This window comes from Aethina tumida, chromosome 4 (genome assembly GCF_024364675.1).
Source record: "Aethina tumida isolate Nest 87 chromosome 4, icAetTumi1.1, whole genome shotgun sequence".
Classification (NCBI taxonomy): Eukaryota; Metazoa; Arthropoda; class Insecta; order Coleoptera; family Nitidulidae; genus Aethina; species Aethina tumida.
In genome coordinates, this window is record NC_065438.1 from 28,064,386 (window position 1) to 28,136,474 (window position 72,089).

The following is a 72,089-nucleotide window of genomic DNA, read 5'->3' on the forward strand; positions in this document are numbered from 1 at the left end:
AAACATTGAAAATCACTTTTTGTGTTACAACCAAAAGCAATTTTCAATATTGGTTGACAGTAGCTAAACAAACCGCAAAAAGTCATTTGACTTCACTTTTACGAGCTAAATAAACATTAAGGAAGAGTGGTTACACATTATAATAAAATGTGGTCCCTGTAAAACTGTATTAAGTTAAATTTATTTCCTTCACAATACTGTAAAAATTGAGAATCTAATTTAAAACGTAACAAGACCTTCCTGTCGATTCATCACCTTCCCTAAAAAAATATTCAGAAACACATATCATCTTTTATTACGAAGGCCATATATCCTTAGTGATTAAATAACAAAGGGCCGGTCAGTTTAACCGGGGAATTGTCTGCGGGGTAACCCTCCGAAGTTACAAAGCCAAAAATTTAATAATTCAAAAATTAATCCGCAGCAGTCATAACAAACCCCCGTAACCACTTTATGTTATCACAATGCATCAGAATCCATTGCTGTTGTGTGAGGAGTCTTTTTACTCAAAATAATCCTGCACGTGTCTTCAATATTTGCCTGGCGTGTACAGTACGCGGTTAGGGGATCATCGTCTGCCAGGAACCCTCCACACGGGCGTTTTAAATATTAAAAAAATATTTAAAGTGGGCCCCTTCCTGCGAGCTTGGTGAACTAATTCATTGTTTAGGTGAATTGTTTTTTAATTTATAGCGATCATAAAAGTTGGACAAAATTAAATTGGTTCAGTACACCATAATTTAGTTACCCAATGTTTTAAATCGTGAGTCTACTTTGTGTCAATTAATTTCAATTATTAAAGTAGTATAAAACCGTCAGCTTTAGGTTGTACACCTTTTACAGGACTTATAAAATTAATTTCCATGAAAACCATTGTCTGAGTGTGTTCGTTCCATCCACGAAGATGGTGCCCAATGAATTATTGAGTTTGAAAGAGCGTATATAAAGCTGCACAGTACATCAGCGCGAGCTTACACAAGGAACGGCGGTCGACAATAAAACAGTCATAAAACCGCGTCAAAGTCGGGCTGCAACTCCCGTCATAACTCAAAGTGGGTGCCTTTATTGTCCCAACAATGCTCACTAGTGGTTATTGGCTTCAATAATTCACACCAGCTCATATCGGGAAAAAGCTGCCTGTGGCCCCGTGCACACACTTAGGGGACTTTCCGATATTGGCAGTGCGATTTCTTATCCCTTTCAGCAGGAATTGAACTTGTCTATTTGACGAATAATTCAAAAGTCGAATGCGCTCATTCAGATTTCATGATTCGTTGGGGTGTGACCCTTACAAATGTTTTTTAGTTTTATTGTGACTTTTTCATTTAATTTTTTCTGGCGGAGATCGACGGACTACAGATAGATATCTACACAACGCTCATAGATTTGATCAATATCGGAGTCTTATTCCGTATCTTTAGAATTATGGTCATCGATCTGTAAAAAACTTATATCTATATTACAATAGGTAATTAATTTATGATCAATTTATTAAGTAATCGATTAGTTAACTTTCTTCATATCCTATTTAATTTCTATCACCATGGTAACAATAATGATAACACTTGTTCAACAGAATATATTAGGAAGATAGTTATTAACTGGGCAAAATTCAAAATGCTAATAAAGTAGCTGTAAAATTGTATTAAACTAGTAGCTAAAGAATAAAAAGAAATTATAAACATAATTTAAGTAAAGTAAGTAAAAATTAGTTATAACATACAAACTAAAAAATTAGCTGTTCTAATAAACTGGGAAATCCAATATGAGATGTAGAAGTTGATAAAGGAAAATTATACTATTATTATCTTTCAATAAGAGAAGAAAAAATATTGTTCACAGATACCTCTTAAGGGATATGCATCACCGAATTGAAACTTAAAGTATTTCAAAAATTTGTGTTGTACCCTTTCCAAAAGTTGGTTGTCTGTTATGAAATCCAAATTATAGAACAATTCAGTTACGATTAGACAAAGCTGTAATAAATAAATAACCGAGTTCTGAAAAAGTTTATAAAGGAAAATTAAACCCCATTCTCCTATGATCCAATAATATATTGTTCTGCGATATGGCATCATTGGATCTAAACTCAAGGTATTTCAATAATATTTACACTCATTCCAAATTTAATAGTTTTACAGTGTGGATTCAAAACTGAATCGTCATTTATTTTCGATTGCATAAGTCAATTTCAATGTATCAAGTTGTAAAAAATCACAATTTCTCAAAATTAATTCAAAAGACTTATAAGCAGAACAAATCACCATAGTATATGTGTTAAAAGTTAGTTTGTCATCAAATAAAACACCTAAATCTTTCATAATCAGATCCACAGAAGTATAGAATTGTACATAGTGTAATTATGAACATCGGGTAATACCAACATGAGATAAGTCCCAATACCTAATATGGGTATTGATAAGTCCTGACGAAACAAAATTAAATAACTGAAAAACGCCAAGTGGCGTGAGTTTGAGGCATCAAGGGCTGTTCTTTTTCAAAAATAAGCAGTCTAAAATATGGCGTATGGTCGCAGTGTCCTTGCGGAGCCGTGCATATAACTCCTGCGGCCCAGTTGGCTTAATTGTCAATTAGCGAGCTTTTAAGAGCATTAAGATGTAATAGTGGAAGAAGGAGCATCGGCCCGGAGTTGCATAAATTCCCATTAGCCGGTATTTTTATTAGGCGGTCGGTTATCGGGCTAGCGAGAACATGAGTGTTCAGTGAGCCGGCCGTGTAGACCGGTACATCGGCAGATTATTGCGGCCGATTGGGACACGGCGTGGGCAAACCGGCGGCGGTCGCAGCCTCTACGTCCGGACCGTGACCGCTGCTCTCCACTCTCCAGCTCCACGTTAATCAACCACCCAAACTGGCGGACTAATGACTCCCAGTAGGTATCGTTCAAAAAAGAAAAAATATCTACCACACCTCTTCTATCGTCCAGAAGTTTAGATAAAACTTAAATATATTGAAATAGAAAATTGATGACATGTTATCGTTAAGATTTGTTTAATCAAAAACTTATCTCCATCCACTGAAGCTAAATTATGTAAGATATTTTGCTAGGATATTTGAGTATTTCATTGATTAGTGAAGCTGCTCATAATTTGAAATAATGTATACAGAACCTAATTTACTAACAAAATTTTCAATCATGATTTTTTAATAAACGCATAAATCAAATCTTCACTTTCTTTTTTAATTAAAAGGACAATGAAATATTTATATAGCCTTCGGCCCTGTTAGTCAAAGGATTAACATCCAACCAAGACTTCTTTATTTTTAATAAAAAATCTAATAAATTAAAAAAATACATTGACTAACAGATGTGGCAGTTTTTAATTAGTGCCAAATAGGTGTATAACTTGACGAAACTGTTTAGAATTTATTAAAAGAGCTAAGAGGACAAGAATTATAAAAATAAAAAGGGGTGAGATGCTGACTCAGTCTCTTGATTTATAACTGAAATAAATTTTAATATCTTGTGCTTTATTCATTCTACTATAAAAATAAATATAATGTATATTTTTAGTAGTAGTAATAATTGTAATATTGAGACAACAATTGTGGATAATTGGAAATGAAAGTATTTTCCATTAAATGTTGAAAATGGGATATTTCCATTAATTCAAAAAAGGCAAAATAATTTAGTAAACTAGAAATTGTAATTACTGGTTTACGAAATTTAGATAAACTATCTAGAATCAGGGTCTCGTGGCGGATTAGAGTTGGTAGCGAAGCTGACGAAGTAGTAAGCACGCCATAATCTTCAGAAACAGAAAGTTTATCCTGAAGAATTCTCCACTTGGAGGTTTAAACGGTTTATTTTATGTGTTATATTTTAAGTGCAAGGCAATTAGCGAGTCGCTGAAGTGGAATTAACTAACATCTCCATTTAAATATCTCCCAGACGCCAACCCTTTACTTTGTTTTCGCACTGCTCCTCTGGACTACCCCTAATAAAGTTAATGTAGCAGTTGCACAATCACACAATGATTAACTCTAGAACAAACAAGATATTTTTTGCCGTTTATAAATTTCAATGTAAACAGCTGTTACTCGAAGTTGTTACACATTTAAATATCGAGTTGAAGTAGTATTGTACACGTAAAGTGACATAAGAATGTTTGGTAAAGAAACCTGCTCTAATTATGAAATAAGTCGAACATTTATTGAATTATGATGTTGTCGGCCGAAATGCGCTCCCGATTTAGTGCCGTGTTGGCCGGCTCTCTCCATAAATAATAAATAAATGGTTCTTGCGGCGCTGTTTATCTCGTCAATTTTACGAGATAGTGGCAAGGCGATTTCACGCATGGATACGAAATATACGAGTTGAAAAATGAACGTACGTGTACATCAAAGCTTTAAAACGATAACCAGACGAAGTAAATAAAATCGCGGCTACTTGTATTTAAAATGCAAAAACAGTTTAGCGGTCCATAAATCTGAAACAACCGCACTCAAAACTCGTCCACGTACATAAATTGTTGTTTATGCATGTTCTTAACCAAATGTATCGCATTAAATTAAACACATTAATGATACGTCATAATTTAAATACAATGCAAAATTTCAAAGGCAACGACAAATTTTCAACGTACTTTGTTCGCGTTATATCCTTTCAATACCTACATCACAATATTATTTATGTACCGCTAATCTTAATAACAAGGTTGAATTGTTTTGAAATAATATATTGAATTGCTACTGCTTGTTCTGCCAATTTATTTTTGTGTTGTCTTATAATATATTTTCCTTATGACAGTAAGTTATTATCGTTTTCCTGAAGGTAATATAAATTGACAAAGCTGTTTAAGATATACATCTAACCATAAAATTTTTTATTACATGTGGAACTTTTGGTTTGTATAAAAAATGCCGGATAGTAAATTGCAATCTTTAAGAATCTTAGTACAAGGCAAGGGCAGATTAAGATCTTTAACGGCAGTTTCATTGTTTAATATTTGTTATAAAAAATATTATTAAGGTTTTTAATTTAATTCTAACAAAGATAAGAAGATATTATATTTTTTTTTATACAATCGTATTAATGGAAAAGTAGCTTCAAATAAAGAAATTTTAATATTTTGAATATATCATGTACAATACTATTATTTTTTTATTTTAAAATCCTACATATTTCGACCTATTACGTCATCATTTGAAACTTAAGAGTTCGGAATAACTTAACTTATATCCATTACCCTACTCGATTAATGGCTGAAATGAATAAACGACTAATCAATCGACTGAAATTGAATCGACATTCGACAATACGACTAACAGATTTTCAGTTCTTTCTCTCAATTGGATTGTTAGCCGTTGGATTTTAATCGTATTTCATAACCTAATTATTCAGGTTATTTTAAAAACTTACTAATAGATTAATTGTTAGTAGACTAATTCCATTACTAGTTTTCATCATGATTTCCATCAATTTTACACTAGTCGTTTGTCCTATCACATAACCTAATTATTAATGTTATTTTAAAAACTGAATAGTTAATAAGCCGATTAATCCTGGGACTAGTTTTCACACATCAGTTGCTTCGTCAGTCTTAAGTGATAACTCTCAAAGTCACTGATTAATAGGTTTTCCTAAGAGTGATTTCTTTCAGTTGCATGATTAGTTGTCAGTCATATCAAACTAATTACTAAGGATATTTTAGTCGACTAATCATATCACTAGTTTTCGTATTTCAGCAGCCGCACCAGTCTTAAGTTAAATTATTTAAAAACACTGATTAATAGATTTCCATCAGTTGCATGATTGGTTAGTCCTTTCACATAACCTAATTATTAAGGTTATTTAAATAACCGACTGGGAGGTTAATTGTATATATATATATTAATCCTAGTACTAATTTTCATACATCAGTAGCCTTGTCGGTCGAAGTTGTAAGACGATGTTTATTAGGTATTGATCATTAATCGTATCGTAAAACATAATTATTGAGGTTATTTTAAAAACTGATTAACCTATCACTAGTTTTTATGTATCAGTATCCTCAGTTGTAAGTTGCAAAGTCAGGTTATTTAAAAACACTACCAAGAAACGTTAGTCGTTTCACATAATTTAAGTACTTAAGTTATTTAAAAAACTAATTAATAGATTTTTTATTACCAACATTACTAAAAATACTGCATGTTTTTTTTAATATCAAACTATTTATTTAATTATATATTTAGATAAAGTTCCAATTAAGTTACAGAGACATCAATCCTAGGGAAAAATCAGCAGGTATTCTTTGATCTGTCCGGTTTTAGACTAAACTCCAAAGTAATAAGATTTTATTACTCGTCGAATTGACGCGAAGGATTCGAAATGTAAATCGAACTCCCCAAGCAAAGTTTCCTTGTTAGTGAAAACAGCAGAAGGCAAATTGGAAGGGTAGCCAGTGGTCAGAATTCTAGACGTTTATCCAAATTGATACGGCTATATGTCTACCCTCCTTCTATTAAGGGACCCACTATTGGATGTGTGAGTATAAACTATAATTTGAGACTATTTGAATAAAGTGTCAATAATTTAATTACGTAGAACAACTTAGGTAGTAGCGTAGATCAGTGTTAAAATTATTTACTATTTAGTAATTATTGTTTTCCCCAATTCCTGAAATAAAAGACTATAAATATGTGTTAGTCTGATATCAACTTTCACATGTGAAAGTTTATCATGGTGACAATAAATTACCCCGAGTGATATCTATTTTATTGGATGTGGAGAAAATTATCTGTTGGACATATTCATTAAGCATTGATTAAGAAAAACCGTCCGGAAATACATAAACCACAAAAAGTATAATTGGATAATTACAGAACGCATACATTCAATATCTTAACTACCATTGCCGCCAGTAAACACATGTGATTATCGTAAATATTATAATTGTACTCTACCATTCTAATAAGAGTTTCTAGTTCAATGATAGTTATAAGCAGGTGCGGAATAAATAATTCCTTAAGTTGTGGTTTTGACATGGAAATTACTGTTTATATTCGAATTGCAATGCTAAATAGAAGTGATATACAATTTCCGAGCACGAGCCTGATTACACATTTGGTTTTGTTTGCATTAAAAAGAAAATCAAGACCAACGTATGGGTATGAAGAACGTAGAAACAATATATCTACAACGGTTTCATGCACTCATTGTATTATTCCCGATTTTTTTATATATAAATCCGTTAGGCCGTATAAGCTTGTGCGGTGTATGCATCGACGGAGGGTGGGCGAATCGAACACTTCTGGGATTTAAAATGTCCAATATAAAAACATCAATAAAGCCTCTAACCGCAACATGTTCAGTTTCGGAAAAATGAAATCTTTTTAACCTGCCACATTCGCCCTTCAAGTTTCAACGCAGTCACACATTGTTGCCAACTTTTTATTGCGATTAACACTGTTTTTAAGTGATGATGTGAAAATAATTAATTACAATTTTTGTGTTATTTCCAAAATTAATTGTTATAGTTACATATTATTTATTTATTTTTTTAAATTAATTATGTAAATCTCAATTCATTACAATATTATAAATATTATATAATAATCTACATATAAATAAATTAAATTTAATTAATTAATTTAATTTTAAGATTAAAAAAATAATATTTAAAACCTGATATTCTGTTCTATGAATTTATTTATTTAAGGAAAATATTGTAATATTCACATTTAATTTTTGATCTTAGAAATTATCAATACGGTATTATTTAAATAAAAATAAAATTGAATCTTTTTTAACAATTAAATAATTCAATTTAAGAAATAAATTGAATAAAAATGATTTGGCTAAAATATTCATCTATTTTGTCAAATGATCAATGTAAAAAACACATAATTAATATTTTATGAACTATGTCTAAATAATCTTATTTTAAATAAAATTTATATTTGGTTTTATATAAATAAATTTTAAGATTTATATTTCCTACATAATTTAAAAAATAAATTTACTATATTCTGTAAAATATACATATGTATATTGCTAATTTATATTTAAATAACATATAATATGAGTTACAGAATTGTTTTATTAAAGAAAATTTTAATATTTTTTAGTAATTCAATTTTAGAAAATTATTAATAATTGAAGGTATTATATTATTATATTATTTTTTTAGTATCCCCCATTTTAGTTAATTAAATTAACATATTCATCTATTTTGTCAACTAACTTGTTTCAATTTAAGATAAATCATATAATTAATTTTATTTAGATAGAATGAAAATTTAACAAGAATTATGTCAAAAAATAATCATAAGTTAAAGATTATTTATAATTTATATATAAATAAATTTTAAGATTAGAAATTGAAATATGTGAAACATAATTTAAAAAATAAAATATAATTTATTAATACTGTATATTCTATAATACATATTTATATGTATATTGCTAAAATATACATTAGTAACTAACAAACTGTTTTATTAATTTATTGAACAAAATTTAAAGAAAACAAAGTATTAAAAATTAAATTTTAATATTACATTATTTGTTTTTAATGTTTTTCTCCTTTTATTCATTGAAATCGACATTAACTCCTTTTTGGCCAATTCATTTACTTGTTTTATTTTCAGAAAGACCACAAAAATGATATTTTATAATGTCTAAAAATCATCATAAGATAAAAATTATTTATAGTTTTAAATAAATAAATTTTAAAATATGGAAAATTGAATGAACGATCTTTAACAATCAGTCAATGTTGCTGCCTTTGGTCATTGAAACATAATTCTATTAGTCTATTAGTATTCAATAATTAATATTAATAATTACATTAATACACATTAGTATGTATATTGCAACTTTACATAATCATAACTTATTTATGTACCTACAGAATATCTTTTTTTATTAAAGGGTTCAACTAATATAGACATGTTCAATTTACATTTTAAACATTTTCTAAAGTAATGATTTAATAAAATGTATAATATGTAAAATACTAAAACATATTCCTTATAAGTTAATTCTATAACAATAAAATTGGGGACGTTGTCGGTTCTATTAAATAAATAAGAAAATTTGAATAGAAAGTGCATTTATTTTTATGATTATGCTGTTCTACAATCGAATAATTAAAATCCCTTACCCATTCAATTGGCAACACTGTCAGACACACATCCACCCCTGAAATCGGTCTTCGATGTACCCCGTCCCCGTTCCCGATCCAAACTCGATCGCCCCTCACCCCCACAGCCCCCGGGGTTACGGTAGTGAGTCGCAATTTTTCTCGCGGCCTACGTGATCCGAATACAGCCGCCGACGTTCAGCCGACTGTTTTGTTTTTTCGAAGGAGAGCGAACGAACACGGCTCGGACGGGGTTGATTTCGCTGCTGTCTGGGATATGATGGCTTTTACACAGGGCCATTAGCCCGATGCGAGTATGAAAAGAAAACGACAAATAGTAGTGGAGGAATGCTGGTAGTGTTGTTTTTTTGTTGAATGCGTTAGATAATGTTTTAATTAATTTAACTCCACCTTGTTGTTTTATAATACACATCGTGCTTCTTTTAGTACTTGCTATTCTTTATTGGATATGATCTCTTTCTAAATTCGTGAACGTTGACGAAGAATCCGTTTTACCTGCATGGATATTTATGAAAGTAGTCCATGAATATTGGTAATCGACTGAGTTTTAAGTTTAAAGATGAGTGGTATACACGCTATACCAGGGCGCTGGTCCAACAAGACCCATTCTTGGAACAGCGTTGTTTATGGGTCCCGTCGCATAAACATGGCGGCCTGTTTGTAGTGAATTTGTCGCCACTGTCAAATTCAATGCTGGCGATAAACCAGCGACTTTACGAGCGACAATCATCGAGGGAAGACTCAATTAAAAATATTATAAATGATGTAGCCTTAAAGAAAGACGCACGCTTCGTTTCTGGATCGCCAGTTTCTAAGTCATGCATTATTTTACTACATAGAACCATTTGAAAGCACATACATTTATCCAAATTCTCACAATCGTTACAAAGACGTTGGAGAAGGTTGCAGTGGTGATTCTAAGAATCAAACGTTTATGCGGCAACGTCATTATAAATCTATAAACAAAAGTAATTATAGCAATTAATTTTGCTGAAACAACGTAAAACACCAACGCCATGGTCCTTAAAGCAAAGGAGATATAATATCACCTTGTACTTACACCACCTCGGGCATATATCATGCGTACCGATAATATGTAGGTGTTGAGCAACCGGTAATAACAATCAATCTGTATCGTAAATCCGGGATTAACGAATTTATAAAGAGACAGCGTATATTAAAGTCGGTTCGTAAAATGGTGCTGCCATTTCCAATGTAACGTTTACTTCTTGCATGTCGAAAATAAATTAGCAGGACATTATCTTCGATATTTCTGCGGGGAAGTTTTCACGTTCTAGTCGTGATATTTTTATTCGTTGTCCAATTAACATTTATTTAATATGGGAGTGTGTTCTATAGCAATATCTAGTATTATGTTACATACTCTGCAAAAATTATGATAAATACATAGTTTCTGAAAGAAATTTCATAGTTATATTAAGTTTATGAAGTTATAAAGAATTTACTATCTTCGTAATATTGAAACCTATCCTTATTTTGGTTCTTATATTTATTCCAATAATATGTACACATATGTTATACGAGGCGTTTCAAAAGTAAGTAAATTATTTAAGGGAATGATTTTTGTTTTTTCTTTTTTTAAAAAATAAACGTCTTTAAAGCTACTATGCTTTATTTTCTTCTAGTTCTTCTAGGCGTTCTTGGTAAATACTTTTAAATAAAAATTTTTATATTTCTTATTCATTTTCACACTTAATTTGATCTCTTGATTTTTCTATCAACAGTTTTTAACGTAAATAGAAAAAAAACTACCACTTGTGCCAAGATACAAGATTTATACAAATTTAAAATATTTTAGACATAAGTTTATATATTTTACTTTATTTTTTAAATTTTTTTTGTCTACAGGGTGATTCAACTAACTTATTTATTAGTTTATGGAATACGGAAAAAGGTACTGATTTTTCAATTATTATATCAAGTAATTTTAGCTTCATGTTCTAATACAGTTTTAGCAAAATTTAATTTCCAGTTTGGCCGGAAGTGATATCAAATTTGTTGTTTTCAGTAAAACACTATATATATAGAAGGTAATTACATATAGAAATTAAAGTAATTAATATTTTTCCAAAAATTTTGTCAGATTGATGGTTTGTAAAGTCACCAATTTTGATGCTAAAACATTTATTAAAACATACATTTTTTATAAAATCTTTGTTAATATTAATTTTATGTATGGTAAAAGCTTATATCAATAGGAAGGTATTTTAATATTCAATTTATTATGGCGTTTCATTGAAAATAACAAAATTACTGATGATTTAAGATGTACAAAATTAAGCGTAAATAACGAACGACCTGTATAAAATTTGGAAGAATTAATAATGGTTTCATCCAAGATAGACCTCGATTAACGTGTATGCCAAAAATGAACTTTCCAGCATAAAAATTCGTCATTTTACAGATATTTTTGATAAAAAACTCAAAAACTATTGGGTTTAAGTATAGGCATGGTATAGTCATTTTATTTTTAATTACATGTAAAATTTAAACATTTCAAAATATATAATATGTTTCATTGAAAATAATATAGATAATGTCAGGTCCGTTTAGATTATTCACACTTTATAAGAGAGGAGAGAATCATCTTAGTACCTAGTATTGCTAATGTTTTATATAGGAAATCATATATTAATAAATCTCGATTCTCCTCTACTTAATATACTTTATATGTACAATGTAATACATAAATACAATCTCAACTCATAAGAATTTTAAGGGAAAAATTCTTTGCTTTAATTTCCCAGGCAACTTCTTAAAAATAACTGAAAGATAAAGGAAATAATTTGTGCAATTTGAATAATAATTTTATTGATAATAATATTGAATTAATTAGTGTTTTAAGTATTTTATAATTTAGTTATTTATTTATAATTTTCGATTATATGGTGCTCTATTTATACAATTAATTAACACGATAATAAATATTTTACATCAACTTTATTATCAATGTTTTTTTTGTTTGTTTTAAAACACAGTCCATGGGAACTTGCCCAGAAGTCATATTCACTTTTGCGTCCATAAGAGGTGTTATTATCGTAACGCGGTTTATGACTGAAAATTATTATATTTTCAGTAGGTTCCTTGTTTATGTCAAATAACAATTTTATATTAATTTTAGTAATTCGTTGCACCTGCTCCTTTATTACCACGAGTATTTTTACACCTTGTATTTAGGAGCTACTTGATAGGACTATCAAATTAATGTAATTATGTTGGACGTAAATTCATTGGTAATTTAATGACTAATTGTTTTCTTCTTTGTTGTGAGGGTACTTCATACAATACAATTGACGTGTACAAATTAACGGATGCAAAGCTACCTTAATTATTAAATAATAATATAATTGTAGAAATTGTGTTTTTGCTATTTTTTTCGGAGTGATAAATGTGATATCAGTAAAAGGAAAAGCATGTGCTTTTTAACCTTGTAGTAAATTCCTTTCATTTTTGCGACATTCAGTTTATAGTGCAGTCAAGTAATGGAAAATAATTATCTGTACTCACAAAAGCAATTGAATACCTACTATAATATTTATAGACAATTTAAAATTACGTCATCGATATCACGTTTAAAAGATAAAGTAGAGTTCAATCTAAATGTATAATTTGTCAAATGTTTTCTTGATAAAGGACTGTTTTACACAAAGAATATTTTAAGCAAGCACTTGTATATTAAAATAATAATGTTTTAAGAATTTTTTGATGTGCATTCACTTTTATCTGTAATGCTTTATTCAAAGTGAGATTTTTAGGATGAAAGAATTATTTGTATCGATTTCCACATGGATTTCCATGAAAATAAATGGCCGGATAAAACTGAAAATTACAGTAGGAGAAAAACCAACACAAGGAACACACGGGCGTGTGTGTAAGTGAAATTGTTTAACATAAAGAGTGCATTGGCTCTGAACGTAGAGACCGGGCTAGCCGGCTGCCGGCAGGCAACCTCCGGCACACCATTTATCGACCGAACGACCTAGGCCAAGTTCCGCAAGGCCCCAGATCGATGTATTTAAATGATATTTAAATGAAGTGTGACGTAGATGTTAGGAATTCACTAGAGCATCAATGAAATTTACTCATACATGCACAAAGGGTGCCACTGTGCTGAGCCTGGCTCTGACTCTGCCCGTGCCTTCACTACACACATCACCATACGTACACAATGTGTCTCTTCTGTTTATTTACAGAGAGAGCTCAAACAGCACTACGTATATACAAACAGACAACCGTTAATATTCAATATTTACCTGTCGGACTAAATACTAAAGGCAACGGAGTCTACAACAAATTCCATTTTCCGCTTGTCAAAGTCAAAAGGGAGAATGGAAATTATTCACCAACTGACTCATTCCAATAAACAAGTATTTAAAAAAGGGCATTCTTTCTTTCTAATTTTATTAACAAATAAATGTGGTAATTAAGAATTAACTGTGAATCTGAGTTCAAATAACTATTGAATCTGAGTTTTTTATAACAACATGAGAGAAATACTTAAAAGAAGCAGATCACATAATAATTAATGTCTTAATGTTAAATTGGAGTCTCAGTTAATCAAATAAATCGTCCCTGGAGCTATCGGAAATAAGGCGCCTTGGGACATCGGTCATATCGTAAGGATAGTTAGTGACTGGCTGGCGAACCATAGATTTCATTTCTTGAGAGGACGACGTGACCAAATCAAAGTAAAAGCCTACCGTCTTCCGTTTATATTCCTTGGGATATTACGCCGCTTCGTCTGCCCTATGATCTAATCTCGACATTATCGGACCAACTGACTACACTGCATATCTAATGCAGGATTCCGATGGGAATTGATCTAGGATCTATGTCTCTCTCAAGCAGTCTTCCGTGGAGCTTCTCAATTTTGCCAATTTAGTATGTCAGGCTCATAGATTAATCTCTATAGAAACAATAATTAAATGAAATACTTGATAAAAATATTACTTCCATGGTTAAAGAAAATGAATAATAAATTGATAAATTACATAAATTAAATTAGTTCAGAATATTGAATAATTTCGATACAGGTGCGAAATAACAATTTTTGCGAAATTGTGAAAAATTATCTTTTAGTTGTGTACCCACCTGCTGAAGGTAATTGAGCAGAAAAAAATCCTCCCGAGCCAATATAGGTACTGTTACTTTCACTGCATTCATACAGTAATAATCTTAATTTGTTCGCATTAACACTTTAATTTATTAATATATTCTTTGTTGACGTATGCTAATATACCGGGCGTTCAGGCGATGCCACCCGCCGCAACTTACTGGGTCAAGTTCATGGAAATTTGCTCTTGCCGTTAAAGCGAGCTCGACTTTTTTCACCGCAGTGCATAATAAATAATGTAATGTATGTTAAAACACGGCAATACATATTCAATTAAAACTGTACATTTCCACTTTTCCGGTACAAATCTCTACATTTGTATAATGCGACTAATTGAGTTTTAATGATCTGTAAAATAAGTTATGTCTTGTTTGAGTTATGTTAATCGTAGAGTTTTGTTATAAATCATATAATGTTGCACGATTAATTCAATAAATGTCGATCGACGATAAAGTTCATGGAACAAAAAGGCGAACGAATAATTAATTCTCATTGTCAGTTGTATGAGATAATTTATAAATAATTTCGTCTTGAAATTGTAAATCAACTATTTTAAAGATTTTATAATTTATTGTTTCATTTTTAATTTTCTCCATGATGGAAGTACAGCACCACTCGTGAGCTAAAAGAAATCCTAAACAAATCCAAACTTCTCAATGGCAAAATTCTTCAATATCTTTGCAAATGTTGGTCGAAATCTCATAGCTACTAACCCTGATTCTTTTTAGCTAATTTCTCATGAACAAAAATTAATGTGGAAGATTGCAGGAAATGTGTGATATTATGGGAGCAATGCAATTAGAAATATTCCAGACATTTTTTAGTTAGACTGTTAATAAAGAGAAATTTTCATTTTCAAACTATTGATAAACAGGACTGGAAATACAGCAACATTCGAAACGTCGCCAACCAAAACTCTTAAAACATTGTAAGTATGTTACTAAACAAAAACTCTTCACAATGTTAAAATTCATCAATAGCAACTGTTGGCCCAAGCTCCACAACTGATGTGGTCGTTGATTGAATTAGAAATGAACCAGAAATTTTTGAGTTAAACTGTCAATGAAGAGGAATTTTCATTTTCAATATATTAATAACAGGACTGTAAATACAGCACCATCTAAACGTCGCCATCCAAAACTCACAATGTAGGTCGTAAATGAAAACACTTGTCTATTCCCATATTGAAAATGTGAAAGATTTGGGGAGAAATAAATATTTTTAAGAGAATTCGACTGTTAATAAATTAATTAATTAATCAGTTAAAAGTGTGCAACTTGAGTTATACTGCCATAGTTATTTAGAGCAATTATAGTAATTTTTTATAAATTTTTGAAAAAATTACATAATAAAGAGGTTTTTCAAATATCATAAAACGATAAAAACTCATTATAAATATAATGGTTTGATGATGAAAAAGCGATTTCATGTGGAAAGAATACACCGAAATGTGAAAAGTGACTTTTATTCTTTCCTTATATTTCAATAGTTACAAGTAACTAGAAAACAATAAATACAAATACATTGTAAAATGAAGTCATTAACATTTAAGTTGCTAACTAGATTTAAGACCCGAAAGGACACCAACTTTATGAAGCGTAAAAAGCAATTAATAAAATATATCACAGCAATAAACAGTTTTTACTTAATTGCATAGTAATATGAGTAAATATTGTAATAAGTCAACCGATAAACCATAAAAAGTATTAATGATATAGTCACGCAATTTAAGTTAAAATGTTGAGATATGATTTATCAATAAGAAAATTCCTTCAACTGTGACAGTCCATTATTTTAAGCATTTCAGAAAATTCTTTTAATACAATCCATCCTCAAAAGAATGCGACAAGGTGCAAGTCGTAGACTGTATATCTCTGCTCTAAATACAACATGCCGGTACAAAATTAGTCTGCCAACTTCGATAATTGTGCTATAAGTCGTGAAATATTTTGTCATTTATTTACCGTGTGTGATATACGCTGCTACCATGCAATAACACGGATTCTTCGGGCATTTTGAATTCCGGTGTCCGAGAATATCAATTGAGACCTTAGATTACAGTAACGACTACTATAAATTTGCATTTTTTCGTGTGGTTCGACCTGATCGTTTTCGCCATTTATAGTCTAACAGCTGTTGGTGACTGCTATTCACTACTTATGTGTAGTGCAACTCATGTCTTGAGAGAAAATGTAAATAAATAAGAGCTAGGTAATAACGCTTGTTGACAATATTTTACCATTAGGTGTTGTAACACATTCTACCTCAATGCAAACACTTTTCAAACAATATATTACCATCATTAAATTAATTTTTTTAACCATTTCTCATTGATACGTTAACAATTTAAATAAATAAATAAACAGAATTATATTTTCAGAATCTAAACTAAGGCAGTTGGGCAAACAGTTATTTTTCAATACAAATTGTAGGAGTTCTTGACAACCTACATAGGAAATTTATTGGTATAATCCTTGGATAATTATAGGATACATTAACAAGTAAGCGAGGTAGAAACAGTACTTTAATGACATGAATTTATTAGATTAATGACTTTACGACATGTGATTTTGCTATAATTACATTTTACATAAATCTCGGCTTTGGACTTATTTAAAAAAAAAAACTGAGATTCCGCGAATTACAAAATAATCAATAAACTTAAAGCAAACAATTTTCGTCCACATAATAAAACTTGCATGGCATCCTTGCTTGTGTGCTCAAGATTATTTTAATAACTTTTGTATCTCCTTATATGGCAAAACTATTTGTTTTGTCAAATCAAATATAATAAATTTCGAATAAAAAAAAAATACCATACGACTTACAGGTTTTGTGGTTACCTTGTATTAAACAAATATCGTTTCAACGCCTACGTATAAACTATCTAATCAATTACATCAAATCGAAATGTCTGCCGTTGCTAACCTTCGATTAGATTTATTGGTGCAAATACCTGTGCCAGCAGAAAAAAAATATATAAAAAGTAAAAAACGGAAGAGATACTCATCTATGCGGTGTCTATTTCATTATCTCTTTGGCCAAGGTCGCAAAATGCATTTTGTGTTGTTATTACCCAGCATAATGAAAATGTCGTGCATTGTCTAATTCAATTATTGACTCTAATTTTATAGATAAGCGAATTTTTACTGCCAGTTCGTTACAAAGATTGTCAAGGATAATCGTTTCGGGCTATTAAGTAAATATCATGATTTATCGGCGTTGTTCTTTAATTATTTCAACATTTGATTTATGTGTAACATAAACGACGCAAAAATATTTCTGGAGTCCAGGGTCACACTTTATTAAACTTATCCCACTGGGTTTTCTGCCATGACATTTTTATTTACTTTATTACGTAAGTGTTTTTATAGCATCACAAACACCCAGTCGATCAGACATAGCCTGAAGAATGTAACAAAAGCTCTGCCATATTTTGCACTACGAGTTATCAGATCTAAAAGTTTGTTATAAACTAAAATGGTTGTTTAATATAAACGATAAACATAAACAATAATTGGTTGAATTTTTTGCCAGGGCTCAACTAAAACAATTAAGTTTTTCTTGTCAGTCCGGCATATCAGAGGCAACGTACGAGAAAATAATTAATTAAACTATTATTTATGGCTCATGTCACACGATAATTGATTTTAACAACTCAAGTAATTGACATAATTTTTTGTGAATACGAACGCGTCTCCACCATTCCGATACTACCGAACAATTAATCATCTTAATGATTCGCTTCATTAGGTTTAAGCTAAGTGACCAATTTTGTGTGGCTAATTGTATTAATTTTGTGGCATCAAAGCGATGATGTTTAGCAATTATGCGCTGGATGGTTGGACGCTGGATCGCATTCCATTTAGATTGGCAGAAATAAATGTTTTCAATGATTTTAATAAGCAATCGTCATCTTTTTTAAACGTGCCAAGGAAATGGAAAATTAATAGGATATACTAATAGTTTGGAATATACTGGTGGTACCACAGTGACTAAAATTATAACAATGGAATTTTAAATGGCGTATTTTACATAAGCAAATATTGAATTATCCATTCAATCAACTACCACTCCGTGTACAATAAAAAACCAATCAAATAATCAACGTGCACTTAAGAGCTAGTTGGATGCCAAGGTTACAAACGTGGAAGGTGACACTGGGATTGAAGTGAACAACGGACAAAAAAGCGGTCCAAGTGAACAGATCTATAGAAAATTAATGATATCAATCAGTACGGGCTACTACTGGGTTTACCCGGTATAACTGGGCGTATATGAAACCGGTTTCGTATTTCAAATGTCCTACAGGATTTAAAGTAATGCCATACAATGTCTTATCTAAATAACTAACATTAATCTTGGAGGCTGAGGTTTATTTTTTAATATGGTTTAGTTAAAATAGATGTAGCAAGTAATACCGTACACAGGATACGGTAGTTCTTATAATCTTTAAGAAAAAGAGAATAAGGCTTGGAGAATTTACAGATACATATATAAATGACTCGTGGATAAGGAGGTAGTCGTTCATTCATCACTGTATTTGCTTTAAATTATAATAAAAACATTTCATCTCACCACTCTGACGACTTGTTATCAGCATACTTACAATTATTTTAGCAATAATTGTCAATCAATAAGAAATTTTTTATGAATTGTAATTGTATAAAGATTAATATTTTGATAGTACCTTCTGAAGATACTAAAACATTTTCCATTTTTTAGGTTATTTTATTTAAAAATATTTTATCTCACTATTAATTGTCAATTAATGAAAAACTTGGAAATTGTAAGTTTTTCAAAGAATATATCAATATTTTAGCAGCACCTTCTTAAAATACTTAAATATCTCATGTCATTCATCCTTTGAAAGTTGTGAAATTTATAAATATGATAAAATTGTTAATGTAATTCATACAAATTGAACTAAGAGATTTACGATGAGCATTTTAGTTATGATTTACATCTAAGAAATAAAAAAGTTGTACTTATTTTTGTAGAACGTAGAAAGATATTACCTTTTGTTAAGAAAAAAAATAATTTTTAATAAAAATGTCAGTTTTCTAAGGAAAATGAGTTATAAACCTCAGGAATTATATCTTTATTTGATGATATACCCTTAACTTCCAAAAACAAGTAATTTGGGTCATCCAGTAAAGAAATATTAAAATAATAAGTAAAGTAATATTTTTAACCGAGAAACAAAAAAGTTAGATATAAGATATACATCATATTCAAAAAAGTTTTTTAATGCTTTTTGGGTTTTTATTAATTGTAAAAAATGACTTTTTGTTGATCCTTTTTGTATTTAATTGTTTTTCCTTTTTATATTATGTAGAGCTAACAATAATCTTTTTTAAAAAAGAGAATAAGATTCGAGAGAGATAGCAGGTATATAAATGATTCATAAATAAAATAATTTCACCAATCTGTTAATTTGTTATCAATAAACTTACTATTAGTTTAATAATAATTATCAATTAATGATACATTTTTTATAAACTTAACGTAATTATTTAGAACAAAAGTTTTGGTAATATTTAATAGTTTTACATTTTTAGATTATTCCTTTAGAAAGAAAATAATGTAATAAAATTGTTTAATTAAAGTAACCAAAATATTTTCGACAAGTAATTTAGTTATAATGAGAAGTTAATACACTTATTCAAAGTCCAAACGTCAGCTTCAAACAAAAAATGAACTTTGTATACTTTATGCAGTTTTTCTCTATCTGATTTGAATATGCTTGTAATTGTCAAAATATAGTATAGAAAATTAGGCAGCTGTAATAGCAATTTTTTGCTACAAAATAAAGTTCAAAAGGAATGAATATATTGAATAACAGAAATATTAAAAAAAATAGTTTTATTAAAGCGTTTTGAGTATTTTAATTCTAAAAATCATATCTTTTTATATTATGTAAATACCTAATATTAATCTTTAAGAAAAAAAATAAAACTAAACAAAAATTTTGCAGATACATACTGCATATTGCATATTGCTCCTGGATAAGGGAGAAAATAATAAAAACAATTTCAACTGCTTATTATCATCCTACTAATATTAAGTAATAATTATTAATTTTGGTAGTATCACCTTAGATATTTGAATATTTTTTTATTTTTCAGGTTATTTCGTTAGGAAAAGCGTGTTTAAATTTTTAAATATGATCGAATTATTAATGTAATTCAAATAGAACCTTGTTAAAAAATTGCAGTCATCCGTAATTAATCAAGCTGATATCGAAACAACATGATACTTTTACTTTTGTTAAACACGATATCCACCTTGCAACATTAAAAACCACCAAGAGACTTTCGACGAGTAAATTGTAGTTTTAATTTTTGAAATATTATCCCCCCGCATTCAAACGGTGTAAGCTCATGTTTCCTCGTCACCGATTGTGGCCAAGAAGAAGCGACTGGTCGTATCTCACAGATGCTGACGCTGTCACCTGCAAGAAGCGCCTGTACCGGTCCATCGGTTGACTTTCACCTAACCCGACGCGTTTGACCTTTCTCTGCCAGCCTTTTGCTCTCCTGCCATTAAACTTTTATTTATTTAGTCGTAAAATTTCGTCAATAGATATCCGATATGTGCTAGCAAAAACTACGCACATTAAACGGCACAGAAAGCACTGCAACAAAAGCCTATAAACAGATTTTACTGCTACGAAAGGCATTTGAAAAATTCAAATTGTGTATACAGTTAACAATTTGTGATATAAAATATACTACCTGTCTGTTCTAAACAATTTATACGCAACTATCAACGAACCTACATTTTTTTTTTTTTTCGTAATTGTACATTGCCGTCTGTTGAAGACTGCAGTTTACATTGTCGTTCTGCAGGTTCCTCAATTTGGGTTTATTGATTTTATTTTGACCGGTTTGTTACGAAAAACCGAATCAGGTGCACTTATATCGATACACACGTGGAGTCTTCATTAAATTTCAACAATTTTAACTCGTTTTTTAAGGACTGACAACACGCATTCGCCTCTAATCAACCCATGCAGTTATTTATGGCCGTGTGAGTTAAATACCTTTTACTGTACAGGTGGCAATTTATTCTTTATTTTAAGAGAAGGTAACCCTGTTTGTGTTGACTGAAAATATATTTATACATATAGATAAAACTTATTTTTAAACAAAAATTGTAGTTGCTAAATAGTTATTCTTGAGTGCCTTCCAGGTTGTAATTACAAGGGTAACTTCTGAAGAAATTTGCCTGTTGAGAATCGTGTGGTACTGCCTCATTTCAATTATTTATAGTCTTTGTATTTTTTAAGCGTAGGATTTAATTGTTGGTTTTTGTTAAATAAAGATTCAAAAAATCCTTGCACTCTACAGTTAGCCCACATAAAATACAAAATTCTCTTTGAAACTTTGTATCACATATTTAAATTGCAGATAAATGATTGCTTATGAGGGTAATGCCAATGTAGAACAACATAAATGTGACCAAAGCAAAAAGGGGAGAGGAATCAATGCAATAATCACGGCCATGACAAAACTCACGTTTATAGTACCTCTGCCGATTGTCGCGTACACCAGCTTATAATTCAAAGCAGAAAATGATTACTGATGGAAATGGGTCTGGGATTTGACGGGTTAGAGACACGGCCTTGTGCGCCCGTAAACAAGACCACCGGGAGCCAAGTTGAGATTGTTTCGAGCCGTGGATAAATAATATCAGAAGTGGAGCAATGTATTCAGGTTTTAAAAAGGGGACGAAGCGCAATGATCCCGGCGCTCGGATGCGACACAACGGTATGATTTTTTATGGCTACGACCGAATTCCGTGGCATCACAACAGGAGGTGTGGGTCGAGAACTGTTATTATCAGTCACGTTCCACAGGGATTAAATATAAATCTGAATGTTTTAGGTGCAGTTTTTATTGGTTCTGGTACTTTTTTATTGCAACGACAAAAATACTTGTCATCATACATAACTTATGGCAACTACTAGAGTGATGGATATTTATCATTCACGGACCCAAAACTTATTTAATTCGAGTCCTATAAATTTTAAATTCATTATGAAGTCGGAGAAAGCATTCTGCAGATAAATATATTGCTTTTCATTATAGGAATTAGTATTTTAATATATATGTTACACATAAAAATAGCATTTCACTCTTCCATATTCATAACTTTAATTTGCAAATTTTCCTTGTTTTTTATCATTATCTTAGGAATACCTTAAACATGCTTAACTTCGTAAGATATTGATTTTATTACCAACACTTGCAGAATCGTCATATAGAAAGTTAGAATCCCATAAATATCGATAACCGAGAAGGAGAGAAACACCCAGTTTCGGAAATCAACCAGTCATATTTCCTTCCCATGTTGAATTTTCTCCCTAACGACAGATAACTGTCAATACTGGTCGTCAATCAGAACTGTAACAGAATTACCAGTGACTCTGATAGATTATTGCGATACCTCGAATAAATCCAGACGTTTTTGGGGTTCGGAACGGGCGATGTCGACCTACTTGAATTATTACTTATTTTCTTATCGCCACGCTCCTCTTCATTACGCTCCAAACCTTCACATAAAAATATTTCTCAAGAGTAATGTTTATCTCGTATTTGTCCACACATTACAAATTCCCTTCGACTCCGATGCAAGCTTAGATCATTACGTTAAAGGTATTGTGGCTAAATACCTACCTAGTAATATCATAGCCGTTGAACAGATATGGTGTATTAATTCCGGTAGCGTCGTACCGTATAAAATAAGTAGGCACGGAACGGGCGTAATAAGAGCAATGTGCGGAGATATCGCAATCTGCCGTGGCAGGACACGAGGTGGACATCCCGTGCAGGAGCGGAGTTGGGAGGCACACCGGCACCGGACCTGACCAAGTATGGCGGTAATAGTCAAGTGGAGCACATAAATCAAACACCACATTGCAACCACGTATCCCGCAGTCATCTCAGATCTAGATAGCTTTGTTTTCGTTCTATTATTAGCACAAACATGCCTCCCGACTTACCTGCCTCCCGTCTACCTATATACTAGCTCGTTCCACTGCCAAACTATATCCAGTCATTTCTAATAGATATAATTATAGTGCAATCAAAATTATGAATAATAAGTTCGTTATTATTTACCTTTTAATTAATACTTATAATCAAAAATTATCGTTGAAATTTACAGAGAGAAAATAAATCATCTAAACAATTACTGTAAACGTGTATATAGTATTTCCAAATCAAATAGTGAAACTAACCAATGTACCAGAAACATAGTCGTATATTTTTGAGAAACTTGATTATAAAGGCAACTATTATACTACCTTAAAATTTTCTAGTAATGTATTTTTTGAGATAAGTAAAACGTTTTTACCCAAAAAATAATTAAGTTAATACATTTTTTCGAAATCTACCAAAGGTAAATTTAATAAAAGTGAGGCCTGGATACTTATGGTGTGTTAGGTCAGTTTTTCTCTATTTGTCTTGATATACTCGTAACATCCAAATTCAGTCAATTTAGGCATCCAGTATAAAAAAGTATCTCTTATAGTAAGTAATTTTTGGTTACAAAAGTAAAGTCTAAATGAAAATATGAATATATTAAATCAATTTTAACTTTAACAAAGAAATAAATTAGTTAGAACCATCGACGTTTTCTTTGCTAAAAATAATTAAAAGTTAATTCATTTTTTCGAAATCTACCAAATGTCAATTTAATTAAAGTGAGGTCTGGATACCTAAGTCACCTTTTCTCTATTTGGTCTTGGTTAATATATTCAGTAAAGTCAGAAATAATTTCTAACAAAAAAGTTTATCAATTTAATAGAAGTCAGGCCTGGATATGGTAGGTCCTGGTAATTAGGTACCTATTATAGTAATTTGTTAATTACAAAAGTAAAGTTTAAATGAGAATATGAATATATTAAATAAATATTAATCTTAATAAAAAATAAATTAGTTAGAACTATCGAAGTTTTCTTCTCTATTTGAGTCCAGAACAGAAGAGAAATTGCTAATATTAATTAATTCAAAATATTCCAATTACCGTCAAATCTTAGGACGGGAAAGATGAGAAACCACCATAATCTACGTCACTGCATCATTAGGGGATAAAGTTAAATTTAGTATAAAAAATTAAATGCATCTGAGAATACCTGAATCGGTATAAAAATTAATTAATTATATTATGTAGTATAATAAAATATTTGAGTATTTTGTTATACTTAATATATAGATTTTTAAATTTAATATTAAAAAATCTTGCAAAATAAATTAATTTATATATTTATTATTTTTTTATTTCAGATGATTTACTTTTATTTAATTTTAAAAAAGTTTTTATTAATAGATTTTCATTTTTTCATAGTTTTGGGAATTTGTTTAATTGTACCTGATCAAAAATATATTAAAATAAAATATAGTATATTAATTTTATTTCTTAGGTTGAATTAAAATTTAAAACTAAATTCTATTTATTATTTTTTTTTTTAAATAAATACGTTTTCTTTTTTCAAGTATCAGCTTTTACTTCCGTTTGTAATAAATCATTATATCAATAATTGTAATAATAAATTGATTTTATATAAATTACTTGTTTGGTTATAATTTCATTGTGTTCTCAATGATTGCATTATTTTTTATGTTTGAAAAATTGCCCGGCGAGTAAATATAAATTGTAAGTTTGTTATTTAATAGATAATCAAACGATTTACAAATTGAATATTGGAAAGCTTGAAGCAAATTTAGTTTACATTTACATTTAAAATAACAAGGTGCACATTTTATCTTAATATTTTAAACTTTTGAGTAGAATATTTTCACCTTCACCAAAATTTATAAAATGTCAATTGAAAAAAACATAGGCTCTAGATAGCTAAGTCAGTTTTTCTCTAAAACATATTCACGCAACTGCCAATTCAACCAATTTGGCCAGTATAAAAAAATAAGTTTTCGAATAGCAATTTTTTAGATACAAAGTACAGATGAGAAAATTAATATATCAAAAAAATACAAAAACAAAAAACTTATAAGCATCTATATTTAAAAATTTCCTTAATCTTATTTAATTAGTTTTTGTATTTAATTTTTATATTTTTATATTACGTAGTTAATAACATTATTTTGTTGTAAATAAATAATTATACAATTACTTCTTAATTGAGGCAAAAATATAAATTAATAGTATATAAAATTGTAGACTATATTATTTATTAACTTTAGCAATATCGGATACAATTGACCTGACACTGTAAAAACGTCTTTTCCTGACTGGTTTAAGGCCGCAACGGCAAATAACTAAACAGTACATCGACCGAGTGGGAGTACCAGGCCTTATTAATATTCCACCAGCTACTGTAAAACGATTAATTCGAGATATTGAATAATTATCTGTAATAACTCATTTATCGCCTCAAACTTAATTAAAATATGTTACTATTAAAACTGTAGGATTACGTACTTAATTTATGGTGTTACAGGCCATGTGAACGCACCTTTGGTAAATACTAAATACACCCAATTGCAATTATACACTTCTTTGCATTCCGCCTCAATTAGACCGAGTGAAAAAGTCGTTGGAAACATCTCGACTTCCTTTAATGTGAGCTTACGAGATCGCCTTTTTTCATCTAAACGAATAATGCGTTCATAGAATATTTTAAAGTTGTCTTACTAAATGGAGGTATGAAACTTTTGTGGCGTTTTATTATTTTTGAATTGAATGTATCTCCTTATATAATAATCAATTATATTATGAAAAACGTACATCAAAGCCAGCTTCAATGGGTATTTCATATTAATACCATATTAAAGCAATTTATAACAAACTAAAAGTAGTAATTTCATAATCGATTCCTTGATTGCTCCGATAAATGTGTTACTTAAAAATTCCAAGCCTTACACCTTACAATATGTAATCACTTTATATAAAATTTATATAAAAACCTTACATTTGCCCGTTTTCACATAAATCAATGCAACGATAGAAATCTCCGTTGTTGTACTGAAAACTAATTTGATATGTATTTATGGCAATTTAAAAAATATACAACTTTAGTTGTGCGATAAGTTAACGTGAAAAATTACATACAAATTTTTAAATATTAAAATATATTGCGTAAATTTATATAAAACGACATGAAATATTAATCACATTAATTATTAGTTTATGTATAATTAAATCAGTGATAATAATCTTATTTAATTAATGTTATTGAATAAATGGTAGGTACACAATTTGCAATTAACAATAATTAAATGTATTTCTATGTTTTTATATGCTCAATTTTTTATTAATTTATCATTGGAATTGTATAATAAAAATATGGCACTAAAGTGATTTTTATTAGCGTGATGTGAAAAATGACCCTTGTTGGATAAATTGCAGATTCATTGATGAAGAATAGCCATAAAAACGACAGATACATAAAGTTCAAGCTTAACCCAATTATAAGTCCAATAATAAATTACATTCCTTAATGTATGATAATTAAATTCAACTTTGCTCGATGAACATACATAAAAAGATACATAATTCAATGGTAAATCGTAACCGGAATGCATTAAAGATCAGTTTCATCACTTTTAAAATTTCATTTTCACTTAAATTTTACTTGTTTTTTCTGAATCCATTTAACTTTTCAACAGGTTTCTGCAATAAAATCCCGATGAAGTTAAAAGTAAACTTTAATTGTATGATTATTCATGTAAATAAATGCAAATTGCACTGAAAGTATCAGTTTAGGAAATATACGTTTACATGTTAACTTCAAAAGTTGTTTGTTAAGCATTTCCTTATGTTGTTGGCTATATTTTTTAGCAATTCGTTTAAAAATTATCTTAAATGAATATTTGTTTAATAATTGATTAAATCATGTCATTCTTTATAAGCTTTTTATGATAAGATACACTCTTGCGTTTTTATAAATGAGAACACCTGAATATTTTTATTATTATAATATTAATTAATACATTAAATTTTCATATAAGATTTTAAAAAAGAAAATGTTATATTTATTTAAATACTGGACGGTGAAAAATATCTACTATTCATTAGTAGTTGATAGCGGACTATAAGAAACTATTCTGAAATTTTGATTACTGCCATAGAAGTTATCTGCTTTTCTACAATATTTTCAATAAATGTTCCGAAATAGATAGGAAATATACAGGGTGTTTCATAACTTATCCGAAATTTTTTAACCAGATATGCACTTTTAAATAATAAGTCGATTTCATAAAAAAATCTAATAAAAGTCTAACAGAAAACGAAATGTTAAAGTTTGTAACAAATCTTATTTTTGTACTTATTTATGCAGTGTCTACTTCTTAATATTTTCAATTATTGTTATTGTAATTTTTATCTGGTTCTTTATTATTTCAACAAGTATACCGTACGGAAGTACAAAATATCTGTGAATTGCAAGAACAGCAGCAAAGAGGAACGTTGGAACTAGTGGGATAAAATTGACTAAGATCGGCCCAAGTTTGCTTGGAGGTTAATGAAGAAAAATTTGAACAGCTTTTGTAGAATAACGTTTGTTACAAATTTTTTAGCTCGTTATCTGTAGGGCTTTTATTAGAAATTTTTTAAGAAACCGAATTATTATTTAGAAGTGCATATTTGGTTAAAAAATTTCGTTATTGAGGTTGAAGTTGAAGTTATGAAACACCCTGTATAAACGAAAATACCAAACATATTTATTATTTTGTAATTCTACTATAGTTTTTGAAAGGATACTCTTTTATTAACGTGTATACCAAATTAACTTAAATTGTTAAATATAAAGAATATATAGAAAGGAAATGAATAGAAAGATAAAACCAGAATTTTAGATTAATATCTTATTTAGTCCTCTATAAAACTCTAATGAATCACAAGGTATAATCATATTACTATTGTAAAATTAACTTTATGATTTATTTAATTTTCGCCAAATGTTAAAAATATCAAGAAGTTGTATCATAAGTAACATAACACCCAAAAATGAAATTCATACAATAAAAAATTACCAGGTGTTTAAATGATCCTCGATAAAACTCCAACTATCAACTTTTCATAATATTTACTTCAGAAAATAGTATTTTTCGAACATATATTTTTGATCCATTTGTAATTGGCATATTTTTAAATTATTGGAATGTGAGTTTTGGACATAACTAAAACGAAAGTAATATAAATTATCATACTATTGAAATGATTTTAAATTTTAAATTCACTAGTTTTTAAGAAAATTTGATGAAATTAATTTTATAAGCAATTAATTTAATTATTTCCTAATCAATTTTCAAATTTATATAGAAACATAAGTCGCAAGGATTAAAAAAATTCTATCATAAATAATATAACATATTTTTCATCATTAGTGCCATCCATACAATAAAAAATTACAAGAACTTCAAATAGTTACTAATAAAATCTCCATTTTCATCGTTTAATAATATTTACTTCGAAAAGTATAACAGTATTTTTCGGAGAGACATTTTTCATTTCTCTATATATATTAAAAACTTTTAAATGATTCGAATGTATGGATATAACTGAAAAGAAAATGATATATCGTCGACTAGAATAATTTAACATAAATTTCATAAAAATTATTATTTATTATGCTACTGAAATGATCTTAAATTTTAAATTCACTGGATAGATAATTTGATTAAATTAATTTTATAAGTAATTTATTTAATTATTTCCAAATCATTTTTTAAATTTAAATAGAAACACAGATAGAAGTTATATTATGACAGTTACAAAGATTAAAAAAATCAAAAAGCTGTATCTTAAACAAAATAACGTGTTCTTCATAGAACACCCTTTAGAGCCATTTATACACTGAAAAAAATACCAGGATTTCAAATGATTTCCTAATAGACCCATTTTAGGTCATCGTTTGTTAATGTCTAACTCAACTTTATTTAAATTAACAATAATTTCATAAAAATTATCATTTATTACGCTATTTAAATCATCAATTTTAAATTCACTTGAGTTTTTTAAGATAATTTGATGAAATTAATTATATAAGTAATTTATTTAATTATTGCCCTATCATTTATCAAATTTAAATAGAAACATATATAGTAAACAGACGATAGCTATAAGAACTAAAAATATCAACAAGTTCTATTGAAAATGAACCTCTTTTACAAAGAACACTTATTAGTGACATCCATACAATAAAAAATTACAAGGAATATATATATATATATATATATATATATACATTATCAGTCAACATTTGGTAATAATTTTTTCAGAAAATATATATAATGATAATTTTGATTTATTTTAATGTGAGTTTTAGATATAATTAAATGAAAAATTTATTATACTATTGTTTATTCCATTTAAGTATTCTTAAATTTTAAAAGAAAATTTCTTTTTGATCTTTCTCTAAAATGAGAATGATGTCATCGAAAATGTTAAAATTTTAATTCTATGGATTTAATATGAACTATTTCAGGGAGAAAATTGTATTACTAAAAAATTGTATGACTAAAGAAGTTATTTGACTGGTTTTGTATGATCTTTGTAATGTCATTTCTATTTTAGAGACTACTTCGTCCCATTCAAACACAAAAATGTCCAGATTGGAGGCATTGTTTGTCGCCAAAGATGACGTAACCATAACAGTTAAGGGGGCCAGAGGGGGCAGCAGAACGTCGTCAAGCGATCGGATCGGAGGTCGAACAGGCAGCCAGAATAAGGCCATTAGGTGCTCGCTAACCCGTTTTCCTCGACAGTAATTCTGCTGCCATTGTTTACGTGGGCTCATATGAATGTGTGGAAATGCTTACGCAACTAACACCGACATTCTTTACCGATTTTTTTAACGATAGCCGCAACGCAAGCGACTATCTATCGAACTTGAAAATCACTGTTGTATGTGGACATACTGAACGAGCATTTAGGTTACTTCTATAAAAGTAAGGCGCGAAGTAAAGTTACTTGCCACATATATCTACAAAACAAGTACAGGGAATTAAAAGAAACTGATGAACTAAAAACTAATTGAGGATGTTACCTAATTGTTTGGAGCGTTTACGTTAAATATATATGTTGCATTACTATAATTTATCATCCACTTACTTAAATAATTATTGTCTGCTAAAACTAAGCGCCAGTCTAGCCTACAAACATCTCAACTTACTAGAGACACAAACCGCTGTAATTAATAACATAGTTGACACTTGCATTGAACCAACATTCTACAACTTTAACATGTGATTAAATCACATAAGGCCGTATGTCACTGACTTCTGATTAATTATTGTTCATATCAAAAATATTCTGAATATATGTGTAAAAGAAATTTTTAAATTTATTGAAACAGTTTCTATTTGGTTATAAATTCACATTTTATTGTCCTTTGATAAAAATTATGCTTAATAATTTAATTAGAGTTTTATTAATTACAATTAATCATTATTAATAAATTTATTAATAAGCTAATAAGATTCAGAAATTAAGTCAAGCTTATTTAATTATTTTACGTGTATAAAATTAAAAACAGAAATATTATTATTATTATTTTATATTTTGTACATATTTAATTTAAAATTAAAATTAAAGTAAAAAATTTTCTAGAAAAAGAATAATATAATATTTAAAAATTAAAAAAAATTAAAATTATAAAAAACGTTTTATATGTATAAAAGTAAATAAAAATTAATATTTTAATTCATTATTTCTTTGAATAAATTTTATTAATTATTTTAATTTTTTGTATCAAACTGTATATATATTACTTCAAAACTCTTTTGTGCTCTTACTATGTTTTCCTAGATTATATTTAAACTAATGTTAAAATGTAGTATTCAAGTGCTGTAATTCATGCAAATTTGCTTTGAGTTCGTTTTATGAGTGCATTGAAGATGAACAACGTCAAGGTCGTCCTGAAACCTGTACCAACGAAGAAATTAAGCAATGTCTTGTGTAAAATCATCATGCAACAAGTTTGGAAATAGACCAATCATTAAATTACCGTGAATCAACTATTAAGAAAATAATTTATGCAATGAATTTCATTAAAAAGTTGGACAAATGGATTTCATATAAATTAAGTCAGGTTGAGGATTGAAGATGTGAATCTTTCTCATCTAAAACTGAGACATTTTTTAAGTTGAGACATTATTATTTCTGCATATTTCAGTATTTACTGTTTTCAATAGTACCACATGTTGAACTATGTCTATACTTCTTTAGACAAATGTAGAAGTTTATTTACATGTATAATACTTAAAATCATCACAACAAAAGTTTGGATATTTGTATTGTTGAAAAAATCACACATCAATGATTCATTGAAGGTAGTTTCATGGATCTATTTACGAATTAAATAAACATTCAAATCTAAAATTATATTAAACTAGACATAAATAAAATACTCTGACAATGGTTGTAGTTATATTTATTGAAATGTGTCAAGTACTATTCTACTCTGTTTCTCTCTAGCACATGATACCAATTCAATTCGGGTGGTAACGTATGTCGCTGCAGCTATGACACCCAAAAACATATTTATTCTTTAGATTTGCTACGTAACCACATCAAGAAAAAAACTATACTTTAAAATGTCATGAATTACTTACTCACAGAAGATCTTCTCTAGTCAATAGTTAAGACGTTCTTCATGGCAATGCATAAGAAACTCATATGAAGCTTCAAATTATTAAATGAAAAGTTTTATCTCATCCACAAGTCCAGATATTTCTCCACGTGGCCATTATTTTCGGTTTTGTTCTGAAGGGAAGATTAGAAGTGAAGTTAATCAATTCTTCAGTTCAAAAAATACAGAATTATTTCTCGCATCTTAAATTGGGAAAAATTATTCATGATGATTATTATGTTGAATAAATGTTATTTTAAAGGTTACCTTTTCCGGAACTTAATATTTGTCTTCGTTATCGTTAAACCTGTTACACTTCTAGTGCAACTAATTGATCATAAACTCACAACAATTAATTCAGAAATGGCTTTTATTAAATAGTATAAAATTAATTACTACTTATTTATGGCTAATAGGCAAAACATCTTAATTAAAACTATTTTATATCGTAATATGCATAAAAATAGAAATGTCCTCTATCTTGAAAATCTAATTAGATGAAGAAACTCATAAAAAGCTTTATCGTTTAATTATAGTTAGAATTCCTGGTGATTTAATTGTTATTGACTAGATAACTCTTAACTTTTTCTAGTAACAAGCTTACGCATAATTGTCTAATCACCAATAAATTTTTTCTCGAATTAACTTATGAATACTTCAACAGCAATAATGATAAATAGCAAAAACATATTTATGCTTAAACGAAGGAGAGAAATTTAGACACTGGAATGTGATATAATTGTAAATAAGATGCTTCTTTAATTTGCCTCTATTGCTACAAGCAGATGCTACTACAAGGTTTATTCATTTTCAATTAAAAAGTAATAACATTTTTTTCACTAATTAACCATAAACAGTTTAGGAGACGAAACAAATAACAGTTTTAGTGCTGAGAACCAACTTCAAGCCGTCGATTTACGTCTCCTAGAAGCCAATATTTAACAAATTAAAATATTTTAAAATCACTTATCTCTTAATTTTCATTTTATAGGGTACGTCTATTAAGCCAGATGCCTGTTATCTTGGGAATCTAATTAGAACTGAAGGAGATAGTGCATTTCCAACCATATAATTGTTATTAGGTAATTTTTTCTCGTATCAGTTTACTGCGTTACTATAAACATTAGTCCCGTGGCAGTGGACATCGTAAAGATTTTATTTTATTTCTGTATAATTAATATGTAAAATACATTCTTGCATCGGTTAAGATAAAATTTATTTAAATAGGTGCAAATGTTCTGTGCTTGATTACATACGAATGTTCTTGTTTTATAAGGGACGTTACGTACGTCACAGTTTTTCTAAGGCATTTTTTAATGTCTGCAGTAATTTATTTACTTTTAGCGTACTGGGATATGTATTCTTAAATTGACAAGTGATGTAAGGCTTTGTAAACTGTGAAGAACAAGGTAAATATTGACAGTATTATATACGGACAGTGGCCAGTAAACATTATAAACTGCTAAATCAAATATTGGAAATATTTTTTCACATTGCATTCCGGTTTATGGCAGAAATTGTAAAAATTGGGTTGTATCTTTTTAGCACGTGAATATTCATATACAATACATTACCAAAAATCAGTTTTGTTAACTTCCACACGTACTCTAAATGTTTTTGATTAATTTAAATGTGTTTGGATAATTCAAATGTAAAGAAATTTATCATTTTATTATAGAAAGGTCGATTATACATTGGCACTGTCATCATCATTAGCATCTTTTTACTTTTTTAGTTTAGGTTGTCGATTTTTAAATGATTTTTCATGGCATATTTCAGTTTGGATCAATTATTATTGGAGTGAATAAATAAATCAAGAAAAAACAGCCGCAGTCTTATATTTTTGTAGTTCGAATGACATCGGTCTGTTATTTATCGCTCTGGAAGAATATGAAAAGAGAAAGTCACATCCAAGTTTAACTATGTCAGTCACTAAAGTTTATATCCATTAATAGTTAAAGTACACATGTTTGCTTTTAGTTTCAGGCCATGAATTCAGGCTTAAATTGTGTTTGATCATCTTTGGTTGAAAATGTTAATTGATTTTAATTGTTATCTACACACTTTATGAGTAAATATTATCCGCTGAATGTTTCAACAAATTAAACTTACATGCGAAAACTAGTCTCCGAATTAGATAAACATAGATTCTAATGTGTTGTTAAAAACAAGGTTTTATATGTAAGACTTCATACATATTACTTACAACGCGAGTGCATTTACATATGATGTAATTAAGGAAATTTAAATTCTGCATATATGTTTTTTCTAGATTACATCTTACCGTGTAAAGGGATATATTTATTGCCATAATTCATTTGAATTTCTACAAGATCTTTATCGATAATGAGTTAAACTGTTAACTCATGAAATTTTCACGAATATGTGCTCAGTTATTATACAAAATTAACTGTCTGTATAAATAATAGTATAATTGGTGAAAAACAACATTTTATATGAAATGTATTTTATTTAGATCATCTTAATAAGAATATAACAATTGTTATCTTCGAGTGCTTTCGGCACATCTTCTCTAACTATTCTTTTAAATTTTAATTGGTTTTAAAAGGTTTCAAAACTTCAAATTGTTGCCATTAATTATATTAAAATTAGGCTTTTCAATAGACAAATACCACACACCTCTCTTTAAACGTGTAATTTATTCAGTAGTCGATTTCAATAAGTGATTATGCAATTTTTATGGAAATGAGTGTAAGAACATTTCCAAAGCAGATACGTAACTACGAGTAATAAGATAGCAAGTTGAAGATCTATGTTGCAGGAAGGCCTTCAAGAGCCAAGGTCCTCACGAATAGCCTTTGGCTACGGAGAGCTGTTAGTATTTACTTGTAGATCTCCGACAATGTTATACAGATAACAGTTTTATTTTTATTATAAATAAAAATTTTATGTTTACTGTAATCTCGTGCACATTATTTTATTGTTTATTTCATGATAAACTGACTTGTATTACTGTTAGAAATGTGTACGAAAGAATAACGACGTACCTACGAGTATGAACCTTGAAATAAATTTTCTTATATAACACGCAGGATATTCACTTTGCTAAGATATTTTCATTGCTGCGTCTTAAACATTCTTTCAATACCATATCAGAATACATTATTTTAATTGCATGTATTGAATTCTATTTATACAGTTAATTGATAAATAGGTACATTTGTCCATAGACAAGTTGAAGGATCACACTAAGGATACAAGTAAAATGTTTAAAAGAAAAACTAGTCATTCATGATATTACTATTATACTATATTATACTGAATTAATAAATAGGTTCATTTGTCTAAAAACATGTTGAAAAATTATATTATGATTCGAGTAGAATATTTAAAAGAAAAATTAAATAAAAAAATAATAAATATTCAGAGATTCTTATCACAAATAATAAACATCATGTCATTAATGGGATTGAAATTTTTAAGAAGATTTATTACAAAATACTGGTATAATAAATAAATATATATATATATATATATTATTTAATTTTTATATGTGTACTCTAAATGTGCTAAGTAACACGAAGGAGTCTATTCTATTTATATTCTTGATTGTCTAATATTTACTTTTGCCTATAAACATTTTGAAAAACAACTCTATTAATTTCAAATAAAATGTCTATAAACATGTTGAAAAATTATATTATAATTCGAGTAGAATATTTAAAAGAAAAATAATACAATAAAATTTGTATTAATCTAAACCTAGTCAATACTTAAAAATTGTTATCACTAATTTAATAAACATCAGGGTGATGCTTATTAACATACCATACTGATATGCAGCTTCATCAATCGGATTCAACTTCTGATTTTTAAAATATGTATATCGTAAATGTGCTAAGTGACATGAAGGAGTTCACTGATTATTACAAGTACAAGAAATAAAGTATTGAATTATCAATCAAAATGATCTCTTTAAAAAACAAAATAAAAATATAGTAAATAATAAAAAAAAATATATTATTTAATTATTATATGTGAACTGTAAATGTTTCAATACCCACGAAGGTGACCAGAATAAGAGATACTTATAAAATAAAATAATTTATCACTTGATATATATTAATAATTACAGCAATAGTTTTGTACTTTTTTACCAAATAAAATTTATTTAATGGTAATTTTAACTGCAAAATATTTAAAATTTAACTACACTTTTACGCTATGTCATTCAAGTAAAAATACTCATTAGCGGAACTGCAGAAAAAGAGGGAAGGTTGCACGCAACAGCGTTAATTACAAAGAACGATCTTTTGTTCCTGCAATGAAAATTTATTGTTCTTATGAATGGGGAGACGTGACGAATTTAGAATTCTTTCTTTTAGTCGTCGATCATAATAAGGTGCAGCGACCATATTTTTCCATTCACCATCATACAATCAATGTATAAAAAGGTCGTTCTTTTATTTTGCCTGCAAAATGGGCCGAACCTTTAATGTAACAATGAACGTCGATACAAAGATTCAAAATGAAAAATAAAAATTTGAACACGTGTTGTCTCAAATCGAAATAAAAATATTGGTGTTTATTTAAAATAAATAAAACAGTGGGTGTACAAATGATAAATAAATTTCTGTACTTCACAATTAAACCTGGGGATGGAATGATATAATAAAATCAACAAGGTGGGAACGTATCTGAAAATTTTTCATTAAAAATTTAATATCCGGCCCCTTAGCGAAGCCGGAGTGTGGCACATGTACATTGAACACACCACACACACCACCACCACGACATTCCCTCCGGTTTCTTGTTCGGCCAGATGTTGCCGCGAAGCCGGGGAATGATACAACCGCCGCCGTTCTGTTCCAAGCCGTCAAAACTTAAAACCACCGACACGAATATGTGGCCCACGCTGCGGCCGCCTCCATCCATTTCATCTGTCTGCCTGGGAGTTGGGAACGAATGGATAGAGGAACATATCCGTCACTTGCAAGTGTTACGTTTCTAGTCGACGTCGTGGCAATATGTCGCCGTCGAAATTAAACCATCAACTCTATAGGTAGGTGGCAAAGGTAGCGCCACAAATATATCGCTGCTTTTTTCACACGAGTTTATCTGCAAGGTTTTCATAATGTGACTCATAATTTTTAGAGAAAATTTCATAGATTTTAAATAAACCGCAAGCATACTTTAGTAAAGACTTTAACTAAATGACTTTCTGTTAACTTAACATTGCTGCCTTAAAATATTAAGATGCACCTGTCTTATTTCATCATCTAGGTTTGTAAAAAGTTTATTATTATAATAATATAAACTATTTATTTGTCCAACATTCTAAAATACAAAATGTAAATTAAATAACTAGTAGCTAAAATATAATAAGAAATTACAAAGATAATTCAAATTAATTAACACAAAGTCAGTAATCATCCTAACAACAAATCAAAATAACAATTATTTATTTCACAGAAATAATAAATTTTATTAATGTTTCACATATTGTATATAGAGGTGTTTTTAACGCATAATTTAAGCTAAAAAATTAAACTGTTGTAATAAGCTGGGATAATCCAATATGAGGTGTAAAAGTTAATAAAGAAAAAGTACACATAATTTTCTGGTGTTCTCATAGAAGAAAATCAAACTCTTGTAGAAGTAATGTTCACAGGTACCTCTTAATGGTATTGGTGGGACACATTGTGTTTAAACTCTATTTAAAAAATCTGCATCGTATCCTTTCCAAAATTTGGTTCTCGGTGTTTGATTCTACAAGTGAAAGAGCAGCTACTACTTTAATATTTACATTATTCGTGCTCACCTGTAACAAAGGACCACAATTTTCAATTGTAAATCGTCACGATCAGAGACATAATTGACGAAATGGAAAACCTTAAAATTATGAGTAAACAATAGATTATTACAGTTAATTGATAAACGTAAATCATTTATGAATAAAAGAAAAATAATGGATCCAAGATTGCTTCCTAGTGGCACCCCACAGGTCACCAAGTAGAATTTCGACTTACATGATGTACATCCATTGTACTTTACATATTCTTCTCGCTTACTAAGTTACCAAGGCAGTAGTTAATCCAAGTAGTTGATTTGTTAAGAATTATAAAATGATCGATTCTGTCGAACGCCTTCTAGGAATCTAAATAACTTTGTCTTAATCATCTTATTTTTCTTCCGTTATGCATAGTTTATAATAATATATGATTTCAGTAAATGTTTTCTTCGTACCATCGTCTCTTAAAAAATGACATCAATATTCCTAGCAAACTTAACCTATTACGACGACACATAAAATCTGCAGAATATTCCATATTTAATACTGGATTCCCTGGTGCATGCCAGAAGTAAAACTGCACGACCTCATATACAAAAGAATGAACGGGACTGCGTTGTGCAGTTTTCATTACTGCGAGGGGGTGGGTGATAAAAGACGCATTGCTCGGTGTGACGGTGCGCATTCCACAACTAAAGAAGGGGTTGAAACGCGGGAAGCGAGAAGGAATTATATTAATTAGATGTTGGAAGGATGACTTTATTAGACAACCGATCTCGCTTATTATTCCCGAGAATTCCATCTGCTTTTAATTTACCCCCTTTTATTGCCGATGACTTTTTCGGATATTTACCAGGCTTATTTCGGATTTACACAGGAAGTAATGACAGTCGAATCATTAAGTATATTAAATTTATTTCTTTAATTATTTTATTTATTAATTTATACATAGATTTGAAAACTATATTAATTAAACTTTATTAAGCCAAGATAATTTTAAAATATAATTTAATTTTATTACCTTTTGTAACAAAATAAACTTTAATGCAAACCTATTTGGACCGTTCGCTAGAGTGACCCAGACCCTGCATCGACTAATAAAGTCAAAAAGAGTAAATTTTCCCCCTAATTAAACGCTGCAGTGGCATTTATCAAGCAGCAAACAACCCTTTAACAAGTCAACGGTGTTCCAGCGAATGCCTGAGGGCCGCAGCTGAACACTTGCAACCCTTTCTCTGTCATGGTACTTCTTTATCGGCTCGTTAGTCCTGTCAACGTTCGCTGCTGCTTAATTATTTTTCTATTTCTCCACTTGCAACGCTTCTGATTTATGACCGTCTTAATGTGGAAATGATGGAAATTCACACATTTTCTATCTGCCCGGATTCCTTTCCATTCTTAATGAGTGTTTCATTCTCTGTTGGTGTTACCCGTTCCAAATCATTTAACCCGCAATATTGCGCCCACATTTCTTATCGATCGGAGACTTGTGAAAAAAGAAAGATTAGTAGAACTCCACGTCAGAAAAGAAATATTGTTTGTTGTTTTAAGCTATACTTGCATGAAAAATATCCTTTAAAAATTATATGTAAAACGTATTATTATTACTGATTCATTTTATCTTTTTTATTAGTTTAAACTATGAAACTAAATTAATAAAATATGACTCTTTTGGGAGTTTCGAAATAAAATTATGAATTATATTCTGGAGAGCCACGAATATTATACGAAACTTGAAACTTCGAACATCGAAACATTGTGGTACAATGTATTTTTCAGCTATCCAGACTTTGGCAACGGAGCTAAGTTAATTCCGCCGAGGTCAACTATCCTTTGTACCTAAAATAGAGGAAATGAATGTTTCGACGGTATGTTTCTCCATCTTGGTGGTATTGATCTGGTTCCGGTCGCCCATACACCCCTCGCTCCTCTGTTGTGTCCTGCATACCAATTGCCTGCTATTTTTTTCTTCCCTTCCTTGCCTTCGTTGCTCACCATGCCACTGTTCGATGCATCGGCATCGACGTCCCCGACAGGACCGGCCTACACATAAAATAAACTTAGAAAGCGTGGCCAATTAGGTATATATTTTTATAAAAAAAAAAAACAATCGAACAAATATTACATATGTTTATAAATTGGAGAATGGGACTTTTTTGTTCTACGTCATTTTGTTGTGTTGTAATTAAGCTGTGAAAGTGCGACAAATGGTGCACCTTAGTTAAAGAAAAACTACTTTGTGACTGTTGCAACAAATAGTTTTATTTTAATAGAAGTAAACAATGAATTAATTAATCAAATTGCTTATTAATCAATATCCGTCAGCGACATTAGTTGAATATTTCAATAAAAAAATGTCAATTCCGACTCTGGTTCTTCTCTTTCACTCTATCCGCCTTACTTCTTTCTTTTGCTGCTAAATAAAAAATACCAACACAGACTGAGAGTGCCAGTACAATTGCCTTTAATGACTTTTCCTTTACTCCTGCGAACCTTAAACTAAATTAACAAGTTTCTAATGTATTGCCAATACTAAACCCATCTACTGGTTAATTCTGCTGCATTGGGTCTTTCTTAGAGATATTTATGTTCAATTCCTTCGCATGATTTAGACAATTAAAAATGACTTTTAATTATTAGGATACACAATGGTGTATATTAGTATATTTATCAATAACATAGATCTGAATCATACTAGCTAATTGTCGTTTTGTTTGGATCATTTACTATGAGTAATAAAAGTAATTGCGGTTAAATTGATATTTCTTAAATGTATATTTCATGTTGTGCATTTTCCTAGTATAAGATGATTCAACCATCAGATTACTACACAAGAAATTCAACAATAAACTAGCTATTTTAAACATTTCGAGCCAAACTGACTTTCCATTTTCCCTACGCAAACGAAAGTGTATTTAATCAAGATAAAGCTGACCGGAAAAATTTAATCCCCCGATAATGGCGGCATATTACAACGTAAAGGATTTACTTTAATGTGGATTAAAGACACACGTATCAGGATAATTCGGTCACGAGCTGCCGTCATCCCGTCACTCTCCGGGCCGATGTGCCGCCCTCTTGCCGCTGATCCAGACTCATTCTTCAATGTCAAATCGCCTCTCCCATCGTACATGCGAACTCCCGCCGGATCATATTGGTTATACTCCTAACACCCGATATTGTCATATCAGCCGTGATTTATGTAATTGTATTGACTTTTGGGTTCGATCAGCGAGGGCTGTCTTCAGCGGTATTTTCATTCGATTTGAGGTTCGTGTTAGCAATAATAAATTATTACTCACAAATGTAATTTAATTTTGAACAAAACATTAAGTAAATTCGACTGATTTGGATATACGAAATCATTAATATTTTTCACTAAATAAAACATTCCATGATATATTTTTAATTTATTATTTAAGAAAGATAAAATGAAATAAATATATTTTCATAAAATTACAAACAAATCGAAAGAAAGCAACAATTCTAAAAAATATTAAAAAATACTAATATTAATATTACTAATTTAATACACTTTTTATCATTATTAAATTAATATTTTATTTAATATCCTTTATGATTAATGGCTTGTCGACAATGATAAAAATAATTACATGTAATAAAGAAAGCAACAAAATAATTATTAACAATATATTTAACTAAATTTAATATTTCATAAAGCAGAAAAATATATTTGTAGAAACGATTGTCATCCATATTTATTTTATTATTCACGACTTATAAAATAATATATTTTATTAAAATTACAAAAAAAAAATTAAATAAATTAGTCTAAAAGAAAACAATATCATTAATAAAAATTATATCAAATATATTTTATCGTCGATGACTTGCCGACAATATTTATAATATATAGTAATAAAGAAAACAGCAAAACAATTACCATCGACATTTTTCACTAACCTTAACATTTCATGTTATGGAAGAATATATTTATAGAAAAAGTAAATTCATTGATATTTATTTTATTTTATTATTCAAGCCTAATATATATGTTTTATTAAAATTACAAAATAATGGAAAAATTAATGAGTCTAACAGAAATCAATAGTTCTAAGAAAATAGTAAAAAATTAATTTTATACATTTTTTAACATTAATAATTAATATTACTTCCAATATTCATTATTCTCGATGACAAACAATAATATGATAAACATAATAATGATAAAGAAAATTATAATTATCATTATTTATCATTTCATAAAGAAGAAACATATTATTTTATTATTCAAGATTTAAAAAATATATTTCCTTAAAATTATACAATAATTGTAAAAATTAATTAGTTCAAAATAAATTATATAAATATTATAAATTTATATTTTATTGGAAAAACAAAAGAAAAGAAACTTACATCCTTATTTTGTGTATAGTCAATATAATTTCTTTAAAATATTATATTTAACTAATTTAACATACTTGTATGATTACGCAAGTATAAATTCTTATTTTTTCTTTAATTTAAAACAAATACAAAATACGGAATAAATGTGTCAAATCATTTTAGATCATACGAAACCGTTATTGAGTGAATATGCATTCTGTTTGATTTTTGAGTGATTGATGAACCAGTACATTATATTGAGATGCATTTTGGCCACTAATCTTGTTTAGTAGTGGTCAACAACCGATATTCTGATTCCACAATCCACAAAAAAAAATCTGATGATAAATGATATCGTATAATTTTGTAATTTCTCTTTCTACATAACTCCTTCAGGAAAAAAATACATAATTATTCTATTCTAGTATTCCAATGTATTTCTTTTTTTCCTCGATTTTATCATAATAATTTAGATTTAAATATTTCAATTTTTTTTCGTGATATTGAATTAATAATTTAAATTCAATTAAATATTCTTAAGAAATTAATGTAATATTTACGAATGATTATTGGAAAATATTGTACCATGTGGAATTTTGCGATTATGTTTATGATGTTTTATTTAATTTGCATTTTACATTGTTTTATGGAAATTTTAAGGTGTTTATGAATATTAAATAATTTGTTTGTGAATAAAGTATGTATTAAAAATAATTATATGAGTAATTGCATATGCCTAATTCAATAGAATAAATAAATTAAAATAATATATTCAACAGAAAGGTTTCTTAAAAACACAGTGGCTTTTATGTTGTTAAATGAAAGTTAACGAATCAACTTTATCTAGATTTTCATTTTGCTACACATTTGTACTCAGAAATTGGCTAATATTGTGGTAATTTGGCAACAAAAGTGTGTATTATCGGGCCATAAGTTTGACACGAACATTTTTACATGAGCACTAAGCGGTAGCATGGAACAATGGACGGTAACCGTTTTATTTTATTACCCACCTTTGCGCATAGGTGACGTATTAATAAATAATAATAATCAACACCTTGGGATCAGAGGTTATGGTTAAGGAATTTAAGAAAAAATGCGGGGAACTCGTAGATGTGTGGGCTGATTGTCATAAGTTCATTATGGTTTGTAGTTGACAATTCTTTTTTTACTACTGGAATTTCTAATCTTATCTGATTTTACGATTTAATAACATGTATGCTTAGTGATGAACACACTTATATATTTCATGATATATCTGCATCGGATATATTTATTAATCACACCACTTTCTTTCAATTCTCCCGAGTGCTCTTCGGAGAATGTTCGCAACACAAAATTCGGATTACCCTGAAATCCATTAGGGTTAATTGCGATTTTATTGCCTCCCGGGTTCCCTTCGATAACTTAGCGTTTATAAATAGTAAATAACGGAACCGTTATGGAACGATATATGCGCCAGGAGCAATATCTTAAAGGTGGTCGGATTCCAAGGTCGGAAAATATATCTTGATTAGTAATGGGGCGGCTAGAACGTGATGCAATCCGGAACATATTTTCCCGGATAAGGTATAAATCAATGGTGCACACGCGGGCCTGTCACAGATCTGCCACTTTATTACTGGAAAAGTGAGTGAATGACGTGAGGGAGTGGAAAAAATTTCTGCTCTCAGCAATGCTGGAAATACCCTATTGAGAAAAATTAAATGAATTTAGGTCACCTGGTCATTAGGAAATCCATATTACAGAGGTGATAAATATACTTGTTTTTTTATCTATCAATACTCTTGATATATTGATATTTTATATTAACTGTATCAGACTAAGCACTAGATATTTAAATTAAAACTATTTTTAGAAGTTTAATCAAGGCCATAAATAACTTGGATTAAAATGCAGTGGTTAAGATTTATTATAACATATATGTGACCAAAGAACAGCAATTACTGAATTATTATCAGTTACAGTTTCCCATTAAAAAACACCTTCATTGATAGTATTTCAGATTACCATATTCATTTATGGGTATAATCGAGGATTAGATGGCAGTCTCATTGACGATGGAGGAAGAACTTTTGACAGGTGTGCAAGTAATCACACAGTATTAATAACAATCCGGACGGATAACATATATCATTGAGTCGAGAGATAGATAGATCGGCAAGAAAAACATCAATTTACACCTACTTAAAAAATCATTAGTTTCCCGGTTCGTAAGGACGAGTCGATCTCATTACATCATTAGCTATTCAGCTAAGGTAATGTTATTTTCATGCGTCATCGATTTCGTTTCGTACATCCACAAGCTTTTGCCCGAAGAAATTTATCCAGCGCCTTTTATTTCCTTTTTTATATATAGCCTGTTTCAAAGCTTTTCGATGTAGTATATCAAATGTAAATTTCAATTAAAAAATCATACATTAATTCTGTAAATAATAGGATTTTAAATTATTATTAACATCTAAAAAGAGACTCTTTAAGTGCATTTACCAAAATTAAATTGCCATTGTTTAATTTAGTGTGAAGTTTTAAATTTTATAAAATTATAATTTGTTTATTAACTCTTAGAAATATGATAATATATTATATTAAATAAACTATTTATTTATTTTATTTTTTCTTTTTTCTTTTTCAAAATAGTTTACCAAATATAAATTTCAATTAAAAAATCGTACATTAATACCACTAAAATTTGTTTATAATATTCTAGTAATTTATGATGTATTTATGTGTATTTGATTTATCAAATAGACCTTTTTATTTATTTTTTTACAATTTTTAATATTGTTGTTGTAGAAATGGTGTAACAAAAATAAATGTCGCATGTGTAACAAATAAAAATTGTACATTCTGTTATGTTCGGATTATAATATATTTTTAATTAATATTAACATATGATAAGAATATATTTAAATGTAAAGACCAATTACATTAAAAATATTTAATTCGTCAAATTCAAATAAAAATTAATTTATTTAAATTTATAATCTATTGGAATACGATACATTAAATAAACTTTTATACTTCTTTTAACTTATTTTTTTATATTTAGCACGTTTACTAAAAAATGACCACGTAATCAACTAGAATAATTTCCTTGTTGTGTATGATAAGAAAATAATTACGAAAATGTAGTAACTCCATTCTGAATGCGTAGAACTGAATAATCAAGGAAGACCACAAATAACAAACACAAGTAAAACTAACAAATATGATTTATTAACATACCCGTATTTGTTCTAAATATATGCAACTTGACTATGATTATGAATATCAATATAAATTATCTAGCATTAATTATTGTTTATAACTAATTAAATTAAATAAATTTAGTTATTGTTCATCTACATGTAGACACTCTGCCGAATACGGAAGCCCCCTGGTCTCAATTTTAGAAGAACATCAAAAGGAAGGTCTTTTAGTCAGTTATCGACAACATAAATAAAACATATACATATGCATAAACGTAATAACAATCCCCTTGGAGTTATCTCTACAACCTCTCATAAACAATGTTAATAAGTATATAAATAAAAACTTCAATAATTAAAATAAAAACATTCAATGGACGGAAAATGACATAAGAAACAACATATTTCTAAACAAAAATTCTTACATAATAATTTAAAATTATTCAACAAAAATTATTACGCAATATAATAAATAAATTTGTAAAAATATTAGATGTCTGTCTCCAAAAATCTACACATGAGACATCTAAAAAGAGGTCCTTTAAATGTATTAACAGAAAAATTACAAATGTTTAATTTATCACTATTTTTCATAGTGAACTTGTAAATTTTATAATACATATATTTATTTATTATTTATTTTATATACTATTTTATAATATTAAAATATGAAATATTAAATATTTTTTTAGCTATTTTATCTTAATTTTCTAAATATAACACGTTTTAAAGCTGTTTGAAATTGAGTACAAAATATAGATTTCATTTAAAAAATTGTACATTATCTCTGTAATATCTGAAATGCTTTAAAATAAAATTTATGTCACTAATGTTTGATTTATCAAATTTAAATAAAATTTTGTTTTTCATAGTAAAATTTTATATATTATAACTTTAAAAATTGTTTATGGTATCGGAATAATTTATAATCTGCTGAAATATGATATATCAAATAAACTTTTTATTTATTTTATAAATAAAACGTACTAAAGCATTTCGAAATAGTGTATCAAAAATTAAATTTTAATTAAAAAATTGTGCATTAATTTGTGAATAAATTTTTATCAAATTTGATTTCCAAAGTCAAGTTTTAAATTTTATGACATGAAATAGCATTTATGGAATCCTAATAATTTATAATTATTTTAAACGACATGTCAAATAAACTTTTTTATAATTTTATTTTATGAAGTGAGTTGAGCTGATATATAAGTCAAAAGCTTTTATGACATTATCGCCGAATAAAAATTATTCAGGGGTCCAACATCCCACACCTCGGGCAATTATGCTTATTTCCGATTAGACTATAAATTCGACGTCAGTTCAAATTGTCTGTAAGCCCGGTGTAAAGTTATGTGATACGATGCCGATCATGTATGGGGATTAGAACGGAGTCCCATGGGTGCGACCAAATGAATGTTAAGAAAATTCCAGGGGTGCAAGTCCTGAAAGGAGAATGGGATAAACGTGCATTAAACTTAAAGTAAAAGGTGGAGTGTACGGTAGTGTGGGAGATTGGAAGTTTTATTAAATGAACAGCAATGGGGAACTTTCCACTTTCTTTTGTGTAATTATCTTTTACTATTTTCCTTGCAGTTTAAAATTACTTTCAATCGCTCTAGAGTTTCGATTAAAGGCTCCCCTCTTAATTTATTGATAAATTAATGTATTAAACAATTACCAAAATGAGTATACACAAAATACAAATTAAATAGAAATTTAAATTACTTCGGGTTCTTGTTATTTGAAAGAGAATACAAAAATGTGAGTAATATTTGCATAGTACAATGTTAGTTATACAAACACGACAAGAATATTATTTTTAGAAGTCATGGGCGTTATTCAATAAAAAAGGCTACAAAAATATTTAACGTGGTGGTCATTAACTCAAGGAAAGTATAAATCACAACAAACCGATGATCACTGTGGCCAACCTCCTTGGTCTAGTACCGACCACTAAAGAATGAAAAAATCATGACATGACAAATGATTATAAAAGCATAATGATACAACAAATCCATGAATGGATTGTATTTAGTCAGCAGAAGTATTATTAAATTACACACAATGGATGGGAGGCGTTGGACAATTGGTTCTGCTGCAGTGTGGCGATCCACGTGCCGCATATACCTGTCCAATTTTAATTTGCATAGTCATCCTCAACAATAACGGCGTTCCTTCGATTGATGGAACTACAACATTGACTCGACTCGCTCTCTTAATAGTTAGTCTACATTATGGTTGATTGCCATTGTCTGACCATAAAAGACCGTGTAAAAGATACCATTTAATTTACCGATTTCGGTTTATTTGATTGGCCTTTTATCTATGTCTTTATTGTTGTGATACGGCGGCAATCTTTGATGACCACTTTCATAATGTTGTGATTTCTAATTACTATATATTTGAGTTGGGACTCAATCAATTTTTGAAGCAAATATAATATAGTAAAATCGGATAATGTAAATATTGCTAAAAAATAAAACAAATATTTTTCATTAACGATTTCTCCAAATAAAATAATATTTACTATAATAATTAATGAATAGATTAATTTTCTCTTTACAGGACATAATAAACATGTGTTTAGTTTGCGTGACCAATTACCTTATTGTCAATATTTTTTTATTGGAAATATAAACACTCTACCTTAAAGATTATTTTTATGCCATAAATTTAAGTACCTATGTTATATACGTATTACAGAATATTTTCTCTTTATAATCCAAAAGAGTTTCTATTTTAAAATATAACTTTTGTATAGAAAAAAGATTATCAAAAATTATGAGATTCTATAATTTTGGTTTATGAGGTCTTTCCTGAAATGTTCTTGTTGTATCGAACATTTTTCAGGGTTGCCATATTCCATCATATCTTAAGAATAATTCGCATAAAATAAATTTAAATAAGTACACCTCATAGACTAGCATCGACTGATTTATTCCCCCTTGCCTGGCCATTCATCAAAATATATTCATAGTACAGCATATCGTTCTTTCTCCGTCGTAAAAAATTGTTGCACTCAAAAATTAGAATCACAAAAGCAGCACATTGACGAACGTTTTCCGCTTTTACGCTTTAAAATCGAACGTGTCACTCACTCGTATGCATGTAGGAACGATCTTGACTGATGTCCTATAACAGGATCTACAAGGAGTAAAAAGTGTTGTACGAGGGGTGCAGAAATACAATAGCATTTTTGAATGACAAGTACGCATTGATGCAATATTTCTCAAGAGATACCGACGCCATCACTGAGATGGATAAATTTCAAAATGGTTCCATAGATACGTTAGTACCTTTATTGTAATTTAAGAAGTGAGTATTTCAAGACAAAGTCAGTAAAATATATGTGAGTTTAAGGATAAACCTAAATTCACTTAGAACTGACTTTTTTGTCAAGGGGAACTAAGAAAAATGCGTCGGAAAGGATCTTTCACCCCAATTTGTCTCAAACACTGCTATGCCCAGTTTGGACACGGTCCGCAGGGTCGGCTATTAGCCTAATACTTCGATTGTGGGGAGTTCGCCCTTAAAAAATTCGTTTCCCTTCAAAATTTATACGCCCTGCATTTTTGTCCCGTTTTATGCATTTCCTCGAATCCCGTTGAGGTCACAAATTCAAGATAGCTGTACTCATGTAACGTGTGTGTAATTATCAGTTGCGATATCTACTATTGCTATTCTTAAAAATTACATGACAAATTGTTAAAATTGTATATTGTTGTTTTGGTTTTTGAAATCGAGACTACAAATTACAGATGGATACCTAATAAACGGTGACCTAAATGTGCACAGAACAAGAAGACTGTTTATTAAAATCAATCGATCATATTTTGTCGTATTTTCTTTACCACATGTGTAAGTTTAAATCATTAATTACAGTTGTTTTGCTAGTTTCAACGGATTGTACCGTTGACCATAAATTCACGCTAAAATTAGCATGACTGTAGCGTGGGGATTGCCAATACTGAACCGGGGAATATCAATAAAGAAAGAAAGCAAAAGAGGAGAGTAACATCATTAAGGATTGACCGGGGGTCAGGGATAATAAACCGATGTTCGGAATTTCATTCGATCGCACCCTCGATAGCCCCGGAGCCAGCTTTTTCTTGCTGTCCAGTGCATCTTAAAAGTCATCGTCGTGTAATGTTTACACTGCTATTGACACTCCCATCCCTTTCACATCCATCCTCCTTTATCATCATCTTCATTACTGATAGATAGTCCGTTATCCAACAGGCTAGACTCTTATTGTTTTTCCTTCCATCTATTATGTTTGTTTAGATTTTGTAAGTAAAGTGTAGTCACTTTCAGATTTTGTGTTTTTGTCTACTGAATGGCTACAATATTATTTTTCATTTAAAATAAAGTAATTTACATATGTGAAGAGGTACAAATTTAGCACCTTGTAACTTATAAAAAATTAGTATGACAACAAAGCAACAATTAATTATTGAATAAACATCAACTCACTTAAAATTAATTTAATTTCATAAAAATGATAAAGCCTCTTAAATTAAATGGTTCGAAAGGTGATGGGAGTGCCGTGGGTGGTAGAAATCCTTGTTTAGCTAGTTTGTAGTGAGGAAATAAAGAGGCGATGAGCTTAGGGGCTACATGGGGCACGGGGAGACTGGCAAAAGACAGATCCAGATAGATAGATATAAGCTGTTGGCGATGGCATGGGGGAGGGCAAGTTGAAATAGTGAAAGAAGACTGAAAAGACTAATCAGGACAATCTTGTCTCCGGCTATTAACTTATATAGCGGTATCAATTCCCCGCTCCGGAGCCACGGCATGCTCAATGAAATCCCGAGGGAGCCCGGTTTTAACTCCAACTTTCTTTTCTTTAATTCGTTTTTCTATGAACCGTAGCGATCTTATTTACATGACTTATTTAATAAAATTTTATGGATATTGCACGAGATAAATCGCGACAACATAATTACCCATTACTCGAAAACTTTAACTTCCAAGGAATCAACTCAAAGAAAAATGACATAAAAATAATTAAATTAAAAGAAAAATAGTCATCTCCAAACATTATTATTATTTGCCACATATTCATTACATTTTGATACATTTTTGTCAATCATTTTTTTAGTATATTTTTTACATATTGGTAAAATATAAGGTTAATAAACTTATTTTAGGTTTGTTAAAGTATTTAATACATAGTTACCTAAGCAAAGCTTTTAACTTTGTTTTTCATCCATTTCATACTCTTAGAAAACTTGAAATATTGTGGTGAATTTTTGGTGGTCACACTTGATAGCACACGTCTTGGTACAAACATATTGTCTAGGTATGTGGAAGGTTAAATAAAGTTATATTTATAAAAAAATTTAAGAATTACTGTAAACTGAAGAAGCTTTTGGTTTTTTATCATTTTTTGTTTTTATTAATTACAATTAATTAACACTGGTATATTTTTTATAAAAATCGTAAATTTATTCACAAATGTTTGAAAATAATCTGTATTTCTCAGGATCAGTTTCTCGAATTAGAGTCCAACAATAATTTCCAGTATACTTTTCATTCAACTTCCATTAAATATTGATAAGTGCACCTAATTCACAATAATTTTTCAATAATTCAGTAGAAATTTTTCTGTAGTTATCACTTTTCTTGTTTCCAAGAAACCCATCTGCAATGATTTTGAAAAATTGCCAAGTTGCAGATTCTTTCTCCAATAAACTTTGTGAAAAATAACCGTCACTCAATAACTTTTTGATCTGAGGACAAACAAATATGCTTTCTTTAATTTTAGCATACGAATTTTTAGGATAAACTGCTAACAAATGTTTGTTAGCAACATCATCTTTATTCAGAGCCTTGAAAAAGCTTTTGTAGATGCATTGGTGGAATTAGACTTCATTTGGATCAAATAACTTTATTTGCTAGACCCGATAGCACAATTTTGCCTGTAAATTTGAATTCAACGCTCCCAAATTACTCCTAAAAACCTCCTTTTTTCCAGTCATTTTTTTTTTTTTTAATTTGTAGACCAGTGTTATTCGTTGGGGAAAATCTAGTAATTTGAAGAGTACTCATGCCCTATCTACCATTACTTCACATTATTTTTACTCGCTATGTATTAATGAGATCTATGTATATTTTGTCGTATGTATTTATAAACTTTACAGTCTATTAACCGTATAATCATATTTATCATACGTTACGTCTTGATACATTTTTGTACATTATTTTGTTTAGTTTATGTATGTACGTAAAATATAAGATTAATAAACTTATCTTAAGTTATTTAAAGTATTTAATATATAGTTACATGGTTATCAATCAAGAGATTGAATCTATTTGAAATCGTCTAGGTATAATTATTGAATTTATATTTGATATAATTATATCGTAAATATTAATAATATAATTTTATGGTAAAACTGTCAAGAACATAATTTGCATTAAAATTTTCCAGTTTAGATGGAGATAAATGCTGATAAATTGCCATTAAAACAACATACCTGCACTACTTACCGATTAATCTAGCCTATAAAATAATATATTAAAATAAACACCTACATTATCTATAAATATCTTATTTTATTTCTCTAAACTAAAAATTTGTATCACAAGATGAAGAAAACTAAATTATAAACGTATTTTGTGTGACCTCGTCGTATTTTCGAGACCGTCGACAAATAAAGAAAAGCGTTTGTGTGGCAGTAGTCATTGTGAACGAAAGAACAATAGAATGGACGATTATTGAAGTCGCACATCATTTCCGGGAGAGATGAATGAATTATATGAGGATGTTTGAATGCCAGGATATTACAGTAGGTATCGCGGCTTGACTTTTAGCCCCGGAGAGGCCAAGGATACGACAACAGGCAGAAATTAGAACAATGCGTTATACATCATTCACTAAGGACGTACGGACTGTACCTTTTACAATAGTAATTGCTCATTGTTTTTGATATCTACCAGCTCGGGCGACGATCATTCGAAAAAATGTCGGACCCTCGTGAATATTCATTAGCGCATAGGTGACATTGCAGTTGATTTATTTCTTCGATGTATCACTGTTCGTTTACTCTCTTTTTATTTAATGTGAGAAATGATCCAAGCACAAGAAGTAAAAAAGGATAAGAAGTAAAATGCATACAATTTTCATATCGAAGATGCCGTTTCACTTTACTTTTTTGCTTTTTTATATCAAATAATATAGTTACATTAAAATAACAATTATCAAACTCAAAAGTACCAAAACTGTTGAAAACTGGGTGAACCTTTCAAATTTGTTCACCAAATAATACAGATACATAAAAAGGGAAAACTGAGAGTTAAGAGTTTCAAAAGCAGTGTACCTACTGCCTATTAAAATCTAACACAAAATGTGCAGCTACTTGACTGGCACAAAGTTGTCAATTCTTCTGAAAACTAGGTGGATCCTATAAAATTTATTTATCTTATTCAAATTTTAGAGATTCGGGTATAATATAAACTAACAAGATTAAGAAATTGCTGTAATTAAATAATGATATTGGATTTTGCTATAAGATTTCTGATTGAATTATTCTTAGGGTTCCTTCTTTGAAATTTATTTATAATTAATATTTTCAATTAGCAATTCCTGTAATTCTTTTTAAAACGGGTGATATAAACAGTATAATTTAAATAGAAATATCAGGCGTGCTTCTTGTATGTTTTGAAATTACAACTAAGCCAGTAAAACACACCGACATGGCAACGATGAGCCGAGTCACACAAGAAGATACATATCTGAAATCGGGGCGTAAAATACAGCGAGTCTGGCTGCGACACAGGCGTTTCCTTGTTTTGTGTGTCGGGTTATCAGCCATCGAAAAGTGCAATAGTTCCATCCCGAAAGACCCCCAAAGACGAAAACCCATACAGCACAACATAAAGGAGAGATAAAGAAGTCAAAGGTTGAGAGTCCCGGCCGGAGGAGTTTATCGTCGGCCGACCTTTTCGGGAAATACTTACGTACAATGATACGTTTTGCAGCTTTTCAAACTCTTTGCCATCAAGTGCCCCGCGTTCCGATAAGATTCGCATTTACGAAACGGATAAAGAGCCCCCGAGTACCTTTTCAATATTTCGGATCCGGTCCCATAAAATTGTTTTGTTTTATTTATTGGAAGCTTTGAATGACAAAGGGAATCGCTGTTCTACGTGGATGCAACAGTTTGATTTATAAAATATTGCTACGTACGTCAGTCTTTCTAAATAAACATGTTGTATCTACATTCCGATTAATTAAAGATTGGATGATATGATTTGTCCCGTTTTAAAAATTGTAGCCGAAACCAGAAATTTCCTTTTTTAGTAATATCATTAATACATTTCCAGTGCAACCTTTGTGGTATTTATCTCCATCTTTTCTACGTAAACGGTAGTTTATTGCACGTTGGAGGTGGTCCAGTCGTTGAGCTTCATCACACTTAGGCTACCACAAATCATACTGTCAATTATAGTTTAATAATTAATTGCTTGCCAGCATTTCGCTTCACGTGCACTTAAATAATGAAGCATGCGGTAATTTTATTGTAGTCCGTATAAATGATAGATAATTAGCAAAATAAAATCATAAGGTTGAAATATTATATGAGAATTACGGAATATTGTAGGGCAAGTCATTAGAACCATTCGGGATATTTTAATCAATGATTTCCTGCATCTGCTAAATGACCAATTATTTATTATTATTAGACTGTATGTGGATATTTGCATAATATTATTCTCATAGGTCCCACAATTGCGATCACATAATTAATTATTTCATTTACGCTGTCAATTAAATAGTCCACTATAATTTTAATTATACATTTCAAATAATTCATTATGTATTTAAGTATCAAAAACATATTAACTCAAATTAATTAAATAGTTAACACTTGACTTACACTCTTTTGGGATCTAAGATAAAAATTTGATTGATTGTTGATCATTTCTTGGCAGTCTATTATAAAATTCAATTAGTATCACCCATCATTCATATTTGCTATAGTCGATGGATAAATTTTGTCGTGCAGCGTTTGAAAGGAGGCAATCAGTCGTGGCTTGAATGGTTCAATTCCAAAACCGATTGTTTCCCTCCGATGTCTTTATCAGTTCACAGTCATAACAATGGCAGAAAATGCATAACAACAATAGTAGCGGAGTTCTCTATCGAAGAACGGCGTAACTGCGGGAGAAGAGATACATATCTTAAATGAAGTACAATGTTGCCATGGTTTATATTTACTTTTAATCAAGGGAAAGATTAGAAATATGTGTATATAACGTAAGTTTGGTACAAATGTAATAAAATTTGTTTATAAATACACTAAATGATAAATTTCAAGAGATCGACGTAGGTTTTTTTCTACAGATTCACATGAAATTAAAAAATACAAAAAATAAAAAATATTTAGAAGGAAGCAAAATATATACGGGGTGTTTCAATCAAATATGCACATCTAAATAATAAGTCTATTTCTTATTCTAATAAATGTCCAACAAAAAACAAGATATAACATGTTAAAGTTTTGTTTTTGTACTTTTTTATGCAGTGTTTACTTCTTAAAGTACACTTGTAAAGCATATTTCACATGGTTTTTAGAAATCTCTGAGTCTAAGTGGAATCATTCATAAAATGAGCAAAGCTTTTAACTGATTTTTTCATGATATATTATTAGAAAAATTGAAGTATTGTAGTGTAGATGAGAGCTGCCTAGCCTTGCTCAAATCTTATAGAAAGCTTGCAAGTTTAATTTAAGGATCTCGAGTGAAAAGTACGTTAATATTGGTGTTTCATAGGGTTCAATATCGGGGCCATTGTTGTTGTGCGTTATATAGATGTTTTTTTTAAGAAGTAATACATCTAATAAGTCAATAAAATTTTTGGGGGTAACGCTGCTTCTTGGGACGAACAAATTGACCAGGCAAGTGATAGACTAAATATAGATGTATTTATGATAAAACGTTTGAGTTTTTGTAATTTGGAGGTACTTTTTGTTACTATGTTATTTAGTCTAGTCGTTTAAAAATTTTTTTCTTTTCTTTTTTTAGATTTAGAATAATATTTGTGTATATATTTTTCTCTAATATTTTATTGATTAGATTAAGTATATTTGTTAGTATGATGATTCCTGTAGTTTAGACGTCATAAGAAAAATAATAAATAATTAAACTGAATGCGATATTTCCTTAAATCTTTTTAAATGTTTGCAGTAATTGAAACTGGTGGCTTTTAGGAACGCGTCTGCCACAACAAAAACATCATAAATCCAGGCTGATAAGCTGTTTTGAGTGATGTCTTAATTCATTTTAGTGTATTATCGAATGCCAAAATCTAAGAAATCCTCGTCCGCAACAATAATACAATTTAGTTTGAGCTGTCAGGTGTTGCACGGACGAAGAATAGACCCAATCAATCCGCAGCAGAACGTACGCGATACGATCTTTGCTCGCTCCTCTCTCGTAGTCGCAACGAAATGCATTAAGTGATCGAGATATCTGCCGCCGCACCGAAATTACATTAGGCTTGACCGGCTGACTTTCATAAAAATAACAATTCCCAGAAAGACCGTGATAATCTTCAAATTAAAAGAAATAGAGAGGATTTATTTCTTTCAGGCCATTAGACCCGGGACCAAATGGAACTGCACTCGGTGCGCTTTTAACTTTATTGGTGATAAAGCTAGACGTTTTTGAAGTTAAGCGACTGCACTGAGACTATAAAAGTTTCACAAACAAAATGTTGAATTTACAATAATTTTTACTGTCAGTATTTAATGTTTAAATCACTGATGCAACGGGAATCGCCCTAATTCGTTAGCAATCTAATGTGTCTCTAAATTGAGACACGTCCTCAATTATAAAACACAAGAGGAACATAAACAACCCACCACCATTTAACGCTACTCGTCTCTGGTCGCCACCATCGACATATATCTGTTAATCTCGAAATAGTTCACTTAGGCCCGGTTCATTGGATGATTAAAATGTTAGACTGCATCGGTCAGTGCTTTTTACTTAATTGGATAATACAAACTCCACTAATTGGGTATAATCCCGTTCGTTTCGTTACTACTTCTAATAGTTTCAACTAGAAAGGATTGTATACAGTTTCTTTTTACTTTTAATTACAAGTTAATAGTTATTTATATTAACAAAAAATTGTAAAAAAATTACATTACTTCCTGTTTTCTTTTAACTAGTATCAAATAATATAGCCTAGTACCAATATATAGTTTCCACGAAATAAACGTATTTTGGGAAACTTTTCTATAATAAAATTAGTTAATGAGTAGTTAGACCTCGTTTTTGAGATATCGTCATATTTTTAAAAATTGGATTATATATTGGGTTGCAAAAATTTGTTTTGTGTAGTTTTTCTATTTTCTTCTAACTAAATCATCGATTCTCACATTGTTTTTCGTACATTTTCTTTATTTTTTGCGATAACTGACACCAAATAAATTATTTTCTATTATTACATGATTGCAAGTTAGGTTTCTTTGTCAGAGATCAAAATAATATATATTTTCAATTTGGCCAGTAAGAAAAAAGTTTAAAATTAATGAATGTTTCTAATTAGCTCTTCTCGAATAAACGTTATTTATGTTAATTTTTTTGAATATCCAGTCTAGTAAAAAACTGAAGATTTTAGATTTAATAATTTCATTATTTTGTCATCAATTTCCAAAACTGTCTTTCTTATTATGAAAAAGTAAAGAACGACTTCAAAAAATTACTATACTACAAGTAACAATGTCTCCTTAAAATACATTTCCTGCACCTTCATTTATATTACTTACCTCCTAAATTAGGACCTAAAAGGACCAAAGATCATTTTTACTAAAAATTAATTACTATAGATATATTGTGTAAGAAAAAGGATGTGTATAAATAACTTCAATTATTTATAAAATTTAAAAGAAAAAGGTGAAACTATTAATTGATTTAAATTTCCAAAAAAGGTACCTCTTTTCCTAATTTAAAAAACGATAATAGAAGAATTTGAAATATCCCAAAATCTGTAAATTAAAAGGGGGAAGAAAATGTTCGACACATTTCACATAATGAACAACTGTATTAATAAATATATTAGGATATGAATATATTGAGAAAAGTGAATATTTTCACCAAAAAATATTTATTATGGAAAAAAGTACCAAAATTATTAGAAAGATTTTCTCAATGTGTATAACTTATTAATTTATAAAATTTAAAAAAAGGTGATTTGCTATTTAATTTTATCTATTGCAAAAAAGATCTAGTAGTATTAAACATTTTTAATAATTAAAAAATGAGAGCAAGGTCCCATAAAAGATATTTCTTTTACAGACCAATATGAGACTCCTAATTTAAAAGAACTCATAATAAAAAATTGTTTCGCAGAATGCGAATGAAATTCATCAAAATTTGTAAACTAGTCTAAGTATTAAAACTTAATATCTCTTAGAAAATGAGATAAATTGATGATATTTTATTCAAAATCATTAAGAAAAGAAAATATTCTACAATATTGACTTCATGAACAACACTATTATTTTTCATAAAAAATTAATTACTATAGGATATAGTATAAGGATTATTAGAAAGCGGAAAAGAAAAAGGTGAAATTGTTATATAATTAATTATGCACAACATCTATGAAATGAAAAGAATGCGTAGGAAATTTCTTAAAATCTGTATAATTTTTGAGACTTAATATCTCTCACAATTCTTAAAAAAATGCAAGAAGGAAAAAAATGTTCAACACTTTCCACATAATGGAAAACTTTATTGATAAATGTTTTAGGTGAGTGGTCGGTCTAATTATTAATAATAAGTAATTTAATGTTAACGCAATAGAATACTGAAAGTACAATTACAATTTGTAAAAATTTTATTTATTTTCAATAACAAAATGAAATGAATTATAAATAAAACGTAATAATTAATTAAACGATTTTAATGGTTATTTTTTATTTTCCTACTTATTAATATTAATTAGTTATTAAAACTTAATAAAATCAATTATTTAATTAGGTTTAAAATGACAAAAATAATGATTCATAATTAACTTATAAGAAAAGATTATTATTAAATAATATAATTCATAATTAATTAATTGCCGATAATTTATTACATGATTTTGTATTTTTGTTTTATTAATTTATAAGTAAGTAGTTCATACAGCACGTTAAATTAAGTTGTTATAAAAATGACTTAAGTCAAATCGTATGTGTACATCCGGCTTACCTGCAATCGCAGTTGGTAATTAATTATTTATATTTATTGTAAAAATACAGTTACAACTTTCTATTCAACGATTAATGGAAAAATATCCACCTAACACGATTCGATTTTGTAAAAACTTCTCAAGTTTCCAATCTGGGGAAACATATGATTTATAACAGTGGTGTAGGAAGATAATATATCAACCAAACTTTCGTAAGAAACACGTTATTAATTGTTTGTAATAGTGTTAATTAACGATGTTAATTTCCAACATTCCTGGGAATTTTATAAAACATTAAAACTTAATGTGATTTGTTACTTTTAGGTATTAATTTCAAGTTAAAAAATATTAAGATGTAGTTTATAAGCTTGTTAGTTTGAAGTTAAAGAGACTTTTTGAAATTGTAAAAACATGAAATGGAAAAAACTGTTTTTGTTATAATTATATTTTTATTGGAACTAAGTGCACTCGATGAATTTCTTTATTTAACTTTTTGCATTCCTTACGGCAAGAAAATACCGATAGAATTAGATTAAATAAATATATTGAAGAAAATTAATGAATTGGAAATCGTTTGAGATTCTTGAAGTGCATTCCTCGGGCAGGTTTTCGGAGTGTATCTCCACCACTGAGATTACGATTTTATTTTATTCTATTTGTAATTTGTCACGCTCTGCTTCTAAGTTTACGCACATTATTAAACACACAATATTTAATCGCCTGTCAACTGCTATTTACAATAACTAATAACAAACAATTCATATACTTGTTTCTCTAGCAAACTAATTATTTATATAATTTTAATACCGATTTGTCGATGAATAAATCATAACAAAAGGGTAAATAATTGTAATTAATGTGCAGCATTTAATGACTTGTTAAAAAAATATTGTCCTTGAATGTAGTAAATACTTTTATTCCTGGCGTCTGCTGTAAAAGAGTTATTTGTAAAATATTCATTTATGTAGACAAGTTAAGCACATTGTACAATGTACCTGTATCTTAAATGGATCTATGTGGTAATTATGAAGGCAGACATAAATAAAAGTAAAACAACTCAAAATTCATTATTTATTTTATAAAAACACAGAAACACAAAACGGACGGATGTGATGAAGAAGTGCGTGACTGAGTGATTGAACAATTGATTTATTTCTGTTGTAAAGGGGGGTCGCACTTCATTTTTTCTAACCACCAAAGAGACGACCAGATCCGAAGAAATATATTGAAACAATTAACTAAAACGAGACATGAAAAAATTGAATGTGGGGCGTAATATTGTTAAGCCTCGGTGACAGAAAAGAAATTAAATTGGAGGGTCCCGGTGCACTCGGGGTAAGATATTCCACGGTCCAAGGTTCACTTTCAAGAACACTTCGTTGGGGCTCGTGCGCTTTTTTTTTTGCTCTCCTCTGCAACGATGTCCGGGCTGCGGTTGACACGGAGACGTTGGTGCGTCTGGGGTCGTTTTTTAAATTACACTTTGGAAAGAGGGTAGCAAAGTGACCGGAAAATGACATTTTAAATAAATGCGATTGGGTATTTCATTTAGGGCATTCTTGGGAATTAGTCATTTCGGGGCAGGAATTGTGTTCAGTACTCGCAGGATAAATGATTACCATTGGGAAAAGAAATTCTTAAATAAGAGAATAGATATTTAAATGATTTAAAGCATGTTATACAAGTAATGAAAAAAAAAAAATAATTCTAGTAGTGAAAAAATTCTTGTTTTTAGAAAAAGAAACAGAAACTCAGTAAAGTTTTTGGATAATCTATTCCGTCTAGACCGTCTTTAGAAATTATTTTTGTACCACGATATCTTGATAATTGGTGATGAGCAAAATTTCATGAAATTGTTGAGACGGTAGGTACCTAAATTGTAAGGATACAAAACTCATACCTCATTTGAATATGCAAGGTTTTTCAGGAAGTCCCAGGATTGCTCACAATTGACAATAAACACACAAATGTGACAATTGTTAAAGAATTCTGTTGTTCCAGATCTTTTTTATTTGCCTGATTTGGCGTTCAACGAATATTAACTATTTCAAATAATGAATAACGCATAGCAGAAAATTTTGGGCTCTAATGAGAAGATCATTGGTGAGAGGAATAGTTATTTTGAAGGGGCAATCGTATTTTTAAATGCAATATAAAAGATAGGAAAACGTTAGGTTAAATATATTAAACTAAAAGATAATTATGTTGAAAAATAAAATACATTTTACTAAAAAAATCAGGACATAACAACCAACTCCCGTACATAGAATAGATTAATTAAAGAATAATTTGGCTATTTTCTCACAGGAGATTTTTGCCACGCGTGCAAACGAAATGTGTGGAAATAATTCCAACAGACGTAGACCTATAAACCCAAATATAGATATGGAAACATAGTATTAATTTAATAATTGTCATTAAAGAATCCGTACCATTTAATAAATATGATTTAAACAGTAGAGTAATTTGGATGCTGATGCAGATATATCATTTCGAAACGGTCCACTACCGACATTGTTGTACGTTCCAATGATTTAGGAGATATTCATCGAGCCTCTCGAGAAATTCAATAAGTCATTTGTGTTTTGCAATTGCAACAATAGTTTTTCCGTCGTTTCTGCGTGGACTCGAGCTGACAGACGTTCGTCAGTCAGTCAACCAGCGATGGAATGAATGCCTGTCTCGCGCGACAACAACAAACTGGAAGCGAGATATGATATCGAGATTTATGTAGATGTTACAGAAGTGTGACGTTGCATTTAAATCAGCGTTATTGCACACCTATCACACGCACAAGAACAACATTTAAAACAAATAGTTATAAAATCACAGACAATCTTTATTTTATACGTTTTATTTTTCACAAATTTAATTGAAATTTGTTTTATCAACAAAATGTACAATTGATGCATTACGAAAAAGTATAATAATTTTTTGTACTTTTGTTGTAATAAAGCCTATTTTTGTGTTTTAATCAAACTAAAAAGACATATTAACAATCGTTATTTTTTATTCTTTGGTAAAAATGCCTCCCATCATCTCAGATTTCCATTTTTTCTTCAGTCCCATATGACAAATTCCATATTCCGTCATTACTTGATCGTATAGAAAAAATCTACTTATTTCTTGTAGAACATTGAACACTATTCAAAAAAGGTATCTTACAATTTTTTCGTAACTTTTTTTTACTTACTAAATTTTATAAATCGTAAATATATAAATATTATAAAATACTCAACATATTATCTTATCATATCATAAATTAAACGCTTTAAAAAAAGTCTCTTGTGCTTAATCGAGTTCTCTAACAATTTAGGAGATATTCGCATTCTAATTCAAATACGTAGTCATTTTAATGGTGTTTTAATAAATATTTTAATTTTGAAAATATACATAAAAATTTTGGTTTATTTTGATAATATAATACTTTATTTGTTAGAAAAATATTAATAATCAATAATCAATATTATTTTAATTTTATGGACAATAATATCGAATATTGAAATTTACCAAAAATATTTTATCAAAAGCTAATTTAACATTCATATTTTTATATACATAAAAATTTTGGTTTATTTTTATAGAATAATACTTTCTATGTTAGAACAATATTAATAATCAATAGTCAATCTTATTCTACTTTCTTGGACAATAATATTGAATAAGGGAATTTACCAGAAATATTTTATCAAAAGATAATCTAAAATATATATTTTAGAAGAAATGAAGGTAATTGATAGTTTTGAAATAAAAAAGTTAAAAAAAGTTAAATAGTATAAATATATAAAATATATTTTTAATAAGTACATAATTAGTATATTAGTATTAATATTTTTGTTAAATATTGTATAATAATAAAATTTAATGATAAAATATGTAGTAAAAATATTTTGAAAATATATTATTTTTTATTTTATTTATATTTTGTATATAATAATATTAAGATATATTTCATTTCTCGTATTTTTGAGACGGAGTTTTCTTATTATCTTATTTGGTAACTAACACCTTTACACGTTTAAAAACATGTTTTCAATTTAAAATATTTCATTTAGAAATATAACATATTGAAGTTATGTATAATAAATATAAAAAAACTCCAATTATAGTTACATGAATTTTTCTAACTAGCTATCTGATAAATGTGCATTGTTGAAAACTGAAAATTAGAAATGCAACATATTTAAGGTTTGGGATTAATCCGCAGAAAAACATAATAATTATATATCTGACAGTTAAAATTAATGTTAATTTATATGATTCTTTTATAAAACTGATTTGTATAAATATTCATTGTTTTTTAATTAAGCGTGACAACTAAGCACATATACATATATTTTATAATACGCATTATTTATAATGAAATTCACAGATAAATTGTTTGAATTTTAATTACAATTAAAACTGTAAATAATATTAATGGCATGCCAGGTATCGAACATAAAATGACAAACGACCATTTGTGCCATTTAAAAACGCACTAATTAATGGATACATGTTTCACTTATCTGATTCGTGTCTCTTCTACTCGTCTTACGCATTAAAATTGACTGACTTGTGTTGGTAATACTAGTTTTATATTGCACTTTTTATGTTCATTCGTTTTCATCTTTTGCTCGATATAAAGTTACATACACTCTTGATTACATTAGAATAATGGATAATATCGAGTGGTTGAAAGGAGAATATTATACGATAGATTTTGTATCATACTACTCGTTTTCATATAGTTATTTTGAAGATAATCAAATATTTAGTATTAGCTCCAATAAAAAGTGCAACTGTAATCGTACTTAGGTGCCCCACTTTTTTAAATACAAGTGTCATGGTATAATACAAATATAAAATTTTAAATAAAAACACTCGTGCAATGTTATTATTCTATAACTCGTTTTTAATAAATAAAATAAATTTAACTGCAGTCAATTCATCTTCATTGGATAAAAATTTTCAGAGTTGCAATTAATAAAAGATAACATTCCATCCCATTTTTATTGATTTCTTAATAATGTGTTTTTAATTGAATAAACTATAGACTATATATGTGAAACTTCGAATAATCATCGTTTATTAGTAGAAAAAATTAATTAAATTTCCGAAATTCATTTCGAGTAAAAAGTAGTTACAATTAATGAGAGATTTCATTCCATGTAATTTTTTCTTGATGATCTCTTGATAATGTTTGAATAATCTATAGATTAAATATGTGAAACTTCGAATAGTCAGCGAAAATTTAATTAAAACAACTAATTGAATGTCGAAAATGTATGAAAATCATCAAATAACGTGTCCAATTTCTGCAATTTTCTGTGCGTTTTCTATTTAAGATATTGTCACTCTAATAATTTTTTTATTAGCAACTATTTCAATAAATAATATCTCAAAAAATATACAAATAAAAACCATCTCGATGTTCATTTTCACACATTTCTCGACTAAATCTAAAGAAATTCGGATACTTATCAATCGTTCGTAACTTAACATTAGCAAAAAATAATTAAATTGTGCTGTTACTATTTTTTATCATTATCATTTAGTATATCACGGTATAAATATGTATTTTAAGTGATAATAATACAACTTGCTAGTGACATTTGATTGGTTTTCTGTAAAAATATATTTAAGTGAGAAAAAGAGATTTTGTTGCTGATTTAATTACTAATCACATGATTAAAGTTTGAAAAAATATCTCATTTTGTTCATATATTACGTTTATAAATAATTATTTAATTCCATTTTTGTTACTTATTTAATTTTTAATATTTATCCTGACATTTCTTGAAATTATAAAGAAATTTAACAAAAGTGGAGAGTGATTTTAGAACTCCACTACTTCATATTTGGGTTAATTTATCATATTAAGGTGAAACTAATATTAACACCATATGGTTTTCATAAAATATTAAATTTTTATAATTTTTTTGAGAAGATTATTCAAATATAATGGAATTCATCCTTAATATTGGCGAATGCTCCAAAAGTGATAAGAACCCATCGTTTTTAGTTGTAATTAAATTTAATTATTTGATTTGATTTGATATATTTGATTTAGTAGCTGCTTACAACAATTTTGTTATATATGAAGTACGAATTATTATAAATAGATTTGTTTTATTAAACCACCCTTCCTATTTATTTAATAAAACAAAACTAACTGGCCATTTTTCTATAATAAATATAACTAGGAAATCCCTGTTCCATCGCAAAATTAATAAAAGTCGCACAATAAATAATGGTCCCGTGAAACCGCGTCGTGTTATTACCAGGTATCTCCGGCATCATCAGTTGGCGGTCCGCGTTGGCCAGTGGCGGTGGATAACCGAAACACACAAGGCAAATGGAGCGTGGTGCATTTGTCGGACGCAAGTAGGCGGTTGAAACAGTAGCGAACGGCCGCGATCGGCCCTTCTGCGACCGACCGCACTCGGTATACGCGCCCCGAATCCCAAAGACAACATCAACCCCCCCTTTCGTTTCCGTCGCCGCCGCCACGGCCGCCGCCACGGCCACCGCCACGGCCACCGCCACCGGCTTGACCGTTAATGGTTGGCCGGGATTGGGGGCCCAGAAATTGGACGTGAGACAATTATTTTTAACGCTGACCCTCACTAGACGGGTAATTTTACGACACGAAGATTCCGCCATTATTCCGGTTAATGCGATTATTTCTTTCTATTGGTTTTATTGGGATTTTATAAAATATTGAGATAGTTAATACGTACCTCTACTTGGAAGTCATCACGTTAATTGTAAATCAGTTCTTTTACGTATTCTATAAATATTAGCTTAAGGTTTAATCTTCCTGTACAAATAAAAAAAGATTAATTTATATTTATCGATATTAATTCTAATAAAACAATGGAGAATAAAATTATACATAAAAATTGTATAAAATAAAATTAAAATCATACAGTTATCAAGAAACAGTTAATAAAAGATTTGTAGGTTTTCTAAAAAGGTATACCTAATATATTAATTACTTAATTATATTTTTTCATTTTTATAGCAAATTTAAAATTTAATTACCTGATAATGATTATTTATAATGATTAATATTAATTAATTGTTTTGTTGGTGAGGATTTACAATTGCAATTGTGACTGCTGGGTAAGAAATAATTTAAATATAAATATGTCTAAGCGAAGAAATTGATCTTTAATTTGTAAAATCCAACTCATTGTTTTTAATTACACATTTGAGCGTAACTATGTTACCAAAGATTTAGGTGCTCCGTTTATTGACAAACTAACTATTACTAGGAATATTACGATGTTATTTAGTTCTGCATATAAATCTCTTTTTCATTTTGATATCTTGAAATTACTTTATGATATTATTATTCAGTTTGGAATTCATATTATAAAATATAGAACCAAATTTTGGAAAATGTATAATGTAGAATGGAAAACCTTGAAATTAGATCCCATGGTCCTATCCCATAAGGAGTACCAGAAACAATATTTGTGCAATCTATTTGGTTTTCCCTTATTGAAACTTAGCAGAATTGCAATGAGTTTAATTTTCCTTTATGAACTTATAAACATAATCGATTCTCCTAATTTATATTTTACTTCCTCACTAGGACAGTGGATATAATCTCTATAATATCATCCGGCTAGATCAAACTAGACATCAACATTTTGTAAAAACATTAATAAAATCTGAGTTTTTTATGTGTTGGTGTATTTATAATTTGTTCGTTATTATCATTATAAATATATTATTATTATTAATAAACAAACACAAAATTCATTTTGCTTGAAATATAAATATTTAAATTACGTAAACACGTAAATTTTTGTTTACAAATTACAAATAATATGATACAAGAATAGATTTTGTATAGTATAGTATATATAACTTAATAAAGTTTAAAATCAAAAACATACCCGAACGAAGATTTTTTTATAATAATTAATTTAAAATATTTTGTATTTATGTTAACATTTATTGACAATTTTTTTTTTAATTTTTTAGATCCTTCTTTGACCATGTTTAATTTTTAATATATTTATTTAAAATTGCAATTTTGTAAACATAAAAAATATATATTATATAAATAAAATCATACAAGAAAATACCTAATTCGTTTAATAAAATATTATTAATTTATATAAAATTAATATTCTCACTCTCCTATGAAAATATATTATTTATTTATACTTTGTAATATAATTTATGAAATCTCGTTTCTTCATACTTTTTAATAAGAAATTAATATAAAGTTACTTTTTGGATTTCATATTTTCATTTGAAACTAAATAAACTTATTATTTTATTATTGTTATTTAAAACAATATTAAAAAAGTAATTAAAATAATGATTAATCAATATTTTTAAAATTTTGATCAAAATCTTTAAAATATCTAAAAGTGAAATTTTGAGAATATAAAAAATAAATATACTGTAGTTGTTTTAAATATAAAGACCATAATTATTTTACATGAACTGTTAATTTAATATTACTATACTAATGTTGTTATTTATTCTAAAAACTTTTTATTCAATAAAATGTTACATTTTTCTAAATTGAGCTGGACATAAACAACAAGGAATTATTTATTATTGACTAAAAAAGTAATATTAATTTAGTATTCATAATATCACATAATATCTTTTCTGCATTATAATTTCTAAAGCATTCATTCCACCAATTTTCGAGCATATGACAGGCCTCTATTCCTCCAATTGTTATGAAAAGTTTCTTAAAATTTGTATAATTTTTATTTCAAATTTGTTTGTCAACATGATTCCACATAATTTTTATAGGGTTGGCATCTGTTCCACAGTAGATATAATAAACTTTTTGTGTTGTCTTCTCTATGTAAGACATCTAACATAAGCTAAACTGCCGTTTTTAAGTAAATTAAATGTAGATTTTATCCATCGTGTGGTTCAGTTTACTTTATCCTGAACAAATCGACATCGGTCCTTCACACTCTTATTGGATGACAGGGTTTCCTTTACAGGTCTCTAACTAACCTTCTCACAGCCTTTAAACTAAATTTTTTTCAGGTTGGCTTTAATTTGTGTTTACAATGAGAATGTATTGATTTTTGACATTCGAATTGTTATTTATTGAATCTTCCGTGTTTTTTGAAATCGCTGAATATGTTCTTTTAAATTTGCACATGAAACAACTGACTTATTTAACGGTAAACTCTTAACAGTTTCTACTTTTTTCTCTGGGTCTTTTTAAGGCTGAATTATAATTTTTCTTATAACGCAATATATAGTTTGACTACGACCTATTATCTTCACCCTTCACTGATAACCATTATAAACACACGTGTAATAATTATTTCTTTAAGAGGCCGAATAGTTTTTTTAAGTTTATTTAATACATAAAATAATTCGCTCATAATTTTGTAACGACTAGCCTAATTTTAGTCACTAAAATAACATTGAAGAGATAATAAAAAATGTTTATTATCTCCTAAAAATAGTAAAGAGTTGATATGACACTAGACAAATTGGCACATGCTAACTAGTGTGAAATTTAATAAAATTGCCCACGTTTAACATGATTTCTATTAGATTCTGATATTTTGTTTCATTCAAAAGTTACCACCATCATATTCTATGACATCAAATGTATATCTAATACTTCGTTTTCATTTTTTTTCATATTTTTGACACAATCCCCCCCATTCCTCAAAATATTTAATCACATTCGAATTGACATTAATTACACACACATATTCCTCCAATTGGTAACAATTCAACTGATAATTTGAACCCATTTTACGACAAACGTAACCTATTATTACTGTTAACTAATAGTTATAAGTATATTAGTTAACAGTAAAAAAATATAGATATCCCAGCAACAAATTTTTGTAATTGCTTTCAATTAACGTTTTTTTCTGACTCGTTGTCCAACTAGCTGCCGAGACGCGCCGATAATTTAGACAGATGCCAGTGATATAGGTGTTTAATAATGTGGTAGCTATCTGAAGAGTACACCTGAATGTATAATTATGTGGACTTGTTGATGGTACCCTGTACAATCGGAAATGCGCTTCTGTTGACTAGATCTTTTTTTATTACTTTTCGTACGTGCAACAGCTACTGCCTACATAGAACCCTGTAATCTTAGCTTACAGACGAGACCGGGCATCTTCTATTACTGACTTGTACGAGTCACGTTGTCAGATTGAGAAAAATGCTTTTTTAACGGCGATTATTTGCTGTTACAAAAAAGCAAATTATTATAATGCTAAGGCCATAAATGGGAGCTTATTTTTATTAAAGAGTTGTGCTTTGAGGCATATCGTTCAAAGCAATTAAGAACGCAGTTTCTCTAATTATATAAAATTATGGTTATATTATTTGCGAATAATTGCAAAGCCAATTTAAACAGTAAAAGAATATGTGTTTCATTAAAACATTGTCATAAAAGCTTTTAACGTTTCTTTAAAATACGATTATTATAGAAATTTTCTTCAATCAACTGTAATTACATATACGCTGACAAATCGATTTTTATAATACCTACGTTAGTTTTTGTTGTTGCCGTTGTTTTATAACCATTATCGTTGCCGTTTATATGTAAGACAAACGTAATTAAAATATAACCGTATTACGTCGCTCTTATAAACCCGAGTATTTACTCGTGTAATATTTAATTAAAAACAAACACTGTTTGCATCCAACAAATTGCCACTTCCTCCGTAAGAACGATTGAGTTTACTGTGTCTCAAAAAATTAAATAAATCAATTAATGTTTACGGCATTGAATTATTTATTTGTCATGAAGTCACGTTAGCACTTGTGCACGCGTTGGCAACATCGTCGCCGTCCACCGTTTGACCAAATTAAATTGCGGTCTGGTTTTTGGGACGCGGTCGAAACCGCGGGGCCGCAAACACACTCACCAACATTTTTACTCCTGTAATCATCTATTATCCGTAAATTATATGGTACACCTCTGCGAGCTATGTGGGGAATTTTTAAATTGAACTCGATTTGTAATTTATAGGGGTAATATGTTGGTTAAGCTGGTCCGTCTCTTTTTTTTTTTTTCAACCGTAGGAAAAAGTCGCTGGCAACTGGCTACAAATTAATTATTATCGGATTAAGGCTCACACAAGGCGTTCGTTTTAATAGTGGAAAAATGCGTTTAATAATAATTTGTTTTTTGATGTGAGTTATTCGTTTTATTTAATGTCAAAACTATATTTTAATTAAAATTTATTTGAGTCTTTGAATGTGTAAAATATTTAATTCAATATCACTACAAACATATTCCCTGTCAACAATATAAGGTTATTTTAATTTAAATATAATTCATATTCTTTTAAAATAATTAAACTAAAATTTTTCGCGTTCAATGAAATTTAAAACAATTACATACAAATATTTTTATTTATTTCTATTTTATCTCAATAAAGTAAAAGGTATCGAATGTTAACCATGTAAATTTTAATTGAAAATAAGTAAATGAATATGAAATGTATATTTATGTAATTAATCATTTCTCAGAGAAAAAAATATAAAAATTTATATTTATGTATTTTTTAATATAAAAGTTACTAAAAATTTAACACAATTTCTATAAGAAACTAAAAATTGTCAAATTTAACTTATAAACTACTTAATTTAAGAACTATAATTTATTTTTATAACGTTGCATATTTAGACCAAGGTATAATTAAATTACAAAATTAAAATATGAGGACTTTAAACAAAAGACAATTAATTTATATTTATATAATTAAATAAATATTATAAGTCTTACTAAAAACACATTTTCAATATAAAATAGAACATAATAAAAACTGTAAATAAATTTAATTTATAAACTATTAAATTTAAAAACTTGCTTATTTTTATTATAATTATAAATTGTTTAATATTTTAATGTATACTTTAAATTTAAAACTATTTAATCTCAGTATTTTTATTACATTTTATTTTATTTTATTTGAAATCTTGGAATTGTTAAGAATTTTAAAATTAATTTGATTATTGAATATAAATTTCTTATATGTAATATATATTCAATATTAAATGACTAAGAGGCATTTTCGGTTAAAAATAAAGTGTTTATAAAAATTTGTTAAATTTAATTTACAAACTCCCTAACTAAGTTTTAATTTATATAAATTTTGATAAAAAAATATATACAAAACTATATAAGTTTATTTTTGTTGTGTATAAATTGCTATATAAGTTTTAAGGTATTATATACAAAATATATTTACAAAATTATATTTAATTTCAAAATTTTTATTATATATTTTATTTTATTTTATCTAAATAAAGAAAAAGTATACTTCAATAAACATGTAATGTGTATGTTGAAACATACATCTTTATATTTAGATAATTAAATTAAAAATTGTTTTAATATAATTGACCATTTTTCTGAGAAAGAAAAAGTGATACAAATATACTTTAAATATACATTTTATATATAGTTGTATGATATAAAACACAATTTTTTCTATTACAAAATTAATATTAATTTTATAATTACTTAGTTTAAATATTTTTATTACTTTCTATTCTATCTTACTTGAATAAAGTTTTAAAAATTTAATTTAAAGAGAATTTTTAATTAAAAATAAACATTTTTTGAAATATTTCAGATTTATGCCAAACATTTTTATGGATAATTAAATTTAATAAAGTTAACTAATAATTGTTATTATTGTCGTTCGTAATCGTTTTTACGCTAAGAACTAATTATTAATATCTATTAACTTTATGAAAAAATAATATATTTTTAAACTTTTTATACATGGTTAAAATTACAATAGTTAAAGAATATGGGAAAAGGTGATATAGTCTAATTACAGATAACAAAATAAATATCTGTTTTGTTTTACTACTATTAATTAATTATATAAAAATACAACCCATTTCTTATCAATTTCGAAATTATAAGAAAATTCCTTAGCGTTTACATAATTTGGCTTGACCACTCCTATTACCTTGTATATTGTCAACAAATGGCCTATCTGTAAAATACTTATCATTTGGACTATTTCTCTTATAAAATTCGAACGTTGTTTTCGTACCATAAAGATTTTATCGATTTTACCCAATCTAAACTCTAACGGTAACTGGTTTCATTAAGAGTGCATTTCGTAGTAAAGACTCAGAGAAGGAAGATTGAAGAATGAATAACGAAGAAGACCAGTTTGATGTTCGGTCGCAATGATGAAACTTGGGCTCACCCACTGAGCCTCTTAAATTTGATTTACCTCATTTATTTTCTGACATGCATACCAACACACTTTTCGACAAAATAAATAGAATTAAATTCGATTTCTTCAACTTAATTATCGGTAAATAAGGCCGATAACAATGAGAGATTTAAGTTTTTATAACTACATATGTGGTTTTCTATATTCGTATGACATAAAATAAATGAAGATTTTCATAGAACAATAAGAATCTTGCATCACAGATTTACTATAGCAGCATTTGCCATTTTGTAAACATAAAATTGCGGTAGTAAACTTTTTTCGCGGAAAGTTTTTCTATTTTCTGCCCGTTCGATTCAGTCGCGGATACTTTGTGTGAAAGCAACTAAAATAAGGATAGAAATTGAAATTTCGCGCAGGTTTGCATTGATACTTCCTGTTGCGACAGGACAACAAAGATTCTTTGGTCCGAAGTATGTTCTTTGCCATGTTACAAGTATTAGTGTCCTACTATAAAATGGAATTTGTAACGGCAAAAATCGTGACTAGGAATAAATAATAATTATAAAGAGTTTTACTATGTTTTATTATGTGATTTATTAGTGTCAATTAA